At 42.5% G+C, this 72,089-nt stretch overlaps 1 protein-coding gene and 1 pseudogene across 1 annotated transcript; both read left to right on the plus strand.

Annotated features, from left to right (window-relative positions):
* The first annotated feature begins 27,420 nt into the window (after positions 1–27,420).
* Positions 27,421–29,336, plus strand: LOC147465660 (uncharacterized). The gene is made up of 2 exons (XM_086521222.1): positions 27,421–28,660; positions 29,087–29,336. The coding sequence occupies exons 1-2, from the start codon at positions 27,722–27,724 to the stop codon at positions 29,090–29,092; spliced, it is 945 nt and encodes a 314-aa protein (XP_086377348.1). The 5' UTR covers positions 27,421–27,721; the 3' UTR covers positions 29,093–29,336.
* A 148-nt stretch (positions 29,337–29,484) lies between these two features.
* On the plus strand, positions 29,485–45,129 carry LOC147465661 (uncharacterized; annotated as a pseudogene).
* Positions 45,130–72,089: the final 26,960 nt, after the last annotated feature.

Raw genomic sequence — 72,089 nt, forward strand, 5'->3', positions numbered from 1 at the left:
GGATTCAGTCTATAAACAAAACAGGATGCCACCTGCGAGAGCAAACAACTTTGATAAAACCCCTATATACGACTCATATTAGAGAATATGACACCCCTTTCTACGCCTATACGAAAGTCAATGCAAAAAATTATCATATCCCTATCTTACATATAAAATTAGGTCTCACATGATCTAACTAAGTAAAATTAGTCAAAGAGCATGTAGCATAGTGACTGTCAATGTACTAAGGATCCACTTCTGTTGATAACTAGATGTACCCTCATTGTGTCTTAGTTTGACTTTCAAACTATGTGCCCGTCCAACGTGCACTCTAGGTACTCGTCCAATTTTGACCAATCTAAATTACTCAAAAAACATGGTTATAAAGTTGTGTTAGGTTCTTTGTGTAAATTTGCATCTATATAAACTCTTTATAGCTTTCATCCCTCAACAAATGAACTAAAATAACAAAACAAGCAATTGATACAAATTAGTGTTGGTTCTTGCATGTATCTTGGTACCTATTGACTCACAAGTGTGAGGGAAGACTCTTTTGGGAAGCCATGATTTTGAAACACAAAAACTTCCTCTCATTTTTTCCTTTTCTCAACCCCCCCCCCCCCCCGCCAATATGATACCCCCTCCCTTATTCTTAAGCTTAGGAGATAAATTAATAAAGGCCTACCCCTAGCTTATACGCTTGTGTAACTTGTAGAAAAACCCCCCTCCCTTGCACTTACGTGGTGCAATAAGTTTTCGATGGTGAATCCCCCGGGTACCTACTCCACCTGTAGTCTCTGGAGCACTTCCACCCACGATTCCTACTCACTTAGGTGACTTCGCAACATTTTCCCAAGCTATCGATCGATCTATTGTTGAGAATATGTGTAACACGCCTGATAGAGAACCTAGAAGTAAGGCAGTACAAATAGCCAAGCTCACACAAACATTTAGTGGAGACGAGGATGTGAGAAAGCAAATCGAAGTGTTTGAACAAATATGCGATTCTCTAGGAGAACACAATGACCTGCATAAGAGTAATGCTTTAAGCCTAACCTTAAGTGGAAAGGCTAGGGATTGGTATAGAACCCTAAGGGTGGAAGAGAAAACAAATTACCCTACTCTTCGGAGACTGTTCTTAGAAGAATACATACGAGAGGGAGTGCTTTGGGGTGTAGCCTCTCAGCTCCAAAAAGCCCAACGAGAGGAAGGAGAGTCGGTGAGGGACTTTATTAGTCACTTGAAGCATTTGAATTCTCGTTGTAATCCAAATGAGCGCTTCAATAATAATCAATTGCTCGATAGATTCATTAGGGGATTACGACATGAGGATATCTACAACGGCCTAGTCATTAGAGGTATCACCACTTGGGAAGCAGTCACCACCAATGCGATCCAATTGGAGGATAATTTAATGATTCAAGGAGAAAGAGTGTCTGTTGAGCCTAAATCTATTAGCTCGCAAGCATCGGGGCATCAGCCAATGACCCTAAAGCCTATTGCTAAGGAGCCAAAGATATCTGAGATGACTTTAGCAGATCTCACCAAGCCATTCAAGAGAGTCTTAGAAACAATCGTGCTCCGCAAAACAATCATATGTATCCAAGAAGGGAGCAACAATGGTGCTCAGTATGCTATGGACCGCATAGTACCAGTGAATGCCCTACTTTTAGAGTAAAATTCAATGGGAACTGCAATGCCTGTGGGGGAGGTATGATCATCAAGCTAAGGATTGCATAGTATTTAAGTACGCGATGGCCAATAGACCAACCTTAGCATGGACAGACACACCCTCGAGCGCCTACATTGATGTCGGCCCCACCTCTTAAACAAACTTCACAACACATGGTCCCTAGGGCCCAAAATGTTGTTCAAACAACACCCTTACCACCTCTAGTGCTAGCACCGTAACCACCACATCCAAGAATCACTTCTGTGAATCAAGTGGGTTGTGAGTCATCCATTGCTTGTTTGGAAGACTGTAAGGAAGATATAGACCCTAATATTGCCTATGGGATGGATGTGCTTGAAGAAAGTCCACAATACTACATGGAGTACTATTGGGGACAAGTCAAACTTGTCTATCAAGTAGCTGCTCTTGCTGCAAGAGGCCAAAATATCAATTACACTGCTAAGAGACCACCTCTTCAATGCGATGAGTGTGGAGGTCCACATCGTGTGGCCGAGTGTCCTATTAGGCTACAAAAGAACACCACACTAATGCAAACCAATCAAGTGAGCACTTTTACAATGCCGATACTCATGTGTAATTGATGTGGCATAGATCATTTGATTGCCCAATGTCCAAATAATCCAAATGCACCGAAGATTGTGCCATTAAACTTGATCGAGGTTACCGAGGAGCCATCACAAAGTACACATGTGGTACCGGAAAATGTACTCATACGATCGATGCTTCAAAAATAAAATTATATTCTTGAGGATAGAGACACGGCATCAATTCCCCAATCTCAGAAAAAGAAGAAAACACAAAGGAAGAGATCACAAAAAGCAGCGAAGTCAGACCCCAGTTCAAAGACCAACATAGGGACTGGTGACGACCCCGTATATATGAACGACGCTGAAGAGAATTCTGATTTAGGTGAAACCATGGAGACCAAAATGACCTCTAAGATAGAAACCAACAAGGAAGATCTTCATGAGCCACAATGGCCAGGATCAAAGAAAAAGATAGGAACTTATCCAAACCCTACAGAGGAGATCAAGCGAGTCAAGCAATTAAGGAGTTTGGTAGAAGATACCCAAAGGGATCTAGAACCAACACCTGGGCAGATCCAGATTACAGATACAGTGTTCCCTACGCAACAACAACCTCACCAAGTCCATAGACCCTTAGCCATACCTAGTGTCATCCAAGAAGAAAGTGACTTAAAGTCATGGAAAAGTGGGCGTACTCACTTCTTGATGGAAAGAATGTTTACAGAGGGACTACCTGATCCTATCAAAGAAATGGAGATCCCATCTTCCCCACGTCAAGGGGCTGAAGCCCAAAACATTGCCAAATTGATGGATTTCATGTCTTCAAAAGTTAGAACCACCATCATGTCCAAACTATATAAAGACCCTGAGCTAGTCTCAGCTCTTCGAGCTTTCCTCAATGGAGAACTGAAGTTTGGGCTACCACAATTTGCACAGATGGAGGGAGCTTGGGAGATGCCAATAGAGAAGGAACACTTAGATCCACAACCCAACATAGATCAAAACCCTGTTATAGAAATACTTGTTAACAAGTTGGGACAATACTTTGAGGATGATGAATCCAATGCGACCATACCAATCACTACTAAGGGATTAACTATGAAGGGAATCCTTGATGGTGGCGCTAGGGTTAGCATTGTGACTAAAAATTGATGGGAAACTATGGGAAGACCTCACCTTGCGACCACAACCATAGTAGTGAAGATGGCCAATGGGTCTATTGTTAAACCTATTGGGATGCTAGAAGATCTCAAATTCAAGGTCTTTGGACATAAAATAAGAATTACCTTCATTGTTATGGATTTCTCCAAGCAGACTATGGCATTAGAGATGATGATCTTAGGACGTCCTTTCATGAGAGAAGAAAAAATGGTGCATGACTGGTCTAAAAACCATGTCTACCTGCAGTTCAAAGATTCTGTCATTCAAGTGGATCTTGTAACTGGTCAAGCACATCCCCTAGGAAACAGGTTTATAATTGATCATAGAACTAACACCATAATTGATCATAGAACTAACACCATAGTTCACTCGGCCCCATTGCAGTATTGTTACATGTGTAAAGCGGACACTGATGTTGGGGAAGATTCTCCTTATATGGACGTACTACCTGGGATGACTGAGTCGGACAATGTGGATTGGGTCCACCTAGCAGCAACCATAGACACTTGGGGAAACAGGGGGACGACCTGGGTAACACCCGAGGGGGATGAAATGTCCATACCCTTAAATATGCTACAAGCAATTCATATAGGTTCTGACAAGAGTCAACCTAATATAACGAAGAAAGCATACAAGTGGGTCCCTAAAGCTTCTTTAGCGACCATAGCTAATGCTAAAAAATAGAAGCCTTGTAAGAAACGTCCCACTCGCCCCAAATTATGTAAGGAAACATGGTGGTGGATTCCTAAACGACTATTGGAAGCCCAAGGCTACTATCAAGGAAATGATAAAATCTGGGTGCCAAAACGTAGATTGTGTTCTTACCTGTCACCTGACCCATGTTCGCCCAATACTATAGCTCCAAAACGAATTGACGATCGTGGAAAGGAAAAAATCATGGAATGCTACACACCCACTCCAGAGCTAGTTTGTGTACCGAAGAAAGAACGATTTGTTCCACCTAGCTCAGGAAGGGGGGAGTCCCATGAAGCTTCTAGCTCCTCATGTAATGCATCCATAGAGGTAAAAGCTTCTCCACAACCTCCACCTACAATAGTGGACCTCCATGAAGCTACAAAGGAATCCACACCTCCCAGTGTTCAAGAATCACTTGATGAACCACTTCAAGTTCAATCCTGGGAGAGTACCTTACCACCCTTGCAACTCGACGAAGCACCTAAGGTAATAGAAAACTACTGGCAAAAATCCTCACCTATTACCAACTGGAAAATTTGGTTTCAAAGGGTGACAAGCACATTTCAAACAGTATGACCTACCCAAGGAAGGGGGGAAGTCTTCATTACATCAGCCTATTGAATTATTTCCCTCTTACCCTTATTTTCCTGACCTCTCAATCACCAATCTTAGGGAATGTATATAGAAAGCCTTATACTCACAAAAAAGAAAAATAGTAAAGAGCAAGAGTAATTAGCAAACGAGTATGCACAATAAAAGTCAAAACATTGACCAGATCTACACATTCACATCCGGTACATTGAAACAGAAACCTATGTCATCAAACACATTTGATCTTCATCACTCGAGTGATGGAGGGTAGGTAAGATTAGTACGATAGGAGTGTTTCTGTTTTAGAGTTTAGTGATTAGCAAAGTTCTTTCTTCCCACTGGTGTGCCTCCTAGAGGTATTCTTTGTGTTTCCTCGTGTGTACAAGAATGTGTTGGTGTGGTTAGGATTTGGACCTTCATGGAATCTTTCTCTCGTCCACTTTTCAAATCAAGCGTGATCATCAACACAAAAAGGTGTTTCTTGTCCATTAGCATGGACAAGAATGTGTTGGTGTGGTTAGGATTTGGACCTTCATGGAATCTTTCTCTCGTCCACTTTTCAAATCAAGCGTGATCATCAACACAAAAAGGTGTTTCTTGTCCATTAGCATGGCCCCTTATCTTTTTTGCATCCATTTTTGTCTGCTTTAATTGTGATTGGTAGCAAATATTCAGCGCATTTGTTAGTATCAAACATTAAATTCAATGTAATTTTTTGTCATAATCACTAGTCTAGGTTTAAAAAAACAAGCAGTCCGACTAAGCTAGTTTGACCAAGCTAAGCATTAGAGATCTTCTCATAATACCATGGGGAATACCTTCCTAATAATCAATGGTTACTTAGGTTCTTTATCTGATTTAGGCAGCATTGTGTGCAATGTACTAGGGCTTTCTAGTGGTCTTAGTCCCTATTGACCTTTAGCTTAAGTATTATAAAGGGATTTTACTAATGTGATGCGCCTGGGGAGGGTAACAATGTTATATGACCCCCCAAAGTTACAAAATTAAAATGTTGAAAACGAACAAACAAAAAACAAAGTGCCACAATGTAAAATCTTAAGCTAGAAGAGAAATCTCAGCTTGATTTTGTACTTCATTCACATGTATCGCCTATGGTACTAGAGCCCTAGAGATTCCCAGTGTGGGTGCTTTTCCTTGAGAATCAAAAAACCCAAGGCATACAAAATAAGCATGCACATCAAAATTGAATCACTGTGAAAAGACTTTGGGGGGTCAAAGAAAAGGAAATAAGTTAGGCAATGATTTCATGAGCAATTCCTTTTATCGTAGCTTAACTACGAGGTCTTCTAGGTATAGCCTCTAGTCAGCCCTCTGACATGAAATACTTGGCTCTCGCGATTAAACAACTTAATTGACCAGAGAAAATTGAGAAGCTTGCCCATGGTATTAATAGTCGATTTAGTGCCTTTCAACCGTTAAATTAGCGACCCCATACTTGTTTAGTTTTTGACCTTTACAATTGTTTATGCGTTTGATTATATTACAATTTTATGTTTACTGCTGACAAATGGTTTAAAATTATGCTACCAATCAATTTGTCTACCTACAACTGCATATGTTTTTTAATTGTCTATGAGAATGCAATTACTGTGCCGATGTTGTTTGATTTTGCAGTGACTGAACAAGGCTAAGGACATTCATCTCAAATGCTCTTCCACCTCGACGAATGAGCTTCAACGCAATATTTCGGAGGATGGAATCTACATCAGGAAGGGGGGCATGTTAACCCTCACGCACATTCACCTACGACAGATGCCATATTATTTATTTGGTAGAGTCATGTACCGGGCTTGTCGGTCCAATAGGAAAAGGGTAAGAGTGATCGCCGATGAGAGACGTACTCTAACTGGAACATTCAAGGGTTAGTTGGCTTTGCATGGGCGCCCAAGTGTGAATGGGGAAAGCTCATATAAAAGTCACCTAAACCTAAAAATCACTCATTCTTTCATGTGTGCTATTGAAGAGTTCTCTTGCTCCATCTCCATCTTCTTCTTCTTTATCTCCTTGTGAGTGTGAGTGTGTGTGTGTGTGCGTGAGAGAGAGAGAGAGAGAGGGCTGAAAGCATGCAATGGTGGTACAAAAAAAGGACCTTTTTTGTTTGTACCTAGTTGGTACTTCTACAAAAGCAAGAGATTGTTTTGGAGGGTGTTTTGGAGGGGACCGTTTTCGGCCTCTAAAGTTAGATGTTGTAGGAGGGAAGCTAGTAAAAATCAAAAATCCAATGACCACTTTGTTTGAAGAGACATCGTAGGTGGGGCAAATGATGGATTGGAGTTTTTGCACGTTTGAACTCGTGTGACGTAGCGTGTGTGTCCTGTGTAGTACCAGTGGCTTTTCATAGTGGTTCTTGACTGCGCAACACTGTCACAAAGGTCTCAGGCATCACCTTCAAGATTCTCTTGTGCAGTTCCCACGCCACAATGAGGACGCCCGCGAGGAAGTCTGCTGCTGCCAAGGGTTCACCCGACAAAGGCAAGAAGCCCAGGACAATGGATGCAACCTCCCCCCTCAAAGACACAAAGTCTCCCCGAAGCATCAACACACCGAACACAAGGGCTAGCAAGGGGAGCATTTCTGTGGAGAAATCAGGAAAGTCTGCAGCACCTTTTGCCGAGGACGAGAATCGGTCTTCAACTAAAATAAGAGGTTGGTGTTTCTACGCTGTCGTGTCCTATTACAGGATTTGATTTTGTTTCATGAGAGGTAGCTATGTCAAAGGTTGTAAGGTCATTGCATGCAATTTTATGTACTATTTTTTGTAAAGAATGAGGATGCAAGAGAGCTACACAAGACAAGCACAAAGCACACAGAGATGGAAAGCTTCTTCTTCTTCTTCACAGAAAAGAGAGTACAAAATGACTAAGTGCTAAAGCTGAAAAGTAGCACATATGTACATGCGGTCACTAAGTGTGAACTCGCTAGAAGCGTACTAGGCTGGCACTATAAGTGTAGTCCAGCTGTAGAATCACTGGCAGAGATCCTCCGTGTCGGTCACCTAACGCGCCAGTGAGTAAATGCCGTAAGCGGCCAAGACCCGTAGTGGATGCCAGCTCAAGGTGTAGAGCTCGACATCTCAACACTCCCCCTCGAGCTCTGCATGTCGCAGAGTCCAAGCATAGTCCGGAAACGTCGAAGCTTCTCAGCTCTGAGGGCCTTGGTAAAGATATCCGCTATCTGCTCCTCTGTGCTGGCGTAGACCAAGTCGATGTCGCCTGCCAACACTCGCTCTCGAAGGTAGTGGTAATGGACCTCTATGTGTTTGGTCCTGGCATGGAACACTGGGTTCCTAGCCAATTGCATGCTGTTGAGGTTGTCACAATGGATGAAAATCTGCTGGTCCACCTGCACTCCCAAGTCCTCAAGTAATGTGCGTAGCCAAGCTACCTCGCACGCCGCAACTGCTGCACCTCTGTACTCGGCCTCTGTGCTCGATAAAGCAACCGTAGGCTGCTTTTTGCTGCTCCAAGTAACAGCAGCACTCCCAAAAGAGAACATGAAGCCACTCGTAGATCTCCTATCAACAATGCTACCTGCCCAATCTGCATCTATATACCCATACAATGCTAATGGTGCATCTGCTGCATAGAACAATGCGTAGTCAAGAGTACCTTGCACATACCTAAGTGTGCGTCGTACTCCATCCAAATGTGGCTTCCTCGGAAGCTGCATGAACAAACTCTCCAAGCCTACTGTGTAGCTCAAGTCTGGCCTCGTGATAGTCAAGTAGATTAGACTACCCACAATCTTCCTGTACATGTTGACATCCTCAACAACATCACCCTTCTCTGCACTCAGCTTTGCATTCACATCCAAGGGAATAGAAATTGGCTTACAATCAGCCATACCATACGTTGACAACATGTCCAAAGCATAATGTCTTTGTGATAGCCATACACCCTCTGGAGTCTTGATCACCTCAATGCCAAGAAAGTAGCACAACTCGCCTAAATCTTTCATTTCAAACTCCTGTTTGAGAAGACCCTTCACATGGTCAATCTCCATAGCATTGTCACCAACAATAATAAGGTCATCTACATATATGGTAATGACCACAATCCCCACATCACTCTCACGTACATAGAATGAATGATCAGCATGAGCTCTCCTAAAACCAATACTGACAAGATACTTGGCAATCCTATCATACCATGCTCTAGAGCCCTGCTTCAAACCATACAAAGCTTTGAGAAGTCTACATACATAATCTAGGTAACCTGGATCGACATAACCAGGTGGCTGATCCATATACACTTCCTCTTGCAACTCACCATTCAAGAAGGCATTCTTTACATCCATTTGATGCATAATCCATCCTCTAGATGCAGCCACTGCTATGACAGCTCTCACAGTCGTCATCTTTGCCACTGGAGCAAAGGTCTCCTCATAGTCTATGCCATACGTCTGTGCATAACCCTTTGCGACCAGCCTTGCCTTATGACGCTCAATGTTACCATCAGCCTTATGCTTGGTTTTATACACCCATTTACAGCCAATAGCTTTCTTGCCACTTGGCAATGGCACCAACTCCCATGTGTCATTTGCTTCCAATGCAGCCATCTCTTCATTCATTGCATCATCCCAATGCACATTTCCAACTGCATCCTCAAAACATGTGGGCTCCACATCCTGTATCACCTTAGCCATGTAGGCTTGGTGATGCGCTAGATACCCATCATAAGTCAATTTCTGAACTGGATTTCTGACTCTATTAGATCTGCGTGGTCCTGGGTCACTTCTTTGCCCCCTAGCATCTTCTTGTACTTTCCTTACACCAGGTGTCCTGACAGCCGGAATTCCAAATTCCTCATCAAGACTTTGTTCAGAACCATCTGAATCCATGTCTACATGTGAAAAACCTGATGATGCATCAGCCATAAAGGGAGGTTCATCAACCTTTTCCTTTCCTTTTCGTGATACATTCCCTGTACCTGTTGGTGGAGTAACCTGCGTACGTAGTCTACCATTCCATGGTTTCTCAACAGAGCCACGAGAAGAGGACTCTTGTGGTCCACTCAAAACCTGTGACTGTGGCCTCACATTTTGTACAACCACATCATCTTTTACATCAGCCCCAATAGTGCCATGTGCATTACTGTACCAGCTGCTCATCTCATCAAAGACTACATCTCTGCTCACTCGTAATTCTCGTGTAGTAGGATTGTAGCACCTGTACCCCTTTTGTTCAAGGGAATATCCCACAAGAATACATTTCTCTGCTTTAGGATCCAATTTCCTACGCAACTCATCTGGTACATGCACGTAAGCTATGCAGCCAAACACTTTCAAGTGTGCCAAATCAGGCTTTGTACCTGTAAACTTTTCCTCAGGTGTTACATCATGCACCGCAGCTGTAGGTGTCCTGTTCATAATGTACACAGCTGTATTTACAGCTTCAGCCCAGAAATGATGAGGCATGTTCTTCTCATTCATCAATGCACGTGCAACCTCTGCAATGTGCCTGTTTTTCCTTTCTGCGACCCCATTCTGCTGTGGAGTATATCTGCATGTAAACTGCCTGTGTATACCATGCATTCGCAGAAAATCTAAAAAATCATTGGAGAAGTACTCTCCCCCTCCATCTGACCTCAATGTCTTGATTTGCATATCTGTCTCCTTCTCAATCATGACTTTGAAGTCTTGAAAGTGACCAAACACTTCACTTTTGTTACGCATGAAGTAGACCCATACTTTCCTTGTATGGTCATCAATGAAAGAGACATAATACCTGCAACCATGTATACTTGCAGTATCAATTGGACCCCAAACATCTGTGTGCACCACCTCAAGTGGCCTTTTACATACATTGCGCTCATGTGGAAATGAGCCCTTTGACTGTTTTCCAAACTGGCATGCTGCACACACTTTATGCATACCATCCACCTTGAATTTGGGCAAACCTTTTACAATCTGTTTTGATTGCATGCTGCGCAATCTCTGTTCATTGACATGGCCAATGCGTTTGTGCCAAATGTCAACATCAGCCACAACACCTGTGCCCTGTGCAAATAATGCAGCTTTTACCTCAGGCATGTCTACATTCTGCCCACACATTTGCCCTCTGTGATCAGCTTACAGCCATTCTGGAAATCTTCTACATAACAGCCATTTGGATTGAAGCGAACCTGCAAACCCTGCTCAACCATTTGTCCAACAGAAACAAGATTCTTTGTAATGTTTGGGACATGAAGTACATCTGCTAAGTACTTTGATTTCCCACTCTTCGTATTTAGAGGTATGTCCCCTACATGAGCAATGGGGTGAGCTGTGTCATCTCCTGTCTGCACATAGCCTGACACATCTGGTTTGCGCATATCTCTAAACCACTCTCCACGAGATGTCATGTGATTAGAGGCACGTGAATCCACATACCAAACATCATCTTGGGTGGAATTCTCTGCAGTCATTGTATTCATTACATGCTGCATAACAAACATGCGCTCGTTTTTGCTGTCATCTGCATCTCTGCTAGTAGATGCATAGTTGCCCTGTTCTCTCTTTCTACTTTCCCTTTGGACAGTCACGTGACATGTGACCTCTTTCACCACAAGTCCAACATTCTCTACTATCTGGAGTATGTTGCTGCCTGCTTGATCCTGCACCACGACCTCTTTGACTCCCCCTGCCTTGAGACTGGTTTCCCCTGCCACCTGTATTGTTTTGATTTGATTGACCTTCCAGAAATTGGCCCCTGCAACCCCTTGGGCCTCGACCATGACCTCTACCTCTACCTCTGTTGGAGTTAGAATAGAAGGCCTGTTCAGAATTATTTCTGCCATGAGAAGAAGATGTGTCAAGGTTCTTCTCCTCAAGAATAAGCATGCACTTTTCCAATGTTACACTGCTACAGTGCAATATAGTACCCAATTTGGTACTGTTTAGTACCAGATTTGGTACTGTATAGTACAATGCAGTTTTTCAATGTTACACTACAGTTTGGTACAATGTAGTTTTCCAATGTTACACTTCTACTGTGCAATATTGTACCACAATATGATACTGTATAGTACCCAATTTGGTACTTTGGTACTGTATAGTATCAACTTTGGTACAATACAGTATCAAGTTATGTACAGTACAGTTTCAAATTTTGTACTTCTTGTGTCATAGTGGTGCTCTGGTTTTTGTATAATGTTTGCATTGTATATTTGCCACCATTCATTTGGACTATTGGTATTGTAGTAAGATCTTGGTGGCAAGATGAGATACAACCAAACACAACACTTGCGGCTGATCTGGCTGTTAAACTTGGCCGACTCATTGTGCTTGACCTTAATGGGGTCTTATTGACAAGCTACATAGAGCTGCCAAAAGGCCTTTGGGTTTTGGCGGATGAGCACCAACCACGGATCGTCCATCCCAATAGCTCGCTGGTTTGTTGTGTAAGGCCAAATGCTGACCAGTTCATACGAACTCTTAAGAAGAAGGCAAAAAATAATGAATATGTTCTGTTGTAGAAGGCAAAAAATGATGAATATGTTGAACGCTTGCTTCCCCCAGCATGTGAGGCAGAAGTATTTTGCAGGTAACAATGCCTTGAGTGCTTTAGATGTTAAGCTACTCAGACTTCTAACCACCTTTATGGCATGGCAGATATATTATCACAAGAAGACTGTGAGACCTGGAGGCAGAGTATGGTGGAATATGGCGGAGGTGCCGCACGTGCCCAACGTTGTGGCCAACAAGCCTGTTTTTCTGAAGAACCTACGGACAGTGTGGGCAAGACACCCCGAATTTGATGCTAGCAACACAATACTGGTGGATGACTGCAGATACAAGTCGCTAAAAAACAACTATGAGAATTGTCTTGCCAATAGATCATATGAACCTCTGGTGGTTGAAAAAGATTACCCTTTTTACCTGATGACCGTATTTTGCCTTGGTTGCAAGGATGGATACACGATCGGTACCCAACAACATACACTCGCAAAAACCCAATTTTTGACACACAAGATGATGTCTCTCCATACGTTGCTGATTACTTCATACAGATGGAGGGGTACTCTTACAGATTAGATCCCCCTGACCTTGGTGAACTTGGTGAACTTGTGTATCATGTCACATAAAGTGTATGGAGATTCCTGAACTTCAGTACTTGAACCAAATTTGTATCGTGTCGTGCACATATATAATGGAAACCCACATTTTTTGTACATTGTCTTGGAGCTTGAACTATACTGTCTCTTTTTTGCTGTTGTCTAGTAGTTTCTAGTCTAAAAGCATCTTTTTTAAGATCCCTAACATTGGTGTTAATACAATGGTATCAATAAGTACCATTACTGTGTGTATCTAGGTGTTACACAGTACCTGATTTGGTACTCACAGTACCAACTTTTGGTACTTCCAAAGTATCAAATTTTTTGTGTGGTACTTGAACTGTACTATTTTTTTTTTAGTGTTGTGTAGTAGTTTCTAGTCTAAAAGCAACTTTTTTAAGATCCGTGACATTGGTGTTAATACAATGGTATCAGTACGTACCATTACTGTGATGTGGGTGTTACACAGTACCTGCTTTGGTACTGGTACTCACAGTACCATCTATTTGCTCTCTGTTATTGGTACTGTTAAGATTGTGTTACAGTACCCAGTTTGGTAGTCTACAATACCCAGTTTTGTAGTCGGTAGTACCAACATTGTATGCCAAGGTTTCTTCATCATTAATAAAGATATTCCTTTCAGTATATCATTTTCTCTCTCATAGATTTCAGTTATATACTTGTCATTCTCACATATGGCACAAAAGATCCCTTCACTCCCCTATTTTTCACATGGTATCAAAGCGAAGGGAAAGTTTTTAGAGAGTAAAATTGGAGACCCTGTTGTGCATACTTGTATTTGGTAGCCTAGGGTTGCAGCTTGGATCCATGGTCTTGTGATTATGCAAAGTTGGCTAGAGTGCCAAATTTTGGTACTTCTTGTCATTATTTTGGTGTTGGTTAGCACCCTTTTGGTGCTGGTTAGTATTATTTTAGTTCAGGTTAGGAGAAAGTCTTAAGAGACAATCAGCAATTGGAGACCCTGCTGTGCATACTTGTATTTTGGAAGTGAAGGATAGAAAGAACAACAATAGGAAAAATATATATATTCTGACCAAGAGGAAAAGCATGGACTTGCCCACTTAGGGGTTTTGGCATTGTGTAACTTCAAGTATCTTGGATGCACAATCATCACTATCATCATCATCATCATATGGCATGCTATTGTATATGTTCTTATATACTTCAGCATATAACTTGAACTGATTAGAGGCTCCATCGAGAAACGTATGGCCCTTACAAGATGTGAGTAGATCATGACTACAAGTGTCTGATCCAGTAAGCTATATGTATCAACTTTTCCTTCGACTTGGCCATAGTAGAAACCTTCAACAACCTTCCTGCCTCTAAAAATCTTGTTATGCCACATATCCTTTTTTGATCTCACCGTCTGGTACAACTCCTTCGTGCATTTGATAAGGTAGAAGTCCTCTTTAGTCTCGGCTGCTTTGACTACAAAGTTATCCCCAATGGACAACATTTCACGTAACATTTCAGGGCTTCCTTCATACAATGGAAGGTTAGAAACTTGGCTCATCGGCACAAAATCTGAATATCTATCATCCTCCTCATCATCCTCTTCATCGTACCTTGCTGTATTTGCAGACTCCGGCAGTGGTTTGATGGAAACATATTTCCATTCTTCTATGTGTAGTCTATTTTTGCATCTTCTCCATAGCCCACTCATACATGGATCACATACGCATCAAAGGGTTCGAAAGCGCACAGCGTACGGGTTGTCCTTTGAATATCCATCAGCACAATGAAATGAGCGGGAGCCCACAATGCGCTCATAGTCCCATTGGAGATCGCGTTGCACATCATCCACACCAATAAGCCAGAAGACTCTCTGTGTAGTACACCTGTGAGACTGATCTCTTGGCTAAAATGTTGCGTTCAAAAAGTTCACCACATTAGCCGCACACTTCATAGGCCAGCCATCTGGTTTCAATTCCTCATGTGTCAAGGTTCTCTTGATGATTGTCCCTGCCCCATCATGCTCTCCTTTTCCATGCCCGGATGCTGAGAAGTTATGCATCATGTGCAAGCCTGTCTTCTAATAATACCTGGCCCAAAAATAGTAAGGTCTACTAGCTTTGAATTGTGAAGCCACACCATCTGACCACACCGAATGTTGCTGCAAACAATGTCCTTGCTGTTTCAGCCACCTGTCATGAAGCAAGAGACAATGTTGAACAAACAATGTATCATGTTGCTTGTCATTGGATATGTAAAAGTGCAACGTCTTTTGAACACCACCAGTTGCATTTCTTACATAAGTGATGTGCACAAGTAGTGTGCCTTGGGTAGACCACCAATGCATTGACTGAATCTCATTCTGAATTTTAAAAGAATAATTCTCTGCAAAGTCAATAATTGATACAATGACATTGCTAGAAAACTTGAGCAAACAATCCTTGAATTGTTGGGCTTGCCAACGAAAGACAAAGTTGTGTTTGATGAAGCCTTTGAGATGGACTGAAAACAGGCTAAGAAAAGCAGCACTTTTCATCCGTCGCACAATCCAATCCTTTCTCTTCTTCTCACTCCCACCTGTATCAAGTTGTCCTGTTCCAACATCCATGAAGACCTTCACAGACACCTCCCTGCTATCCTCTGCTATCTCATCTAGACAAAATGTCAACTTTCGTACACCACATTGGGAGCAGTCCCCCATCAAGCATTTCTTGGCATGGTATTCACTATCTCTTGGCCTTGGGCACATGATGGATTCCCACATACTAGTGATGTGATGACATACTACCTGGTTTGCAAAACACTCTCCTATATCATCACTTATACAGCACACGGAGCAATTGCAAAGGTGACCTTTCCCATGATGCCCAAACTTGTTTTGCCGCATCTGATTAAAAGCCTCTTTGAAATAGAGTATGTGCACATGGGATACACAGCAGCAGGTATACCGCTCTTTCAACTTCTGAACAAAGTACGTCTTTAATGCCTCAAAGCATCTAAGAGACACGACCACTGTAGGGTGAGTCCTCTTGAATCTTTGGTATAGCTCTACCTGTGGAACCGATACAATAAGAGTTAGAAAATTCCAACTTCATGCAAATGATAAAATGCCACTAATGTGCAGTAGTACCAAAATTGGTTGTATACAGTACCAAAGAATGTATTGTAGAACCAATATTGGTTTTAAACATTACCAAAGATAGTAATGTACCAAAATTGGATGTACACACTACCAAAGCTTGTACTGTAGTACCAAAATAGGTTGTAAACAGTACCAAAGATAGTACTGTAGAATCAAAATTGGATGTAAAGAGTACGAAAGATTGTACTATAGAACCAAAATTGGTTGTAAACAGTACCAAAGATAGTAATGTAGCAAAATTGGATGTATACACTACCAAAGATTGTAGTGTAGAACCAAAATTGGATGTAAAAAGTACCAAAGATTGTACTGCAGAACCAAAATTGAATATAAATAGTACCAAAGATAGTATTGTAGAACCAAAATTGGATGTAAACAGTACCAATTTTAGTAATGTAGAACCAAAATTGGATGTAAACAGTACCAAATATTGTACTGTAGAACAAAAATTGGATGTAAACAGTACCAAATATTGTACTGTAGAACAAAAATTGGTTGTAAACAGTACCAAAGATAGTACTGTAGAATCCAAATTGGTTGTAAACAGTACCAAAAATTGTACTATCTGTCTTCTTTTGACTCATTTTAGAATTGTTTGTAGAAGAGTACCCAAATGGAAACTTTGCAAATGCTTTGGTGATAAACAAGAATGTTTTGGTACTATACACGGAATAGTTTTGGTATTGCACAAAGACTTTGGTACTACACAAGTAGGCTTTGGTAAAATAGAGTGAGGCTTTGGTACTAAATATTGAGGCTTTGGTGCCTGTAGGGACAGAAAAGGTACTATACAGAGGCTTTGGTACTATACAAATAAGCTTTGGCATCACTAGTATGCAGCAGACTACCAAATTTGGTACTGCACAGGGGCTTTGATTCTTTATAGGATAGCTTTGGAACTACAAAGGAGTGCATTGGTACTGTATATAACCTTTGCAAGGTACTGTATACCATCAATACCATATAGCAGACTACCAAATTTGGTACTGCACAAGGGCTTTGGTTCTATAAAGGATAGCTCTGGAACCACCCAGGAATGCACTGGTTCTGTATACAACCTTTGTAAGGTACTGTATACCACCACTGCCATATAGCAGACCACCAAATTTGTACCTGTCTTGACCAAATCAGCCTTAAGAATCACCAAATAAATTACAATTGCTAAGATTTGTTGGTACTTGAGAGTCATCTAGTAGATGCACAGGATGTTTGACAACACTTTTCCTTCCAATTCTCTTCTTACATATGTCCTTCTTGTTTGGTGAAACTCTGGTTTCTGATGTCCAAAAGGCATACACCAAATCTCTTGTTTCATTAGTGACAATGGTTCCTTGTGGCAATTGTCTCTCACAAGCACTCAATGGCAACACTTCATCCTCATCTTTATTCTCCAGCCTTGAAGTTGCAACAGTTATATTCCTTCGATGGACACCCAGAACACTAGCAATTTTGGATTGGTTTACTGAGGCTACACTTGTAATATTGTTCAAGATCATCGTCAGAGAGGTTCTCTTAACAAAAAGCTCACTTGCTGAGTGCGGGACCTTAATTTGAGCCAAAGTGTTGCGCACACCCGATAGAACGGTGTCTTTGACATTGTTGAAATTTGATTTTTGCAGCTCGGAAAATGTTTGGTGGTCCAATAGTTACTGAAATATTTCCTTTTGCTCATTCCTTGACAGCCCGAGTGTTTGCTTGCGCCAACATCGTGCCACCGCTGCATAAATGTTCTTCCTTGACCTGGCTTTCAGTAATCCAGGAGCAAAAGAAAGATGTCGTTCTTTCCTTCTCTGTTCACATTTCTTTGAAGTCCAATAATCACAAAGAAAAGATCGATTAGTGACACATGTCTCAATGGAACTGACAATGGGATGGTTTTGTATCTGTTCATCCATGCGTGATTCCTCCTCATCCAGCTCGTCGAAAGAGAGTAGCTGTGAGTCACCCGAGCGGTAAACTCTTGTAGTATTGTCCATTGGCAAGGAGCCCTCACGAGCGTGCGCGCGCGCACACACACACACACACACACACACACACACACAGAGAGAGAGAGAGAGAGAGAGAGAGAGAGAGAGAGAGAGAGAGAGAGAGAGAGAGAGAGAGAGAGAGATGCATGAGTGGTCACTAAACATCAGGGTTTCGTGTGCATCTTGCTAGTGCACAGAGAGAGAGAGAGAGAGAGAGAGAGAGAGAGAGAGAGAGAGAGAGAGAGAGAGAGAGAGAGAGAGAGAGAGAGAGAGAGATGCAGGGCTGGCAACCAGGGCTCAGCTTTGCTGGTGGAGAGAGAGAGAGAGAGAGAGAGAGAGAGAGAGAGAGAGAGAGAGAGAGAGAGAGATAACGAGAGAGTAGCCCAAGCTCGTTGGCTATGGAGCACGGAAGGTGCACAGGAGCAACACAACCGTGTGTAGAGAGAGAGAGAGAGAGAGAGAGAGAGAGAGAGAGAGAGAGAGAGAGAGAGAGAGAGAGGTGCTGTCGTGAAAGCCAATAACCATAATGTGGGTCCAGCCCTCTCCCCTCACTTTCTCTCTTGGAGTGGCCCCTCCAAATAGTGAAAGTTCTAAAAACAAAGAAATATATGGCCCCTCTCCATTTCCAATTAAAAGGTCCAATTTATACACCACCAAGCCCATGTTGTGTCAAGGACAGTCCTTTTTGTACCACCATTGCATGATTTCAGCCACAGAGAGAGAGAGAGAGAGAGAGAGAGAGAGAGAGAGAGAGAGAGAGAGAGAGAGAGCGAGCGATCGAGCATTGCAACGACGGCACGACGGCGAGACGAGGCGGTTGAGCGCGGCACGGCGGTAGCTCCTTCTTCTTCGCGGTGAGGAATCCTCCACGAAGGGAGCGTAGAGCGGTGAGTGACACACCCTTGCTCTCTTGAGCTTGCTAGATTAGTCTAGTTGTGTGCTTGGAGCCATTTGTGGCTTGCACACAGTGTATCGGCAAGTCCCTTGCATTGACACGTGCAACAAACACGCACAGCTTTACATGCTATCCACCGTTAGATCATTACTCTTTTAGTGCAGTAAATGAGGGTTACATGACCTTGCTTTAAGTCATTGTGGAGAATTGATATTAGATAAATTACTAAAAAAAAACAATTGCAGATGGAGCATGAAGGTCTTACTGACAATCACACCTGCTGCATCATGCCAATTGAGGTGTGCTTTTCTCTCTTGAATTGTTAAGTACATCTCGAGCTCCTATTGCTTGTTTTGTGGAATCAGGAGTTATATAATGCTCTTGTGTGTGAAACTTATACACTTGTCTTTGTATGTATTGTATCTTGTGTGCAAGCACGTTGTTAGAAGTGCACATGAGACCTCGAACCACCTCCATGCCACTCTATAGTGGTGTCCCTTGATGTGGCGACAATTTTGGGGGACATACTACAACATTCATCAACATTTGGCAGAGGGAGCTTTTTGCATCAAATTAGGAAATCCAATACAAATTTAATAAAGAGAGCTTTCTCAATAAATTTTCCCAATGGTCCATTTTCCGTAAACAGCACCCTCAAAAGCTCCCTCCGTTCCTCTACTCTAAAGGCCTTCACATATAATCTGGGCTGTTTTCAGTTGATGCTGAAGCGAGGGTGTCTCTCTAGATGCATGTTGTCTCATGGAGTGCATTGATGTGGGAAATGCCCGACAGGGTCAGGGTTCAGGGTCAAGAAGGTCTAGGCTGTTTTTGGTGGATGCGAAGCGAGGGTGTCTCTCCAAATGCAATCACATACGCTTGCATCTTGAAGCTCATGGTTATTTTGGGCGGATGCAAAGAGAGGGTGTCTCTCTAGATGCAACCACATTGCTTGCATCTTGAAGCTTTGGACTGTGTTCGGCGGATGCAAAGTGAGGGTGTCTCTCTATACGCTTGGCCAAGAAGCTTTGTGTTGTTTTTGGTAAATGCAAAGCGAGGGTGTCTCTCCAAATGCAATCACATATGCTTTGGGCTGTTTATGGTGGATGTGAAGCGAGGGTGTCTCCTCAGATGCAATGTTGTCTCAAGGAGTGCATTGGTTGCAGGATATATCCAACAAGGTCAGGTCAGGAAGAGAGAGAACTGTTTTTAGCAGATGCAGAGAGAAGACATCTCTCCAAATCCGATGATGTATACTTGCACCTTGAAGGCATGTGGCATTACACAAGATGGGCAAACGAATTCATAATTCACAAAAAGTGCTTGAAGAGCTTCGTGTCTGGGATGTTGTCTCTTGGAATGCATTGATTGCAGGATATGCCCAACTTGGTTAGGGCCAAGGAGCTTTGGGTGTTTTTCACTGTATGCGAAGTGAGGGTGTCTCTCCAAATGCAATCACATACAATTTGGCATGTTTCAACTGATGCGAAGTGAGGGTGTCTCTCCAGATGCATGTTGTCTCATGGAGTGCACTGACTGCGGGATATGCCCAATAGGGTCAAGGCCAAGAAGCTCTGGGCTGTTGCGATGGATGCGAAGCAAAGGTGTCTCTCCAGATGCAATCACATACACTTGCATCTTGAAGCTATGGGTTGTTTTTCGGCGAATGCAAAGCGAGGGTGTCTCTCCAGATGCAATCACATATGCTCGTGGGCCGGCTGTTTTCAGTTGCTACGAAGCGAAGTTGTCTTTTCAAAAGCAATTTTGTCTCAAGGAGTGCATTTCCAAGTGCATGCAAGTGCGCTTTCCTCCCGCTTCAACGGAGGCATTGCAGGAGGCTTTTAACTTTCTCTTTCTCTTGGTTGACATAACCCTGTTTCAACTCTCTCTCTCTCTCTCTCTCTCTCTCACACACACACACACACACACACACACACATAAATTTCTTGAACAACCATGTCATCTATGAGGTGTCGGCTCCCATAGACATTTTTTTTTGTTGTAGTGCCTCTCTTGGCGAATCTGTTGTGAGGTAAGACCCCTCTGCTTCTTCCACTTCATCTTCAATGTGGAGGTCTAATTTCATGACATCATGGTTCAACACTCCTACATTAGATTCTGCACCATGTCTTCTTCATAGTGCCAGAATATGCCCTTGGCATTAGAGAGAGAGAGAGAGAGAGAGAGAGAGAGGTAGGCAACTATATTAGATTCAACACTCCTACATTAGATTCTGCACCATGCCTTCTTCATAGTGCCAGAATATGCCCTTGACATTGGGGAGAGAGAGAGAGAGAGAGAGAGAGAGAGAGAGAGGTGGGCAACTATATTAGATTCAACTCTCTGTTAAGTATGGAGCCTGATTTACCCTTGTAATTTTCTGTGGTAAAAGCGCACATTTGTAAGGCCCCCATTATGAGGAGAAGCCATCGTGCGTGAAGGAAAATCACTCACCGGAAACCAAAATTTTCACAGACAAGAATCAGGGGCAACTTTAAAGGCCTCGGGGGCGGAGGCCCCCGAGACTTTTTTTCGCCGGAATATTATGGCCGGACGGCGGTCAGAAAGTGGTCAGAAAACAACCGGTCGGTTGGCCGGTGGCCGGTGGTCGGAAGTCAATGACCGGTGGCCGGTGGTCGGAAGTCAATGACCGGTGGCCGGTGGTCGAAAGTCAATGGCCGGTGGCCAGTGGCCGAATTCAATGGCCGGTGGCCAAATTCAAAAGCGGACTTGCCTTCTCAAGGGCGGCCACACATGGGCGGATTGGAGGGTCCGATTTGGACTTATTCGCACAAGGGCGGCTACACATGGCTGTCTCTCATAAGAGAGGGCAGCCCTTTTGGCCTATAAAAGGAGGCCATTTCTACACACATTTCATAGTGTGAAGTTGATGCAACAAGGTGAGTGTGAGGTGGTGAGAGTGAAGCAAGGCGGGAGCTCCATTAAGGGTATAATCCCTTTGTAAATTACTTCTTGTTTTGAAGTACTAAAGCCATTGAGTGGCTGCTTTCCCGTGGACGTAGCCCACATTGGGTGAACCACGTATATCGTGTGTACTCTCTCTCTCTCTCTCTACTCTATAATCTCGTGTATGTAAATCTGTCTCTCTCCATTAATTAATCTACTCAATTATCTATTTAGCTACGCCTTATTTTCTAACAACTGGTATCAGAGCAAGGTTTGCTCGTAGCTAAATTATCTCAAGGAAAGGATTCCATGAATTGAGTGGGAGTTATGGCGGAGGAAGGGAAGCTCAAGATTGAGAAGTTCAACGGCAAAAACTACCAACATTGGAAGATGCAGATTGAAGACTATCTCTACCAGAAGGACCTCTATTTGCCACTAGGCGGTCTTGCGAAGAAGCCCGCAACAATGGCAGATGAAGCATGGATTGTCCTTGATCGAAAGGCACTGGGAACAATCCGGTTAAGCTTGGCGTCAACAGTGGCCTTCAATGTTTCGGAGATGAAGACCACCGAGGACTTGATGAAGTCACTTGACGACTTCTACGAGAAACCATCGGCATCCAATAAGGTATTTCTTATGAAGCACTTGTTCAATCTAAAGATGGCAGAGAATGGTTCAGTTGCAGAACACCTAAATGACTTTAACACAAACATAAGTCAACTTCGATCAGTGAAAATCAATTTCGATGACGAAGTGCGAACTCTCCTTATACTATCATCTCTACCGGATAGTTGGGACAGCCTTGTGATGGCTGTAAGTAATTCTATCTCTAGAACAAATACTCTTAAGTTTGATGATGTTGTGGGTGTTCTCCTAAGCGAGGAAATGCGAAGGAGAAGCACAGGAGAATCATCAAGTGCTGCACTATCAGTGGAAACAAGAGGAAGGCCTAAGGAGAGGTTCAAAAACCAAAAGGGTCGTGATCGCTCAAGGCGGAGCAAGTCACGCACAAAGTCAGTTCTTGAATGTTGGAACTGCGGCAAGAAGGGCCACGTCAAGAAGGATTGCTGGTCCAAGAAGAAGAAGGAGACAGAGTCTCAGGACAACAAGCCAACATCGGAGGCCAATGTGGCAGGTAAAGTAGAGCAAGATGCTCTAATTCTCTCATTAGACAATGTGTCTAATTCCTGGATAGTAGATTCCGGGGCTTCATTCCATGCGACACCACACAAGCAACATTTCCAAGACTACACCAAAGGTAATTTTGGGTATGTATACTTGGGAGATGATGAAGCTTGTGAGATTGTCGGCAAAGGTACAGTTTCTATCAAAACTGCTAACGGAAATGAATGGAAGCTTAAAGATGTTAGGCATGTTCCTTCTCTTCGCAAAAATTTGATCTCTACAGGACAATTGGACGATGAAGGTCACAACATTGCATTCGGAAACAAACAGTGGAAGATCTCAAAGGGATCTTTGGTGGTTGCCAAGGGTGAAAAAGTCGGTACACTTTACTTGTGTGCTGTTAGCACGCAACCTTCAGCTTGTGCAGCAACTACAGAAGTTGACAGTGCGGTGTGGCACTACCGACTTGGGCATATGAGTGCCAAAGGAATGCAAATCCTTCAAACAAAGAAGCTTCTACCAGGTTTGAAAGAAGTGGACTTAGAGTTCTGTGAAGATTGTGTTTATGGTAAACAAAAGAGGGTAAAATTTCAAAAATTAGGAAATGAAAGAAAAAATAAAAAACTTGAGTTGGTTCATTCTGATGTTTGGGGTCCTGCAAGTACACCATCACTTGGTGGCTCATTGTACTATGTAACATTCATAGACGATGCGACTAGAAAAACATGGGTTTATGTCATGAAGAATAAATCCGATGTATTTTCCATATTTCAAAGGTGGAAAGCCTTTGTGGAGAATGAAACAGGTACCAAGGTTAAATGCCTCATATCCGACAATGGAGGCGAATATTGCAGCCAAGCTTTTGAAAGCTTTTGTGCTAGCAATGGCATTCGGAGGCAAAGGACAACCCCAAGGACACCTCAACAAAATGGGATTTCGGAAAGGATGAACAGGACAATCATGGAACGAGCACGAAGCATGCGGCTACATGCAGGCCTACCGCTTGAGCTTTGGGCGGAAGCTGTAAGTACGTCTGTGTACTTAATCAATCGTTCACCCTCAACGGCATTGGATGGGGGAGTTCCAGAAGAGGCATGGACAGGTAAACCGGTGAATTATGCATTTCTCAAAGTGTTTGGGTGTGAGGCTTTCATGCACATAGATAGAAGCCTAAGATCAAAGTTAGATGCAAAGTCCAAAAAGTGTTTCTTCATTGGCTATGGAGAAGGAGACTTTGGGTATCGCCTATGGAATCCTGAAGATGGTAAAATCTTAAGGAGTAGGGATGTAATTTTTAACGAACAAAATATGTACAAAGATTACTTGGAAAGAAAACAAACAAAAGAAACAGGTGATGAGTACATGGAGCTTGAGGACGGTGAAGACTCAAGGACTGCAAACGGTGACAATGTGCAACAACGTCAACCAAATGAGGAGCCTCAACCTATTCCCCGAAGATCTACAAGAGCAAGTAGACCTCCAGAAAGGTTTGTTCCTTCCTTCAACCATCTCTTGATCTCAGATTCTGGAGAGCCGGAATCATATGAAGAAGCTATGCAACATGAATCCAAAGAAGAATGGACGAAGAGCATGCAAGTGGAGATGGACTCACTACATTACAACCAAACATGGGAGTTGGTTGAGTTGCCTAAAGGTAAGTGGGCACTTCAAAACAAATGGGTGTACAAGATAAAGGAAGAAGAAGGTGGGAAGAAAAGGTACAAGTCTAGGCTTGTGGTAAAAGGTTTTTCTCAAAAGAAAGGTATTGACTTCAATGAAATATTTTCTCCTGTTGTAAAAATGAACTCAATTAGGCTTGTCTTAAGCCTTGTGGCTGCTCATGATCTAAATCTCGAGCAAATGGATGTAAATACGGCATTCCCTCACGGTGACTTAGAGGAGGAAATCTACATGCTTCAACCAAAGGGGTATGAAGTAAAAGGTAAGGAGAAAATGGTTTGCAGATTAAAGAAGAGCTTGTATGGTTTAAAGCAAGCATCAAGACAATGGTACTTGAAGTTTGATCGATGGATGTTGGATCATGGATTCACAAGATGTAACTCGGATCACTGCGTCTACACGAAGAATTTGGGAGATGGGAAATTCATCATCCTAATGTTGTATGTTGATGACATGTTGATTGCAAGTGCTAACATGCAGGACATCAAAGACCTAAAAGAGGAGATAGCCTATATGTCTAAAGTTCCATATGCTGCAGCGGTAGGTTCTCTAATGTATGCTATGGTCTGGACAAGGCCAGACATTGCACATGCAGTGGGAGTTGTGAGTAGGTTCATGGACAACCCAGGTAAAGAGCATTGGCAAGCTGTGAAGTGGATACTTAGGTATCTAAAAGGGACAACAACAAATGCTTTGTATTTTGGAGGAACTGATATTTTTCTAGAAGGGTATGCTGATGCAGATATGGCAGGTGATAAAGATACTCGAAGGAGCACTACTGGCTATGTGTTCACGGTTGGAGGCACAGCAGTAAGCTGGGCTTCAAAGCTGCAGAAAGTGGTTTCACTTTCTACCACGGAAGCAGAGTATGTAGCAATGACGGAGGCAAGCAAAGAAATTATGTGGCTTCACAGATTCTTAGAAGAGCTTGGATTCAAACAAAACAATTGTGTCTTGTACAGTGATAGCCAAAGCGCTATCCATCTTGCGAAGAATTCAGCCTTTCATTCAAGGACAAAGCACATTGAGGTGAGATATCACTTCATACGCACTCTTTTGGAAGAGGGACAACTAAAGCTAGGAAAGGTGCATACAAGTGAAAATCCTGCAGACATGTTTACAAAGGTGGTCAACAAAGAGAAGTTGAGCTTTTGCTCATCTTCAATCGGCATTCAAGGATAAGAAGCCAGAATGGAAAGCAGTCACAGGTTTGGTTTGGAGATCAGTCTCCAAGTGGGAGATTATTAAGTATGGAGCCTGATTTACCCTTGTAATTTTTTGTGGTAAAAGCGCACATTTGTAAGGCCCCCATTATGAGGAGAAGCCATCGTGCGTGAAGGAAAATCACTCACCGGAAACCAAAATTTTCACGGACAAGAATCAGGGGCAACTTTAAAGGCCTCGGGGGCGGAGGCCCCCGAGACTTTTTTTCGCCGGAATATTATGGCCGGACGGCGGTCAGAAAGTGGTCAGAAAACAACCGGTCGGTTGGCCGGTGGCCGGTGGTCGGAAGTCAATGACCGGTGGCCGGTGGTCGGAAGTCAATGGCCGGTGGCCGGTGGCCGAATTCAATGGCCGGTGGCCGAATTCAAAAGCGGACTTGCCTTCTCAAGGGCGGCCACACATGGGCGGATTGGAGGGTCCGATTTGGACTTATTCGCACAAGGGCGGCTACACATGGCTGTCTCTCATAAGAGAGGGCAGCCCTTTTGGCCTATAAAAGGAGGCCATTTCTACACACATTTCATAGTGTGAAGTTGATGCAACAAGGTGAGTGTGAGGTGGTGAGAGTGAAGCAAGGCGGGAGCTCCATTAAGGGTATAATCCCTTTGTAAATTACTTCTTGTTTTGAAGTACTAAAGCCATTGAGTGGCTGCTTTCCCGTGGACGTAGCCCACATTGGGTGAACCACGTATATCGTGTGTACTCTCTCTCTCTCTCTCTACTCTATAATCTCGTGTATGTAAATCTGTCTCTCTCCATTAATTAATCTACTCAATTATCTATTTAGCTACGCCTTATTTTCTAACACTCTCCTACATTAGATTCTGCACCATGCCTTCTTCATAGTGCCAGAATATGCCCTTGACATTGGGGAGAGAGAGAGAGAGAGAGAGAGAGAGAGAGAGAGAGAGAGGTGGGCAACTATATTAGATTCAACTCTCCTACATTAGATTCTGCACCATGCCTTCTTCATAGTGCCAGAATATGCCCTTGACATTTGAGAGAGAGAGAGAGAGAGAGAGAGAGAGAGAGAGAGGGAGGTGGGCAACTATTGCAAGAAGCCCTCCAACATTTGTGCTAACTATGTGAAACCAACTAATTAAGGTCATTCAAGCACAACTTAATTTAGAAAGGTTTTTTCACACTTCATGAATACCATGTGTCAGGGTAAGAGCGAGCTAGGCAACCCTCTAAGTGACACTCCCACCACCTCAATCTCCTCAAACTGCACTCCCATGCACAATCAACTCAAAAATTTTGAATGCCACTTCTCACATTACACTTTTATCAAGCCATGAGATATCATAGTGGCTTAATAGCTCTGGCTAACACACACACACACACACACACACATGTATCGGTGTGCTTAGTGCTAGTTATATATAAACTTTAAAATAAACTGACACAGGCAGTAAATTCGAACACGAAAAAGTAAACTCGGGTTCATTAACGGCTATTGAGCGTTGTGGGATGGGGGCCTCGTCACTATATGGCACGGCTCCGGGTCAGAGGGGATCTAGGGCCCAAATTTGGGGGCACGAGGCGGTTTTAATCTTCGCGTCGGATCACAGAGTGAACTAGGGGTGGGTGAACTGGGGGTGAAGTGAGGGAAATGTGTTCTGTTTTTTTGCCGTGGCCTTCAGTAAAGATCCTTTAGTGCTGAGGAAGACTGGTTGGAACTTGGAAGTGCCGTACAACGTGTGAGCAACGGGTCGTAACTTGTCGGCGGACTTGTTGAGATTGATTTTGCGCGCGCGCGCGCGCGCGTGTGTGTGTGTGAGAGAGAGAGAGACGCGGGCTCTATTGCCGAGGCTTTGGATCAACTCCCGAGTCCCAACTCTCGTCAACATTTTATAGAGAGCTCTGCTTCAGATCTAGCTGTGCCCGTGACTTGCGTTTGCCATAGCAGACCCTCTTTCCGCTTGTCTTTATCAGTTTCGTCTAAAGCCTCTGTGGGCTCTGCTTCTCGCCATTCCACGCCTACATTATCTGCACGGCTTCCTCATCTGTGTGTACATCATTTTGCCCTTTTGCTTTCGACAGCGGTGGTCGATCTTCCCCGGCCTGCTTCAATTTCTCTTGTTTCTGCTTAGCTCTCTCTTCAATGGCAGAAGACGAACAGCAGGATCGCGGCCTCTTTGGATCGAGCAAACCCTCTGAACAAGAAGATGACAAGGAAAAGGGTGAAGAAGGCTTCTTTAGTAAAGTGAAAGACTTCATCAAGGACACCATTGGTTTTGGTAAGCCCACTGCTGAGGTTTCTGGCTTGCATCTTCCTAGCATCTCTCTCGAGAAAATCGACATTGTTGTCGACGTCTTGGTCTCAAATCCTAACCCTATTCCCATCCCCCTAGTCGACATAGTGTATCTCATAGAGAGCGATGGCCGCAAATTAGTGTCAGGGACTATTCCTGATGCAGGTACCATACATTCTCATGGTTCTGAGACCATCAAGATCCCAGTCTCTCTCATCTACAAAGACATCAAAGATACATACGACGACATTCAACCTGGTGAAGTCATCCCTTACAAGGTGCGTGTAGAGCTTATTATTGATGTGCCGGTGATTGGACGTCTCACTCTACCAATAGAAAAGACAGGTGAGATACCCATCCCCTATAAGCCAGATGTGGATGTTGACAGAATCGAATTTGAGCATCTCTCTTTAGAGGAGACGGCAGCATCACTCCACTTTAAAATAGAGAACAAAAACAAGTTCAATTTGGGCATCAATGCAATGGACTACACTTTCTCACTAGCTGATACGACTATTGCGAATGCAACGCTGAGCAAATCTGCCAATATTGCACAATGTGGAGAAGGCATTCTGGAGGTACCCATAACATTTCGCCCAAAAGATCTAGGCTCTGCAGTGTGGGACATCATCCGCGGACGCGGAGCTGGCTATAGCATGGTTGGAAAGTTGGAGGTGGATACTCCGTTTGGACCAATGCACCTCCCCTTTTCTAAAGAGGGCGGTACAACCACCTTCAAAAAGAAGGATGGCAGTAGAGATCTTGATGAGTCTGATTTCCAAAATGAGGTTGGTGTCCTTTACTTCAGTTGGGTGTGCTGCATTTGGCCTAGATTGGTTTGAACTCTTGTAGTGATAGGGTTGTTAAGTTTGGACTCTTGTCCAGTGTTTCAAATGTTTTCTCTTTGGCACATAGTTTTGGTCATCCTTAGCACGCACCGGTGATAATATATACATACATATGTGTGTATGCATGTATTTAGTATATGTATATGTATATGTATGTGTATGTATATGAGTGCGTGCGTGTATGTGTGTACATACACCCACAATTTTGGCTAGGCAGAAGTAAGTGTAAGGCTCGCTTGCGCAAGTAGAGCCCTATTTTGGTCAAGCATCTACTCAATCGTTCTGTCCTCTTTTAACCCATGCTTGTCTAGTATGTTTGACATTGTTCTCCTTCTAATTCCCCCCATTTCTACCTTGTTTTTGCAGGAATGATCATAGTGGATACCCTCTTTCGTAAAACAAAGTTCTGAATTATTGTAATGAGAAAGGTGGTTATGAAAATCAGTCTGGCTTTAGAAATCAAATAGCACATGAACAATTGGCTGTGTTATGCAACTGCAGAGTGCAGACAATCCTCTACTTTTTGTACAAGTTATTCTTGCAACTTAGACTTGAATCTGTAACAATGTGGGTGAACATTTACATGATTTAATTCAAAATATGCAGTGATTAAGTATATGACATGTCGATAATTCAGGAATGCAACAAATTCATTACATTTGCAGCAAGTGATGATTTGTTTCTGGAAACACTTTTAGGCAGTGGCCGTCCGATGACCTGATCATGTGATTGTTAACCTGTCTGATGGAAGATCCCCATTTTCATGTGTACATGCTTTCATTGCCGGTTTCAATAGTCTTTATCGTATGTCAAGAAAACTATGGCTTGCTTCAGAAACTTAATTGGTGATTTTGCCTGAAGTAGAGAACAGATGTAAGAGGGATGGTGGCACACTGCACACTTTCCATTGATTGGACGAGATGCCTCCATTATCTAAACATGTATATAGATGTATGTATACGGATAGATAGATTTTATTGTTGTCTTCAGAGGTCAAATGTGATATATGGAACCAAAGATACATGTGGTCAAGCATCGTGGTGATGAGAATAGCAATGCAAAGCCCACGTTGTGGCTAGGAGAGGAAAGTATATATGTCTAGGTTATGGCTGAAAATGTGAGGAAAGCAAGTTAGGATGCGAATAAAAGGTGAGCACTCTGTGATAGTGTGCAGTACTCGGGTTCTTGAACTTGCAATGAGCCTAATGTGCAGTTGATGGGGCTCTTCTCCTTTGCTGCAATGCCCCACACCTCATCTTGCTTTAAAGGGAGTGGGAGCTAAGCCGAATGGCTGTAATAGTGTGTATTGTGGACAAGAGGATAGGCTCAGGCATATATGGGTGAGTACAGTGTCCTCTTTTGGTGAAGAACATGTTTTGTGGTTCGGGGCCATGGGGGTTGTGTAATTTATGGAGCTCTTCTCCATTGATGCAATGCCCCACACCTTATCTCGCATCAAAGGCAGTGGGAGCTAAGCCGAATGGTTGTATAAGTGCGGATTGCTGACAAGAGGATAGGCTCAAGCATATATGGGTGAGTACGCAGTCCTCTTTTGGCAAAGAAACATGGTTTTGGAGTTGGGGGCCATGTGGGTGGTGTAATGTATGGAGCATGACCCAATAGATTCCTCCCAAGCTGCAATACATTGGTGCTGTAGAAAGCTACATTCACTTGAGAGTCTATTGAGGCATTATGTAGCAAGTGTAATGCATCCCATCTCCCAAACCACTTCTATATGTCTTGCATCCATGGTGTCTCGCATCCAATTCATGCCTCAATCACAATGGGTCGAGTGTTAAATTAATCTTGTACTATGTCATGTGGTACTATGTTTTTTTGTGAGTCATCCTTGATAGCATGAAGCCTCTCTCACTATTTCCAAATCCTCGGGACTTGCATACATAAGAGAAGAAGTGACCAAAGTATCAAACCCTCTTAGAAATGGGATACAAATAGCATTCCCTCTCTAAATGTGGCTAATGTTGCATACCATAGAGTCATTCTGACCTGGGCTGCTTGCCTCATGGAAAATCTGTCACTTTGTTTAGTGAAAGTCACCCCAAATGCACCTATGAAGTCACTACCTCTATCTCTTGCTCCTATGTGATGTGTGAGGCTTGTCTCCTGGATGCTGATATATAGGAAACTTATGGCCTTCGGGCCAGTGATACCCTACCCCCAATCGTACCTAGCTAGGTATGCAATGCCTCCCTCACAGAAGCTCATGATGTTGAGGTAAGTCACAATGTGGGAATTATTGTGAGAACTTGTCCAAAACTTCTTGTGAGTGCTCCATTAGAAAGATATTGAGGGGTTTCTTAGTGCCTTTTAGTATAGAGAAAAAAGAGGTCCTAGAAAAATAGCAATAGAAATCCAGAACTTGGGAAAATAGCCACCAATGATGAGACCCGTTTTGGCCTTCCATAGCAGGCCTTAATGTTTGCCATGACAAAATGTCCATTTCGTTGGCAACCTTCTACAGGCTAGTTTCCTTGGTTTCTATACAGGCTAGTTTCCTTGGTTTCTATAATGATGCAGATTCTTTCTAATTTGACTGTGCATGGGAGATGCCATCATGCCTCACTCTTGTGCAGGCCGAATGTCTCTCTCTCTCAAGATGATGATGATGATGATGATGACACTGGCCTCTTGGCACTAGGTCTCTGATTCAGAGCGTGGTTAAATTCGAATCTGCCATTTGCGAGCAGCAAAGACGAGCGCTATTTGAGGTCACAAGACTCCAGAGGCAGGCTGTTGCTTGCAAACTCCTTAAAGCAGTGACCTTGATTTACACAACAGAGAGCTACATTTACAGCTTTGGGGTTGTAATGCTTGAGCTTTGACAGGACGGACAGCATTGGGCAGGTAGATTATCTAGTTTGACAAGCTTGCTTCCTATTCTGGCTCCTTTTTCTGAGATCGATGCATTCTATTGAGGAAGATGCCCATAGCAGCAGGATCATCAGCAATGCTCCGGCCAGCTGAGGAGAAACCCACCATCTCTTATGCGTTGAAGAGGGTATGGCAAAGCAAGTTGATGGTGTCTTTGTGGATTCACGCCTGTGCAGGTGTTGGTTATGCTTTGGCAGCTTCTCTCCTTTGAAGAGTGAGCTCGAGCAGATCACCATACTTGGCACTGCCATGGACCTTGGGGCGTCTAACGGTCCCGATCGCAGGCCGCCTTAGCGAAGTAATCCCCACTCGGGTCGTCGTGGTCATTGGGGCTTCATTGGCTGTGGCTGGCTTTGGCTCACTGGCTTTGGCTCAAAAAGACCTCAAGGACCTCTCTTCTACCAGTTTGGGCGGTAACAACCTCAGCTATATCTAACACGGGCATGGGAGCTGGGATCAAAGGCTCCCATCAATTCTCGGCCCGGACATTAGGCGCCTGTCGTAGATCTTTTCGCGAAAGCAAACTCGGGTATTCGAGTTTACAAAAATACCCGAGTTTACTTTTTCGTGTCCCAATACATTTGCACGTCAAAACTCCATGAAAACGTCTACATTCCACAAGTGACGTGCCCAGGCGATGTGGTTAGGCCAAATGGCTCCCCATACCCCAGGTTGTGGGTTCAAGCCTCCGGGTTTTGGGCGGGGGGGGGGGGGGGAGTAAACGAGTTTACATTGTCCTCGAAAGCCCGAGATCTACGGTGCTCAATCATCCCACCGTAGATCCCATCTCCTCCCATGCCCGTGTGAGATATAGGCGAGCCCCCCTCCTCCCATGCCCGTGTTGATATAGTTGGGGGGGAGGGGGGGTAAACTCGGGTACCCGAGTTTACATTGCCCTCGAAAGTCGAGATCTACGATGCTCAATCATCCCACCATAGATTCCATCTCCTCCCATGCCCGTGTGAGATATAAGCGAGGCGGTAAGACCTCATTCTTTGTTGCCTTGCCATATCTCATTGGCATTTTACATATGTGTATAGACTTAGGCATACACACAGACATCACGTACACCTTCACACACATCACTAGAAACTATTAGCTTCATTCTGTGCATGCATTCTCTTTTTGCCAGACAACTTGAGTGCAAATGTTCAGCTCCATGTGTTGGCATGAAACATTTGGGTGCAAATGGTTCCCATTATTCTTGATACTCGCTTTTGGGAGTTAACATCTCCATGTGTTGGCACGAAACATTTCCAAACGGGAAATGTCAACCTGCCTGCAAGAACATGAAACGGCATTCTATAGGATAAGGAAACAGTGGGGGTACACTCAATTGAGAGTAGCCAACCACAGAGAAGTTCAAAGATATTTCGACAACTACAATAACCATTGCAAACATTTTAACAAGATTTCCAAGTCTTGCACTTCAAAGCCCTTGTTCATCCAAACCAAAGGGAAATTTGAGTTGCAGAGGACAATTACACACTAAAAAGTGATTGCTCCAGGATGCAATTGAAACAAAAACAAGAGCTCGTGATTGTAGAGTCTTCCTCTTTCGTTAACACATACACATGAGAGAGTCCTCGCTTGTGATCGTGCCGAGAAGAGAATTCTGTGAAGTTTTGGAGCTCTCTGCATCCTCTACAGAGAAACAATTCCTCTCTCTGTAAAATGCTTTTGTTTCTCAAGTTTTAGCGTTCATTTTGGATAAGAGGGCTTGGTTTTCAAAGATGGGTGCACGGTTCAAACATGGCTAAAAGAGGGAGGCTTATTTTAGATGTATCTTTTCTTTTAATAAACTAACACCAGCTTGCCTTTTTTTGGGAGAAAAAGGGCACCATTTCGACATGTTTCAAGGCTGTTGGAAACTCGCACCGCCGCCACAAATGCAAAATATCTTGAGGCTAGGGGGCGTTTCTTGCAACACAACCCCATACTGTGTGCTACATGTTTGTGGTAAGCCCTTATGCTAAGCCCATTTCCCAACTAGAAATTTATCATGATTTAGTATGTCTTTGCCTCCTTGACATGTGTGTATCATGGTCTTTATTGGCACCAGTGATGAGACCTATTTTGACACAGCAACGCTGGTGAGACGAATGTTCGCAATTTCTAGCAGGGGTTATGTTGTGGGGCTCCTCAAGGGTTTTTCAAGACTATGCTCAACAATTGTCACTCAGATCTATGCAACCTTGTTTGCTCCAGATGAACGTGTATACCTTGCAATTGTTGCAGTGAGGTCGAATATTATGGGTTTCTTATTGATGTTTGTACTCTGGCCAATCAAAATAAAGAGTGAAGTGGAAGAAGCCCAATCAGAATCATGGGGGTTTGCATTTATTTATGGGGTTTGTGGCATCTTGGCAGTGTTTGATGGGGGTATTAATCGTGCAGGATCTTGTAACTGTGAGCTACAATGTGAGATTGATGATAACTTTGGTTTTGTTGGCTTTGTTGGCACTACCATTGATGACGCCGCTAGTGGTGTGTGGGGCAAGGAGGAAGAATTAGGAAGAAGCCAAGAGGAGGCATGAGGAGGTTCCAGATAGCCCTAGCATATCTATGGCTCAGGTCGGCAAGCAAGCACTTGATTGAAAGCTCTGCTGACCTACTAAAATTGAGCAACTCACGCACAACAGGTACGTTGGCCTGAAGATCAATGGTTATAATTGTGCCACCTAGAAAAAGGTTCGGTGGGAAGGGTGCTTGTGCAATCTACCAAGAGATAGTTGTTGCTGGCTGGAGGAGGTGAGGGTTGGGCTACAATGGCTAGCTAGCCAACGCTCGGCCATGAAAAGTGTAGGGTACATCAGCCTTGGCCCTTGCGCAAAGTTTTTGGTTGGTTGGTTGTGATACCAATTGTTGGAAATAGGGTTGTAGGGAACCGCACACAACTTGGAGAAGATGAAGAAGCTCAAGGCACACAATAGAAATTATGTATTGCTTAGTGCACAATGAAAGATAAGTTAGCCCTAGAATGATGGGCGTATATAGAATGCACAGGGGAAAAAACCTACTAGTGAGGGAAAAAATGTCTTGACGGTCCGAAGTGTGTTCACACACATCACTACCACATATGTATGGTAACAAATTTTTGCAAAGCTTTGGGTTTACTCCCCTTTGTAGACTGATCATATCCTCAGGGCATGGCACTTCCCTATACTCTATGTGCTAGCTCTCGTTCATCGCATCACTCCCATGGGGATTTGTTGCCATATCCTCAGGGATGGCACTTCCCTATATTCTATGTGCCAGCTCTCATTCACCACATCACTCCTAGGTGGCATTTGTTACCATACATATGTGGTAGTGATGTGTGTGAACACACTTAGGACCACCGTGGCATTTTTTCCGTCACTAGGAGTTTTTTTCCCCTGTGCATTGTATATATGCCCATCATGTTAGGGCTAACTTATCGTTCATTGTGCACTAAGAAATACATACTCTTTGTCGTGTACCTTGAGCTTCTTCATCTTCTCTAAGTTGAGTGTGTTTCCCTGCAACCCTATTTCCAATAGGGTGGACCCGTTGTGCTCACTACAAGAGACCACAAGTGTGCCAATTGCAATGGATGTTGAAGGTGAAAAGGGTGCAGGAGTCCCCTTTATTGAGTAGCTCTGAGAAGCAAGATAGGGAAGGCTCTTCCTTGCTTGAGGAGGGGGACCATTTATGTATTTCTTGTGTTGGTTTTACAAGTAGTGACTTGGGGCACCCATAGTTTGAACAAGGGACCAAGGAGCAGAGCTGGGAGCTTTCAACTATGAGAGTCTCCTCATAGCAGAAAGGACTTTACATTGGCTGTGGTGAAGGCTGATTTTTGGTTGCATTTTGGGCAAGGAGTGGCATGGGTGCTATGGAAAACATGGGATGAATCAGCCAATATCAGGGCTACTCCAATTCCACAATGTTTTTGTCTCCATGACCAACACTTTCAACTTGGTTGGATGACTTCTCGAAGGTTATTTTTTTGAAGTCCTTGCTAGGCAATGACAACTTTCATGACACACATAGTTTTTTTTCTTCCTTTGTATCGTCCGGTGCTTTTGCGTCAAATGTAGCACCCTAAATCCTCATTGACTTGCCATATGTTAAGCAAATCCTGTTTGTCTGCCTTTGTATTGTTCGGTGCCTTTATGTAAAATATTGCACCCTAAATTTTCATTGAGTCCCTATATGTTAAGCAATTCCTGTTTGTCTACCTTTGTATTGTCCGAAGTTTTGTGTCAAGTCTTTGGTAGCTTTGAGAGAGCAATGCCGATTGAGTCCATTGATTCATTTTAGTATTGTACCTCATAGACTCTAGAGTTGTCAGTACAAAACATACAACAGTATGCAAGCTATAATCAGCAAAGCATTTATGATGTCAAAGAATCTAATACTTACTTTAATTTCAGCGGAATGTTAGCATATGAAAGAAGAGAGTTTTCATTAAGAGAATTCTTTTAAACAAACTAGAGATTGTGTCGGGATAAGTTCATTGCACTTTACACATTAGAACATTGAAAACCATGCACATAATTCAAAGAGAATACCACAATAAAGATTGACAACTTGATGATGACCGAATTTGCTTGGAGCCAATCCCCCCTCCAAAAGGTCTTTGTATTATAATTCTCTTTTGAAGAGAGCTTTGATTACAACACAACGGGTGCTCTTGAAGATCTTTCTTTGAACCAAGAAGATGGTGTTCTTCAAAATCCCATGGTATAACCCTCCTTCCCAAGTCCTGAACACCCTAACAGGGAGAGACAGTTGTGGGGTACAAGGTAGATGAGGATGAAAGAAGTGTTTTTTAAGCAAGAAACTTTTTACTTCGTATACGCTTACTCCATGGGTAATCTCTTAGCATAGCTTAACATAATAGAATAGTAGAGATGATGAAGAAGAAAGAGATCTTTGACTTGCTTCGATTTGCATTCATAGCCTTGGCTCTCGAGCATAGAGTTCGTCTCCAGAGCTCCCATATGAGAGAGAGAGAGAGAGAGAGAGAGAGAGAGAGAGAGAGAGAGCATTTGAGAGTGTGTAAATGAGGGTGAAGAGAAGAGCAAAATTCCCAACGATCCCTTACTTTCAATTCATGCAAAACTTGCTAGTTGAACTTTAAAAGGAATGTTTACCCTTTGTCTAATGAGAAGTGAACACCAAACAATGCAACTTATGCATACTCCAAACACTTTTCCCCAATTTAAGCTTAACCAAAGAGATTCCTCTTTTGGATGTCTCACTAGGAGGCCTTATAGGAACTCTCGAGATTCCTCTTTTGGATGTCTCACTAGGAGGCCTTGTAGGAACTCTCTCTTCTTGGGCACTTGGGGGAACTTGAAGGGCTTGAATTTGGCTTTGAACCTCTGCTTGTAAACTAGGATTTCCCACTACTTCTTGTAATTTGTCAACAAGATAGTTGACAACTCTACAACCATCATCAATTGTTATACCATGATCCATAAATAAGTTATCAAAATTCAACAAAATTTTATTTTATGAAAGGAGAGAGTTTTCCTTAAGAGAACTCAACAGAGGAGACTAGAGGTTGTGCATGGCTAATTTCATTACACATTTACACATTGGAACACTAAAAACCATGCACATGATCCAAATAAATTACCACAATTGAGATTGACAACTTGATGAGGATTGGATTTGCTTGGAGCCGGTCCCCCTCCAAAAGGTCTTTGTATTAGAATTCTCTTTCTAAGAGATCTTTAATTACAACACAACTTGCACTCTTGTGCAACTTTCCTCTATCCAAGAAGATGGTGTTCTTCAAGATTCCATGGTATAACCCTCCTTCCCAAGCCCTAAACACCTCGACGGGGAGAAAGAACTAAGGGGTACGAGGTAGATGAGTGTGAAAGATATTTTTCAAGTAAGAGAATTTTTACTTCATATACGCTTACTCCATGGGAAAGCTCTTAGCATAGCATAGCATAATAGAATAGTAGAGATGATGAGAATAAGAATATCTTTCACTTGCTTGGATTTGCATCCATAGCCAAGCTCTTGAGCATAGAGTCTATCTCTAGAGCTCCCATGAGAGAGAGAGAGAGAGAGAGAGAGAGAGAGAGAGAGAGAGAGAGAGTTCACTTCACCACACGAGAGAGAGAGAGAGAGAGTTCACTTCACCACACTCAGCACTTGAGAGTGTGTGAATGAGGGTGAAGAGGAGAGGAAAATTCCCAACAACCCCTTGCCTTTAATTCATAAAAAACTTACTAATAAACTTTAAAAGGAATGCTTACTACTTGTCTTAAACACCCAAAAATGCAAATGCATACTCAAACACTTGTCCCCACTTTCTAAGCTTAAACAAATAAACCCCCCCCCCTTCCCCCCCCCCCCCTTTCTCTTGGACTTTTCTCGGGCAAGTGTACACACAACACACACCCACACACACTTATTGAGTTCACACAAAGCAAGTATGTGCTACTTTGGACATGTGGCCTAGCCAAGCTTAGAAAAGAAGGAATAGAGTCAAGTTTCTAAATAAGGAATGACTGATATGACAGACTTTATCTTTTCCCTTTCACTTATTAAAAACCATAGAATTATCCTTTAATTAAACTAGCTTGGGTGTCAGACCTTTGCACAAACCTTTTAAGGTTTCATGAAGTTGATTCGGGCTAGAGCCAGCCTACCTCCTAATTTAGGTCCCGCTAAATTAGAACAGACTATGGTAAAAGTAAAATTGGGCTCTAAAGCTTTACCTCCTATTCAAAATCATAGCACAATAATTTCGAGGTGCCGTGAAGCCGGTCCCAAAACTTGCTATACTTAGACCTGCTAAATTTAGATTGTTTGTAGCAAGTTAAATTTTTTGCTTAAGGCTTTAGAAACCTCATACTTGGATTCTAAAGAGTTATTTTAACCATTCAAACTTAGCATAACTACTTTCTACTTTTAGACTCCTATAATTGCTCTAGGTAACCTCCTTTGTTTTTTACCTTTGATCAAGGGTGCTGGTGATATATTCATCCTTCCTTGACATGTACTTACGACCGAGATAACTAGACAATTACTCTTGCTCTTTTATGGAATTCTCCCTTTTTGGTCCCAAGCCTTTGACCAAGCCGGTCCTTAAGCACTTAAATCAACTTCAATTATACTCTTTTATTTTTCCTAGAATTAAGTGGCCAAATTAAGATGAAAAATAGTTTTAGAAGGTTCATGTGATGTAGATCAAATATGTATTCTTGATTGGTTGTAGGATCTACAGGCTTCCAAGAACATGGGCGTTAGGCATGGCACATGATGGCCGTCGGACACTTTGTGATCGCAATGACATGGCCGTGCACGCTATATTTAGGCACTTTGTTTGTGGGAAGGTCCATGTTTCTTGTGATGATGGGAGTTTGCATCTGTGGCACCTCTTGACTATCATTTTGTCCATTCGGACATGTAGAGTGTACATGAATTTAAATAAATCAACCATCTATCGAGCCTAAGGACCTTCTCAATAAAATCTAAGCTATTTTTTGAAAGAGATAGATTTTTTTTGTGATGATTCTTGAGCATATCCATGGTGCAAATTCACTTTCGGTAGGATCACCAATTTTAATAGTCTTCCTCTCTAGATATTTCTTGTAGTTGAATATAGGGATCTACTCTTTCTCTTTGGGAATCCATAGTCAATGATGTCTTGTAAACACCAGCTTCCCTATTCTCATATTCTTTCTTTTGCTTCTTAATGAGACCATGATCTTGGGAACCTCTTTCTCCACCCAACCATCTCGTTCTCTACTTATAGAAGAATCCCCGTGCCGGTTCCCATTGGGCCATATATGGGCCCTTGGCCTCATATTACTCCCCCCTTGGAGAAGCGTTTTCATCCTTGAAAACAAAAATGGAATATTTCTTCAACACTACTAGTTTGGTCTTCTTCAAATGTGAAATGTTGCGGAATGTTGGATAAAGCTTGTCGATTGGTGCCACATGGCAAGTTAATGATGGCCTCCTTTTTTCTTCCTTTTTCTTGTGAGAGGGGCCTTACCTATGCATTTTGTCATGTGTATGTAGGCCACAATGAGAGAAAGTTGACATTCGTCATCATATTTTTGGCAAGCCATGGGCAAGGCGTTACATTTTGAACCAAAATTGGTTCATCTAATGGCAACGTGTGATTAAGCTCAAAGTTTAGAGTAGAGTCTCACGCACAAATCAGTGAAATTAGTGGTTTTATTTATTTTGTTAGCCAATAGTCATAGACATTCAACTCAGTCTTAACAACTTTTAGAGAAAGTTTTTTCTTTTGTATTGCGAATAGAAAGGTAAGTGAGTAACCAATGAGTAAAAGGAGGATATCATGCCCATGAATAGAGGGGTTTCTTTTTAGGAAGAGAAAGGGGCTTCCAAATTTGCTCAACATTTAATTAGTATCTATCGAGCTATACTTTGTACCTCAAATTAGTTTGGAACCATTCATCAGCGATAATATTACTAATATTTTTAATCCCATGGGGGACTCCGCTCTTAGAAAAAATCTTGTTAATTATCATCTTGAAGATATGGACTATTGGGATTTCTATTCTCAAATTTTGGTTAATGAGTCCCCCCCCCCCCCTCTCTCTCTCTCTCTCACACACACACACACACACACAAACATAGACACACACACACACGCACATGGTAAGACCCAGTGAGAATAGCATAGCATTCTCACCTTATAACAATGGACAATTCTCCATTTGATGCAGGTTCTTTTTTGTAGGTGAACTTTAAAATGGCCTTTTAATTAATGGTATTCAATTAATTTGAAGCATTTATAGCTATGATTCTTTGATTCTTTGAAAGTCGTGCATTCAAAAGTGACCATTTGCTACCATTGGTTGTTAGAATTAGGTCGTGTTCAGAGACTGCGTGCAAAAGAAGGGGAACAAGAGCATGCTGCCTGTTCGCTCAACAGAATGGGAGACGAGGAACAAATGTTGGTCTAGGCACTTTTGCAGCAAGAAAAGTCGGCTCATTCTTGATCTCTAGTGTGACTCAAGAAGGTGAAGCCACAACCACTGATTTGTGTGCCAATTCTTGTACTCCGCAAGCTGTGTGAATTTAAGAGGAAGGAAGTTTCTCGAGTTGCTCAAGAGTGCCTTGTGCGGTTTGAACATGTAGAGACATATGCATGTGGTGTTAGATGCATGTCCCAAAGCTTCCAGCTACTTGTTTTTGAAGAATTCAATGAATGAGGATATGTTTTAGAGGCGAATCGTCCCAGCACTAGTAGGGATAACGACATACTATTAGAAATTTGGTCGCACCCACACATTGCTTGTAGAGCATACAAAAATCTTGCTGAAAAGTGAAACTGGAAATCAATGCCTCATTGGCTTGCGATGGCACGAGTCAAACTAGATCACTGTTGCCCATAAAAGTAATCTATTCTCCCCTTTTTCAAATTGTTAGTAATGCTTGCATTCACCTTCGACTTTCGTGCCTTACTATAGGAGTTACTAAATGTAGAGAATCCATGTCCCCCACTCCCTCTAAGTGTGACTTGGCTCTTACATTATTTTCTAGAGAGAGAAACTGGATTTCTTGCAAGGACCTCCAAGACCTCCAAATGTTCTAATGCCAATGTCTATGTTGCCACTCCTCCAAGTCTGGCACCAAAACAATTTCATCAGTATAAAACAAGATATGAGACCAATATCCCTACAAGAGATATACCTTTGCCACGTACTTTGTCCATGAAAGACTCAGTCCCATCAAGGTATGGCCCAAGTAATGTGGAAGAGTGTGGGCAACCCTTGTTTAGTGCTATCCACCCCTCTTTACCAACCTCTTGGATAATGTACATGTCCAACCATACTCTTGTACAAATAAATGATGCTCCATATCATGTTGGATGGTACTCCAAGCGCTTATCATCTCCAAAGCAGTCAATCTTACGAAGGAGTATCAAATGCTTTGTGGAAAGCAACAATATTATTGATAGCCCTAAGCCTCCAGTTGCTCATTCGGTGTCTGCAAGGTAAAGATATGGTCCATAGTACACAGCTATCCCAGGACTACACTACCCACAATAGACATGATCCATGAACATTACATCAATTGTTGTAAAAACTCCCTAAGTTTGTCTTAAGGGGGCGATTGTTGGGGCTAAGTCCAACTTGTGTCGAGTATGAACATATGAGAAAAGTCTCTAGCCTACTAGAATTGGATAGAAGATGAGTTGGACAAATAGCAAGAGAGTGCATTGGCACTAGCCAATGGATGTAAAGCTAAAAGCCTATTGAAGAGGCCTATTTGAACAAAGAACTTGCACTTTGCGTCTACTATCATTGTGTCTACGCTCTACCTAATACTCTTGCTCTAAGAACTAGCTTAACCCTATTCCTAATTGCTCTAACCCTAACCCCAACACCATGGTGAGCTTGAGTCTTAACACTCCATAGCCAAGCTCACAGTATGGCATCTAGGGAAGAGCACCCATTCTAACATGGTATTCTGTTACATTGCACAATGGAGTCTCCAAAATGGATTGAGAGCAAGTACTTGAGAATTTTGTGACCATGGTATCCCTTCTTCATCGAACACTTCATCCTCATAGAAAAATGGAGAATTCAAATCCCAATCCATTGCAGAGATGAGAATACTGAGTTGTGAGTAATATTGACATAGAGATAAAAAGCTAGCCAAAAAAAGGGAGCTTGCTACCCTAGAGAAAAATTATATGTGTTTGTGCATGAGAAAAAGGACGCCAATTTTATATTCTATGGCATATAGTTTTGTTTGTGTGTGTATGCGCGCACGAGAGAGAGAGAGAGAGAGAGAGAGAGAGAGAGAGAGAGAGAGAGAGAGAGAGGCAGGGGGGGGGGGGGGGGGGGGGTGGGTTGACTTGTTGGTGTGTAGAGTTTCTCACACAAATAAGGAGAGAGAAGAAATGGAATTCTCAAAAAATTGCAAGCAAAGTCTCTTTGTCAAGGTTCACAATTTGGAAGGAAACTATGATTTCTCGCCGCCTCCGAGAGTAAATTTTTCCAAAAGAAAATGCTACCCTCATTTTTTACCGTGTGCAAGTCTCTCTCATATTTGTCTCTCTCTCTCTCTCTCTCTCTCTCTCTCTCTACATACAAGAGACAAATCAGATCTCTTCACAGTGTTACACTCTCCCATAAGCTAATTACTGTGGAGAGCTCATCAATGTTAGGGGGCTCAAATGCAGGCTATGTAGGTGCCCATTAACCCGCTCAACAACGAGTTTCTTATGTGTCGACCCCTTTTTGTTAGCACGTAGCAGAGGATTTGTGGAATGGGAACCGGGTGTTGTAGGTTGTAAAGGCAAATGGTTGATGTAGGGGGTTCACGGTCAACAAACAGGAGCTTAAAGGTTCTTAAACTGGTATTTTTACCCTAGTGTGGTAACATTTTCATCTTGAAGGGCCCTTGCACTTGCATTTTCTAATCTTGATAAAAGGGAGAGTAAAGTTGTCTCTCTTCTTTGGCAACTTGTTATATTATGGCTTGTGCCCATGCCTATAGCTAAAGTGTATAATTAAAGGACAATTGTAACTCATTCCATGAGATTTAGCTCTACAACCAAGAGGGAAGGATGCCCAAATGCAGCCAAGTTGCACATGTAGAGGACTCTTAACCTTGGTGTGAGTCCGTGAAAGTTTTTGCGTAAATTGACAATGGGAGCCACACATTATTCCTAAAGCATTGACCAAAACAACATGCAATAGATCATTTCCTTGCATAGTTGAACTGCAGGTAGCAAAAAGGACAACCTATACAAAGGTACATTACTAAATGAGGAGTCGAGGTGAGCTCGATCGAGTGGGGTCTCGGGAGGAGGATGTGGATGGCACCTTCTACATGTCCAAAGGCGAAAACTCTCTCTTGTGTTAGGCCTAATGGAGTTGGCATGGCAAGAGGAGAGGTGCATAAATTAGCACTTGAGATAGTGCATTTTGTAGAGGAGCTGAGTGGGAGTGCAGTGTGCATGGAGGTAGTCACAACAGAGCTTCCAGAAGGTGTGGTTGCTTGGGGAGGGCAACCTACGGCGACGTCGCTTGAAGTGAAATAGCAACGTCAATAGCTCTTTCACATGCTTCTCTTCCCACTTGCTACCCTTATAGCCCCTGTTGCTTTCGCTCAGCCTTCCTACCCTCGACTCGTGAAACAGGGAGAGCAATGCACTTGGAATGGAAGAAGCTTGTTGCTTTTATGTTTTCAATTTTACATCCATGCGGACAAATGCTACATGGTTGCTCCACTTTTGTTCCAAGTACTTAGTGAACTTGCAATCAACTACAAAATGTGTTATTGCTAAAATGTTACGACACAATTGTAGGAGTTTTGACTTCCAAGCATCATGTAGATTGGTAAGCCGAATGATGTCAAGTGGTAAAATTAGATCCTTAACTAAATGTAATTAGACCTAGTTCGCCTTTTCTTGTATATGCTCATGGTCGAGGATGAATATGATTTCAAGGGTGACGTTATGTCACCAATTGTAAACTTTGATCTGCTTAAACTGACTTCGTCTCATTAGAATTGACCACCACAGAGAGAGAAAGTAAGTATGTCCCTACAATCTTTGTTTCATTTCTTTTTATAGGAATCAAAGGAGATGCGCAGGTTTATCTAATTGAAAAAGGAAAAGTCTCTCTATTTATCTCTCTTTTTGCTTTGCATTTGGCCTCTTCATTATAGACAATCACCAAAATATCCCTCTAATCTGTGGAAATCTCCAAATACCCCTCAAATTTCAAAAATTCCCAAAATCTATTTTCTATTCTTTGTTCCTTTTTGACAATCGAGATCCATTTTTGAGTGCTTGGCCCACTGTTTGGGAAAAATGTGTATCGGCTTAATATTGTGCCATTTTAAATTTCAAAAATGGTGGTTGAATGCGAAGGGAAAAAGGAGAAATTCCGTCCCAAAATAGAGAGAGGGTGTGAAAATCCACAAAATTAGCTTCATTTCTTGAAATTTGCTCTTGGGAAATTTAAGGAAAGGGTGGTTGGATTCCTTTTTGACAATTGAGAAACGTTTTTGAGTGGTTGATTGGCAATCCATCTCCAAAGGCTCCATAACCAGCTCGAATTTATGACAAAATAGTGAAAAACGCCGGGGAGGGGGGGGGGGGGGGGGGGGGGGGAATTTTTGAAATTTGAGGGTATTTTGCGAATAGAGGTAAAAGATGGAATGTTGTTTTGCAAGACAGATGGTGCCGCTGCAGTAGCAGTGGCAGATTTTTACTTTTGTGCAGGTGTCGACCAAGGCCAGGCCGTGACGGGGCTGCAGGTAAGTCGCCCAAGCGGTGTAGCCTGATGCAGACGACAAACGTGATCGCCTTTCAGGGGAGTGCATTATGGGCAGCATGCAATGCATGGGAGGCAGTTGACAAACCGAGGGTGCAGTTTCTGCGATTGAAGGCGCAGCTAGGAGGACACAGGGGCTGCCTTGAAATGGCCAAATATGCCCTCGATCGCAAGAGAGGCGAGCAGGCAAGCAAGGTAGGGCATGGTTTTGCCGCCCAAGCGAGAGGCGCGAGGAGGAGGGCATGGGAGTAGATGCAAGGTTTCCTGGCACGGAAGGAAAGCGGACTGAGTTAAGCAAACCGAGGGAGGGAGGGAGCCAGTTGGTCTGTGCGTGAATTGCATCAAAGGGGGAGGGCTTACTTACTGCAAAGTAAGAGGCAGAATCTGCCCATCTAATTAATTAATAAAACTCGAACAGACCCAGTATGACCCAGTATGGTCAAACGAGCAAGAGTTCAAATGTGGAAAAAATTGCACTTATGCCTACTAATACCAAAAGAATAATGATGCCTTGAAAAGTGGAAAGGGAATTTGTTCTGGATTTGATCGCTATTTTACGGGACCTATATGACATTAAAATGGGTCCTAGATACCTCTAGGAGTGTGCTAAAAGATTATCCAAAAGGGAAGATGTGGGCATAAGGTGCTTAACTTGGTGGGGAAGGCACTAATTGGTGGCCATGAAGTGGGAGAGGGGCCAAAGCACGTACCTCGTGCTTGAGTACAGGGCAAGTAACCTCTAGCCCCGCTCAACCACACCTTCATAACCAAAAAAGTGAGCCTTTCTACCGAAGAATAGCTTGCACATGAGGTTTGATTTGCCTCATTAAGGGCACATCTATGGTCAATTCATCAAGTACGTAGGCTCCTTTCATAGCTCTATTCACCTTCTCTCTCCACGCATAAGACCCCATAGCTCTCAAGCTCCTCTATCCTAAACTATTAACTTTATGTTGCACACTTCTTGTTCTTCTCCATCTTTTCTCAGTCTTTGAAGGTATCTTAGCTTCGATGAGTGTTTGAGGTTGAAATATCATTCTTCTTAAACATGACTTCCAGCATATGTTGTTCATTTGGAACAGCCACTATCACATGGTGCATCAATAAGCAATCCATAGCTAAGCACAAGTGATCAATAGTGGTAGCATGTGAGGTAGCATGGCTAGAGATGCTACTTGGAGAGTTGGGCATACAAGTTCAAAGTCAGGTTTTCATTTACTTTGAAAACCTTATCAACATAGAGTTGGTGCAAAACTATGTGTTCCATGCAAGGATGAAGCATATTGAGGTGCACTACCACTTCATCAAAGATAGGGTCTTGGCTAGTGACATCGACCTTAGGTACATGAGTATTGATGAGTAGGTTGCAAACACCTTTAAAAAAGCTAAGGGAGAAAGGAAGCTAAGGTAGTTTCAAGCTAAGCTTGGAGTACAAAGAGATGGCATTCAGCTTGAGGGGGAGTGTTGAGATATCAAGCTCAACACATGGTACACATGGATGACTTCTCGCCTACAATTAGCACCGACATGAGGTAGTTGGCACGAGGATCATCGACATTGGTACTACAACTAAACTTCATCAACATGGTCTACCTATTGCGATTAATGGCCACTTATTGTGTCTGCTCACTCACTAAACTTCATCAACATGGTCTACCTATTGCGATTAATGGCCACTTATAGTGGTTATTATGCCGTTTTTCCTTCTTATGTTTTATAAACCTACCAACATTTTAAGTAGTGTAGGAGAAGCATCAACTTTCACCTCCCTCGTCTACTTTTGAGATAGAAGGATGTCAAGGCATCCTCTAGACATCAAAATCTTGGGCAACTTATTGATTGGTATTACTTATTTTGAATTATTCATGTTTCATCAATACTTATTTTCCAAAGTTGTTATTGAAGTATACAAGCTATACATCAATTCCTTTTTTCAAATCACCTTTTTCAAATCAAGGTTCTACTCACTCTAAAAGTATCCAATTAATTCCTACAAAACCATTGCTATATATGTGTGATGCCAAAGGGAACTTATGTGCTCTTCTCCACCCAAACACCTCGTTTTATAGGGCCTTCCAGCCTCTATCTTTAGGATAACCCTATGCCTAGCACATCCTTATCCTTGGCCTAGGACCGTGTCCCACACTACCTTATTCTTTACATTCATTCCCCCTTGAAAAAGAGTTTCATCCTCAAGAACATGAATGAAAATTATTTTTTGAAAAGCTCCAATGTCTTTCTAATACACCAACATGTGGTTTGACTATTTGCTTATAGCAAAGGTTGAATTATCTGATTGCAATCAGACTACCAACAAGAAACACAAAAGAGAGTGGCTGAAAGGGATGTTTAACTGCATCTCAGACCTTGGGGCTTCACTTAATAATTATGTGACTATCACATGAGTGTAGCAAGAGGGTTATTAATTTACATTTTCACACATAGAAGGGTACAATAAAATGGTGTTGGAATTTTTTTAGCAGATTGACTAGGAAAAGGGTGTATTTTATTTGTCAAAAATTCACAGATAAGGAGTTTTAAAAATAATCCTTGAGCGCACGTGATATACACAATTTATACATAGTGACCCACCCCTTCCCAAGTCTCAGACTAATAGAAGAACCAACCTCAAATGAGACACTCCGAGTGATCAAAACTTATTGCTCCTACTTCTGAAGCAATTCTTTTATAAAAAATTGAATACTTACAAATTGGTGCAAATCAATCAAATGAATGATTTATAATTGGACTTCCATGTGACACTTAAAAAAAAATTGGCACCTTGTGTCTAAATCCACATGTACATTTAATCTCCATACGCAGAGTAAATCCCAAAATCGGTGCTATTCTTCTGAAAAGAAGAAGAGTTTGATGTGGAGTGCCTCTATTAAACTGAACAAGATCCCCAAAAACTTATAACTCCACAATAATGATCGACATCTTCTCTTAAGAATCAATTCCCATACTTCTATATGTGCTCGTCTGTCGCACGTGTCAATGCAAGGGACTTGCCGATACACTGTGTGCAAGCCACAAATGGCTCCAAGCACACAGCAAGCTCAAGAGAGCAATGGTGTGTCACTCACCGCCCTACGCTCGCCTTTGTGGAGGATTCCTCGCCGCAAAGAAGAAGGAGCCGCCGCTGCGCCGCGCTTAACCGTTTTGCCGCCGCCGTGCCATCGTCGCAATGCTCAATCACTCTCTCTCTCTCTCTCTCTCTCTCTCTCTCTCTCTCTCTCTCTCTCTCTCTCTCTCGCATACATACACACACAAGGAGATGAAGAAGAAGAAGATGGAGATGGAGCAAGAGCACTCTTCAATTGCACAAATGAAAGAATGAGTGAATTTTAGGTTTAGTTGACTTTTATATGAGCTCGCCCCATTCACACTTGGGTGCTCATGCTTAGCCAACTAATCCCTTGAATATTCTAGTTAGAGTGCACCTCTCATCGGTGATCACTCTTACCCTTTTCCTATTGGACTGACAAGCCCGGTCCTGACTCTACCAAATAAATAATACGACGTCCGTCTTAGGTGATAGAAATGTGCGTGAGGGTTAACATGCCCCCCTTCGTGATGTAGATTCCATCCTCGGAAGCTATTAAGTTGAAGCTCGTTCATTGAGGTGGAAGAGCATTTGAGATGAATGTCCTTAGCCTTCTTCAGTCACCTGCAAAATCAAACAACATTGGCACAGTAATTGCATTCTCATATGCAATTGTAGGCAGACAATTTGATTGGTAACAGAATTTTAAACTTGTCAGCAATAAACATTAAATTGCAATATAATCAAACGTGTAAACAGTTGTAAAGGTAAAAAATTTAACAAGTCTGGGGTTGCTAATTTAAAGGTCGAAAGGCACTAAAGATCGACTATTAATACCAATGGGCAAGCTTCTCAATTTTCTCTAGTCAATTAAGTTGTTTAATCGCGAGAGCCAAGTATTTCATGTCCGAGGGTTGACTAGAGGTTATACCTAGAAGACCTTGTAGTTAAGCTACGATAAAAGGAATTACTCATGAAATCATCGCCTGACTTATTTCCTTTTCTTTGACCCCCCAAAGTCTTTTCACAGTGATTCCATTTTTTTGTGTGTGCTTATTTTGTATGCCTTGGGTTTTTTGCTTTTCAAGGAAAAGCGCCCACACTGGGAACCTCTAGGGCTCTAGTACCATAGGTGATACTTGGAGTGGAGTACCAAATCAAGCTGAGATTTCTCTTCCAGCTTAAGATTTTACATTGTGGCACTTTGATTTTTTTTTTTGTTCATTTTCAGCATTTTAATTTTGTAACTTTGGGGAGTCATATAGCACTATTACCCTCCCCAGGCTCATCACACTAGTAAACTCCCTTTATAATACTTAGGCTAAAGGTCAATAGGGACTAAGCCCACTAGAAAGCCCTAATACATTGCACACAATGCTGCCTAAATCGGATTAAGAATCTAAGTAACTATTGATTATTAGGAAGGCATTCCCCATGGTATTAAGAGAAGATCTCTAACACCTAGCTTGGTCAAACTAGCTTAGTCGGACTGCTTGATTTTTAAACCTAGACAAGTGATTATGACAAAAAATTAAATTGAATTTAATGTTTGGTACTAAGCAAATGCACTGAATATTATGCTACCAATCACAATTAAAACAAACAAACATGGATGCAAAAAAGATAAGGGGCCATGCTAATGGACAAGAAACACCTGTTTGTGTTGATGATCGTGGTTGGTATAAAGAGTGAACGAGAGAAAGATTCCATGAAGGTTCAAATCCTAACCACAGCAACACGTTCCTGTACACACTATGAAACACAAGGATACCTCTAGGAGACACATCAGTGGGAAAAAAGAACTTTGCTAATCACTAAACTCTAAAACAAAAACACTCCTATTGTAGTAATCCTACCTACCCCCCATCACTTGAGTGATGAGGATCAAAGGTGTTTTATGACATAGGTTTTTGTTTCAGTGTATCGGATGTGAATGTGTAGGTCTGGGTCAATGTTTTGAATTTTATTGTGCATACTCGTTTGCTAATTTCTCTTGCTCTTTATTATTTTTGTTTTTTGTGAGTATAAGGCTCTATATATACATTCCCTAAGATTGGGAGATTGAGAGGTCAGGGAAAGAAGGGCAAGAGGGAAATAATTCAATAGGCTGACATGAATGAAGACTTCCCCCCTTCCTTGGGTAGGTCATACTGTTTGAAATGTGCTCGTCACCCTTTGAAACCAATTGTTCCAATTGGTAATAGGTGAGGTTTTTTGCCAATAGTTTTCTATTACCTTAGGTTCCTCATCGAGTTGCAAGGGTGGTAAGGTACTCTCCCAGGATTGAACTTGAAGTTGTTCATCAGGTGATTCTTGAGCACTGGGAGGTGTGGATTCCTTTGTAGCTTTATGGAGGTCCACTATTGTAGGTGGAGGTTGTGGAGAAGCTTTTACTTCTATGGATGCATTACATGAGGAGCTAGAAGCTTCATGGGACTCCCCCCTTCTTGAGCTAGGTGGAACAAATTGTTCTTTCTTCGGTACCCAAACTAGCTCTGGAGCGGGTGTGTAGCATTCTGTGTTTTTTTTCTTTCCACCATTCTCAATTCGTTTTGGAGCTATAGGATTGGGCGCACATGGGTCAAGTGACATGTAAGAACAGAATCTATGTTTTGGCTCCTAGATTTGATCATTTCCTTGATAGTAGCCTTAGGCTTCCAATAGTCGTTTAGGAATCCACCGCCATGTTTTCTTACTTTTCTTTGAGCGAGTGGGACGTTTCTTACAAGGCTTCTGGTTTTTAGCATCAACTATGGTCACTAAAGAAGCTTTAGGGACCCACTTGTATGTTTTCTTCGTTTTATTAGGATGAATCTTTTCAAAAGCTATATGCATTGCTTCTAGCATATTTAAGGGTATGAGTGGTGGCATTTCATCCCCCTCAGGTGTTACCCAGGTCGTCCCCCTATTTTCCCAAGTGTCTATGGTTGTTGCTAGGTGGACCCAATCCACATTGTCCGACTCAATTATCCCATGTAGTACATCCATATAAGGAGAATCTTCCCCAACATCAGTGTCCACTTTACACATGTAACAATACTACAATGGGACCGAGTGAACTGTGGTGTCAATCTATGATCAATTATAAACCTGTTTCCTAGAGGATGTGGTCGATCAGTTACAAGATCCACTTGAATGACAGAATCTTGGAACTGCAAGTAGACATGGTTTTTAGACCAGTCATGCACCATAATTTGCTTCCCTCATGAAAGGACGTCCTAAGATCATCTCTGATGCCACAGTGTGTTTAGAGAAATCCATAACAATGAAGGTAATCCTTATTTTATGTCCAAAGACCTTGATCTTGAGATCTTCTAGCATCCCAATAGGTTTAACAATAGACACATTGGCCATCCCAATAGGTTTAACAATAGACACATTGGCCATCTTAACTACTATGGTTGTGGTTGCAAGGTGAGGTCTTCACATAGTTTCCCAGCAATTTTTAGTCACAATGCTAACCCCAGCGCCACCATCAAGGATTCCCTTCATAGTTAATCCCTTAGTAGTGATTGGTATGGTCGCATTGGATTCATCACCCTCAAAGTATTGTCCCAACTTGTTAACAGGTATTTCTATTACAAGGTTCTCATCTAGGTTGGGTTGGATCTAAGTGTTCCTCCTCTATTGGCATCTCCCCAGCTCCATCCATCTGTGCAAATTGTGGTAGCCCAAACTTCAGTTCTCCATTGAGGAAGGCTCAAAGAGCTGAGACTAGCTCAGGGTCTTTATATAGTTTGGACATGATGGTGGTTCTAACTTCTGAAGACATGAAATCCATCAATTTGGCAATGTTTAACGGCACCTTTTGGGCTTCAACTCCTTGACGTGGGGAAGATGGGATCTCCATTTCTTTGATAGGATCAGGTAGTCCCTCTGTAAATATTCTTTCCATCAAGAAGTGAGTACGTCCACTTTCCCATGACTTTAAGTCACTTTCTTCTTGGATGACACTAGGTACGGCTAAGGGTCTATGGACTTGGTGAGGTTGTTGTTGCGTAGGGAACACGGTGTCTGTAATCTAGATCTGCCTAGGTGCTGTTTCTAGATCCCTTTGGGTATCTTCTACCAAACTCCTTAATTTCTTGACTCGCTCGATCTCCTCTGTAGGGTTTGGATAAGTTCCTATCTTCTTCTTGGATCCTGGCCATTGTGGCTCATGAAGATCTTTCTTGTTGGTTTCTATCTTAGTGGTCGTTTTGGTCTCCATGGTTTCACCTGAATCAGAATCCTCTTCAGCGTCGTTCATATATACGGGGTCGTCACCAATCCCTATGTTGGTCTTTGAACTGGGGTTTGACTTTGCTGCTTTTTGCAATCTCTTCCTTCATGTTTTCTTCTTTTTCTGAGATTGGGCAATTGATGCCGTGTCTCTTTTCTCAAAAATATAATTTTGTTTTTGGAGCATCAATCGTGTGAGTACGATTACTGTACCACAAGTGTACTTTGTGATGGCTCCTCGGTAACCTCAATCAAGTTTAATGGCGTGATCTTCGGTGCATTTGGATTATTTGGACATTGGGCAATCAAATGATCTATGCCACATCGATTACACATGAGTATCAGCATTGTAGACGTGCTCGCTTGATTGGTTTGCATTAGTGTGGCGTTCTTTTGTAGCCTAATAGGACACTCGGCTACACGATGTGGACCTCCACACTCATAGCATTGAAGAGGTGGTCTCTTAGCAATGTAATTGCCATTTTGGCCGCTTGCCGCTTGCTGCAAGAGCAGCTACTTGATAGACACGTTTGACTTGTCCCTAATAGTCCTCCATGTAGTATTGTGGACTTTCTTCAAGCACATCCATCCCATAGGCAATATTAGGATCTATGTCTTCCTCACAGCCTTCCAAACAAGCAATAGATGACTCACAACCCACTTGATTCACAGGAGTGATTCTCGGATGTGGTGGTTGCGGTCCTAGCACTGGAGGTGGTAAGGGTGTTGTTTGAACAACATTTTGAGCCCTAGGGACCATGTGTTGTGCTGTTTGTTCAAGAGGTGGGGCCGGCATCAATGCAGTCACTCGAGGTGTGTCTGTCCATGCTAAGGTTGGTCTATTGGCCATTGCACGCTTAAATACTATGCAATCCTTAGCTTGATGACCATACCTCCCACAGGCATTGCAATTTCCATTGAATTGTCCTCTAAAAGTAGGGCATTCACTCGTTCTATGAGATCCATAGCATACTGAGCACAATTGTTGCTCCCTTCTTGGATACATATGATTTTTTTGCAAAGCACAATTGTCTCTAAGACTCTCTTGAATGGCCTTGGTGAGATCTGCTAAAGTCATCTCAGATATCTTTGGCTCCTTAGCCATAGGCTTTAGGGTCATTGGTTGATGCTCCGATGCTTGCGAGCTAATAGATTTAGGCTAAACAGACACTCTTTCTCCTTGAATCATTAATTTATCCTCCAATTGGATCGCATTGGTGGTGACTGCTTCCCAAGTGGTGATACCTCTAATGACTAGGCCATTGTAGATATCCTCATGTCGTAATCCCCTAATGAATCTATCAATCAATTGATTATCATTGAAGCGCTCATTTGGATTACAACGAAAATTCAAATGCTTTAAGTGACTAATAAAGTCTCTCACCAACTCTCCCTCCTCTCGTTGGGCTTTCTGGAGCTGAGAGGCTACACCCCAAAGCACTCCCTCTCGTATGTATTCTTTCAAGAACAATCTCCTAAGAGTAGGGTAATTTGGTTTTTCTTCCACACTTAGGATTCTATACCAATCCCCAGCCTTTCCAGTTAAGAATAGGCTTAAAGCATTACTCTTATGCATATCATTGTGTTCTCCTAGAGAATCGCATATTTGTTTAAACACTTCGATATGCTTTCTCACCTCCCCGTCTCCACTAAATTTTTGTGTGAGCTTGGCTATTTGTACTGCCTTACTTCTAGGCTCTCTATCAAGCATGTTACGCATATTTTCAGCGATAAATCGACCGATAGCTTCAACAAATGTTGCCAAGTCACCTAAGTGAGCAGGCATTGTGGGTGAAGACATTCCTGAGACTACATGTGGAGTAGGTATTGGCATTGGGCTTGGCGCATAGGAAGCCCTTGGGTTCCACTTCTGGTACGGTGTTGTGCCATGTGGCGGCCCAAAGTTCATATGGGTGGCCCTGGGCATAGCAAACGTCGGATGTGACATGCTAATGCTAGCCGGTATGGTCCCATGGAAATAAGAGCTTGGGTGTTGTGGTTGTGGAGCATAGGTTGTTGAAACAATGGGAGGGGTAGGGGCTACATGAGTGCGATGACCCATAGGTGCATACGATTGGTACACACTTGTAGGTACTGTTGCAGGCATTGAGCTACCATGTAGTGGTGCTTTACTAACAAATGAGGTCCATGGCGTGTTTCTCGGCATGCCCATCATTGGGGTAGGCATGGTAGCCATGGTGTCATCAAGGGAAAGATGAGCTAGACTTGGAAAGGTAAAGCTATCACTTGTGGGCTCAGATTTCACTGAGACCCCTAGCAAAACAACATATGGAGGATCAATCGGACTTACCGAGGGAGTCTCCATTTGCGATAAGGTTGGTTGTTGAGCCCTCCCTGTATCCAAGAATCTCATGAGACTCGTTGAAGGCATGTGGATCCCCTTGTTCTGTCTCTCTAGCTCAATAACCCTATGGATGACCTCACACACTCTTTGTTGTTGATCCTCCACACTAGTAGCACCCGTTGTGGATTATAGGACATCTAACCAACCCACACGATAGGTGTGACCTGTGTATAGGTCGGTTAGAGTTTTCGTTTGTAGATCGTACTCCCAATTCTCATTTAGGAACGCTCCATCTAGAATTGAGGTGCTAGGGGTGTCCTTTGAGCTAGATGCAATGTTGCTCTCTATGGGTTGACCCTTAGTGGTCGCTGATTCAGGAGCACTCAATTGCTCTCCTAGCAAAGATATTTACATAGGGCCTTTCGCTTTTAACTCTCTTCGTTGCTCCGCCTTGCGTTGTTACCATATACATGTGGTAGTGATGTGTGTGAACACAGTAGGACCGCCGGGGCATTTTTTCCCTCTTTAGGAGGTTTTTTCCCCCGTGCATTGTATATACGCCCATCACTCTAGGGCTATCTATCTTTCCATTGCACACTAAGGAATACACTCTCTATTGTGTGCCTTGAGCTTCCTTCGTCTTCTCCAAGCTGTGTGTGTTTCTCTGCAACCCTAATTCCAACAATTGGTATCAGAGCAGGTCACGTCCTCCCGGGCTTAGTCGCCAGCTGCTCCAGCACACGCCTACTCACTTTCTCCGATTTCAGTGAGCTTTGGCGAGCGTTCGCAGGTCGACAAATATTTTGGGTGAGCTCGAAGAGCTCGGTCTGCTCAGAATTTTGATTTGGGCTCATTTCGGCCTCCGTTTCCACTACGGGCAGTACTGCACAGGCTATTTCGTCATTTTGTGCAGATTTTCTGTCAGTGCCGTTTTCTGCATAACAGGTGCCTTATAGTCTTCTACGGTTTGTGCTATATAGCACAAGTTGTTCCCGCTCCATTTCTCCTATTTTCGGGCAGTTTTCACATCAGGTGCAGCATTTACCATGGCTGGCAACAACAACACAGATGTGTTCAAGATGTTTGCTGCTGAGGACAGGTTGGATGGGGACAACTACCCTATGTGGGCTTATATGATGCAACATGTTCTTGTGTCAAAAGGTGTCTGGAACATTGTGCAGGGCATTGATGTACGTCCTGGTTCTGAAGATGTAGGCGATGTTGAGGATGTTGCAGTCTTGCTGCAAGGATTGCAGCTGTTAGAGTTGTTTTGCCTACAGCAGAACAAGCTCGTTGGGATGTTAAGGATGCGCAGGCTCATGCATTGATTGCGTTGTCTGTGAAGCGCACCATTATTCCTCACATCCGTTCAGCAAAATCTGCAAAACAGGCTTGGGATATTCTAGCAAGTCTTTATGCAAGCCGCAATGAGGCTAAAATTGCTTTGCTGCGTAAAGAGCTAGAGTCGAAGATTATGCATGAGGAAGATGATATGGACACTTTCCTTGCTAGTGTCAAGGATATCAATGAGCAACTCATTTCTGCAGGTGAAGTCATTTCTGACAGTTCCCTTGTGCAGACTGTTCTTGATGCCTTACCAGATTCCTACCAGACTTTTGCTAGTACTTGGAGATTGATGACCCAAGGAAATCCTGAAGTTGTCAAGTTTGATGCATTATGCACATTGCTGTTGCAAGAGTCACTTTCTAGAAAAAACAGGACTAGGCAGCGTGCAGTTGAACAGGCTTTTATTGCTTCTCAAAGAAAGGGTGGTAACAGTAATGCAGCCACTTCTTATGGTTCTGCTGCGAGTGGCAAAAATTCTGTTCCTAATGCTTCTGCTGGCAGCACTTCGTCTGGCAATTCTGGTGATAAGGGCAAAAAGAAGATGCGTTGCCATTATTGTAAAGCCAATGATCACTTGATCAAGTCGTGTCCTAAGTTGAAGGCCAAAGAGGCTAAGAAGAAAGAGGGTGGTTCCACTGCAAATGCTGGTTCCACTACAAATGCAGCCATTGTTGAGTCTTCTGTGAAAGGAGATTGTGATGCTGATGTTGATGCAGAATGGGCTTTTAGCGCAGAGTGCACTTACAATCCTGCTGTCCATGATGCATGCTTATCAGTTGCTGCAGATTCACATGTGTGGTATTTCGACAGTGGTGCTACAAAGCACATTACCTCACATCGTGAATTGTTTACCTCTCTCGAGTCTGTCCCTCATGGGAATTCAGTCACTTGTGCCAACAACGCCTCTTATCCAGTTCAGGGAGTTGGAAAGATTGTGCTCACTGCTGCTAATGGCAGTTCCTTCACACTTGTTGATGCACTTTATGTACCTGGGATCAAGAAGAATCTCTTGTCTGTATCCGCACTTGCTAGACTTGGACTTGTAGTCAAATTTGTGGATGACAGATGTACAGTTCATGATCTCAGTTTTGGTGATGAAATTGTTGCATCTGGGCTTTTGTGCCGTGGGCTGTATAAGCTCACTTTGTATGACAAGTGTGGACAAAATTTTGCAAATGTTGTTGCAGATTCAAGGGCTATTTCAGATGCAAAACTTTGGCATGCACGTTTTGGTCATCTGAATTTTGCCAGTTTGCTGCGTTTGCAGAAATCTGATATGGTTGCTTCTTTGCCGCCTCTTGAAGCACCTATCAAACATGTTTGTGAAGGCTGTATTCTGGGTAAAATGCAGCGTTCTAAGTTTCCAAAGGATGGTTCAGTTAGGGCCACATGCAGGTTGCAGCTTGTGCATAGTGACGTTTGTGGGCCCATGCAAACTCCGTCCTTGGGCAATTACCTGTACTTCGTGACTTTCATTGATGATTACTCCAGGCATGCGTGGGTATTTCCGCTTAAAGCGAAGTCTGAAGTTTTTATGTGCTTCAAACAATTTTTGGCTATGGCTGAAAATGTCTCAAAATGTACTATGGGCACCCTCCGTTCCGATCGAGGGGGGGAGTATATGTCTCATGAATTTAATGCATTTCTGGCTAGTCGTGGGATAAAACACCAATGTACAGTGCCTTATACACCTCAGCAAAATGGTGTTGCTGAGAGGAAAAACAGGTCACTAACGGAAATGGCACGATGTATGGTCAAAAGTCAAGCTTTGCCGCATTCTTTTTGGCTTGAGGCCATCATGTGTGCCACTTATGTACTTAACAGGTGTCCTACGAAAGCTTTGCAGTCTATTACTCCATATGAAGCATGGCATGATAGAAAACCTTCTATTGAGCACATGCGCGTTTTTGGCTGTTTGGCATATGCTTTGGTGCCACAAGTGCAGCGCAGAAAATTGGATGATAAGGCTGTCAAATGTATTTTTGTTGGTTATAGTGCTGAAAGCAAAGGTTACAGGTTGTATCATCCGCAAACAAAACGTATTTTGGTTTCACGGGATGTAGTGTTTGTGGAAGATTCTGTTCAACCCTTGCTGTCATGTACTAGAGACAGTAATGTAAGCTCACAGGACATTTATGACACTTTGTTGCCTCTTTTCAGTGGTGGAAATACGAATGTAAGTTCCAATGAGGCAAATGTACAGCCTATGGGGGTTTCTGAAAATGTTTTAGAACAGCCTATTACTGATGCACATGTACATGATGTACTTGATGAGGAAAGGGCTGAAAATGAGCAGGCTAGAGGTATGCCAAAATGGCTGGTGCACACTTTGCGTGACAGTAAATTGGATGCACCTTTATCTAGTCGTACTCGTTCAGGCTCTCGCCATGCATCTTATGCATCAGATTGTTATGCTTTGGCTGTGTCTAGTTTACATGATGTTGAGGAGCCTCTGTCTTTTGATGAAGCACAGAATTCAGAAAATTGGATTGCTGCCATGAAATCAGAATATGATGCACTTATAGAGAATGACACATGGACTTTATGTGATTTGCCTCCTGGCAAAAAGGCCATTGGTACCAAGTGGGTTTACAAGTTGAAACGCAAGCCGGATGGTGAGATCGATCGCCATAAGGCTCGACTTGTTGCAAAGGGTTATGCACAACAAAAAGGCATAGATTATGAAGAGACTTTTGCTCCCACTTGTCGTATGACTACTGTGCGTTTTCTATGTGCATTGGCAGCTCATTTTGGTTGGGATGTACATCAATCAGACATTGTTACTGCTTTCTTGAATGGTGACATATTTGAGGAAGTTTATGTAACGCAGCCTCGCGGTTTTGTCATAAAAGGACAAGAGGACAAAGTGTGCAAATGTAAGAAGGCTTTGTATGGGTTGAAGCAATCTCCTCGTGCTTGGTATGAGAAAGCTGACACTCATTTGGTTAAACGAGGCTTTCGTAACAGTCCAACAGAAAGCACATTGTATGTAAAGCGTGAGGATGATGTATTTCTCATTGTGGTTCTTTATGTTGATGATTTGCTGATCACTGGACCAAATGAGAGACATATTGCTGAATTTAAGGCTGATTTGAATGCTACTTTCAAGATGAAAGATTTGGGGCTGTTGCATCATTACTTGGGTATATAGTTTAAGCAGTGTGATGGTGGTATTGCCTTGTGTCAGAAAAGTTACATAGAGACATTGCTATGTAAGTTTGGACTTGAGGATTGCAAACCTATTGCCACTCCCATGGAAACAGGTTTGAAGTTGAGTCTACATGATGCTGGCGATCCTGCTGATGTCACTCTTTACCAAACTGCTGTTGGCTGCCTCATTTATGTATGCAACACGAGGCCAGATATTCAGTTTGCAGTCTCGCAGGTCAGCAGATTTATGCATAGCCCAGGGTCTAAGCATTGGCAGGCTGTCAAGAGGATTTTCCGCTACCTTAGTGGCACTTTACATCTTGGCTTGTTTTATCCCAAGGGGGGATCATTGCCGCCAGACTTACATGCTTTTTCGGACTCAGATTGGGCTGGTTGTTTTGACACGCGAGTGTCCACAAGTGGTTTTTGTTTCATGCTTGGCAGTTCATGTATATCATGGTTGAGCAAGAAGCAACCTACTGTGGCCACTTCGAGTTGTGAGGCTGAGTACAGGGCAGTCTTCACAGCTACGGTTGAGTGTGTATGGCTCAGACGCCTTATGGCTGACTTGGGTGTTGGACAGGACACTGCCAACACTATCTACACTGACAGTCAGAGCGCATTGGCAGTTGCGAGGAACCCAGTTTTTCATGCTCGCACAAAGCACATTGAGGTGCATTACCACTATGTCAGGGAGAGGCTCTCAGCAGGAGAGATCAGCTTGGCTTATGTGCCAACACAGGACAACCTTGCAGATCTTTTCACAAAGGCATTGTCTCGTGAGAAGCTTGAAGCTTTCCGCAAAGCTTTGGGCTTACTCCCCTTTGTGGACTGATCCTGTCCTCAGGGCATGGCACTTCCCTTTACTCATGTGCCAGCTCTCGTTCACCGCATCACTCCAGGGGGGATTTGTTACCATATACATGTGGTAGTGATGTGTGTGAACACACTAGGACCGCCGGGGCATTTTTTCCCTCTTTAGGAGGTTTTTTCCCCCGTGCATTGTATATACGCCCATCACTCTAGGGCTATCTATCTTTCCATTGCACACTAAGGAATACACTCTCTATTGTGTGCCTTGAGCTTCCTTCGTCTTCTCCAAGCTGTGTGTGTTTCTCTGCAACCCTAATTCCAACATGCGTAAGCTCCCGATTTCCTTTTCCCTAGCCGCGATGATATATCGCTCAACCTCTTGCACTTCGGCAAGGCTTCTACCATCAGGTAATATAACCTCGGAGACGAATAGCTCTAAAGAGTCAGGGGGTGCGGTGAATGGAGTATTCACGTGCACATTCTCTAAGGGCATAGGGTCTACGTTGGTCATGAATGGCGAATTTACTTTCCCACCCCCCTCATTTCCATCGTTAGCTCCATGTTCGGAGCAAGTGGCTCTACTAAAGGTTTCCTTCAAGCGGCTAAGCACGCTTGGCCCGGACCGTGGACCCATGGCATGCATGTCTTGGCTTGGGCTATCCGGATTAGGCATTGGAAAACCCTCCATGACGTCGTAGTCAAAGGAAGAGTCACTAGCCTCTATGTTTGGGTCTTGGTTTGTACTACCTTGGGTCCCCGCTGAGGGCCCGAAACCTAAGGTAGGTGGATATTGAGAACTCGCGTAAGTCGAAATGCTCTCTAGTTGCTCAGCCTCTAGCACACGACCAGAGCGCAGATGCATGTGTCTTTGGCACCCTACAAGTATCGGCGGATAACCTCAAAGGTTAATCGCTTACTTCTTTAGGCGTCCGTTTTCACTCGTTTTTTGATGTTTTTTAATATTTTTTAATAATCGGTTTTTTGATTAAAGTGTGTGATAGTTTGAAATGAGCGTATCACTCAGAGGGTCGTGGTGTGCTTTACAGCATAATGTTCGGTTACTTGACGCTCCGTTGGTCCTCAAAAAGGTCGATTTTTAGCTACGTGTGAGGCTAAAATACGTAATTTTAAAGGCCGACTAAGGCCTGAGGTTGAGCATGAGCTTGGGCTTGGGTCTGGGGGATATTCCCGATACCGGTCCTACCTTTAAAAAATTTTATGTTTTATTTTTTGATAAGGTCATCGCGACAGCGCTGTGCGCGCGAGCACACACACACCTAACCTACCTACTTACAACTAATACAACTACTGTTACACACTAATACACTACTATAGTAACTCATTAGCTCTAACAGATCTACTTACTACTTATTGTACTTTACACAGAACTAGTATTATGAATCTACTACCTTAATCCTAACACCTTATCAGAGTACCTTTCAATTCCTTATTAACAAAACAATACACAGCAGCAAAACAAACTCCTTTTCAACACACACCTTCATTCTCTACCTTTCCTACAATTGAAATTACACCACGAAGAAGCACAAAGTGCCATTCAAGCTTAGTGTATGGCGTTTCCTCGGCAACGGTGCCAAAAAATATGCGCGTCTGTCACACGTGTCAATGCAAGGGACTTGCCGATACACTGTGTGCGAGCCACAAATGGCTCCAAACACACAACTAGACTAATCTAGCAAGCTCAAGAGAGCAATGGTGTGTCACTCACCGCCCTACACTCACCTTTGTGGAGGATTCCTTGCCGCAAAGAAGAAGGAGCCGCCGCTGTGCCGCGCTCAACAGCTTCGTCGCCGTCGTGCCGTCGTCGCAATGCTCGATCGCACTCTCTCTCTCTCTCTTTCACTCTCTCACGTATACACACACACACAAGGAGATGAAGAAGAAGAAGATGGAGATGGAGCAAGAGCACTCTTCAATTGCACAAATGAGGGAATGAGTGAATTTTAGGTTTAGTTGACTTTTATATGAGCTCGCCCCATTCACACTTGGGTGCCCATGCTTAGCCAACTAATCCCTTGAATGTTCCAGTTAGAGTGCACCTCTCATCGGCGATCACTCTTACCCTTTTCCTATTGGACCGACAAGCCCGATACCTGACTCTACCAAATAAATAATACGGCGTCCGTCTTAGGTGATGGGAATGTGCATGAGGGTTAACACTATACAACACTTTGAAGCTAAGAAAGCAAAATGTGACCCTTCATATGATGAAGCTAACCCAAATTGCACCTTGCATATAGATAAACAACATTTAAAAGAAAAAGCACAAATAATTAGTGTCTATATAATTTGGGAATGGTAACATACGATGAAGGACTCCAAGAAGGTGCTAGATCACTAAATGTAGTTCTGCATATCATGGAGACCAACCCCAAAAATAATCAAAATATGTTCAAAACATGGAAAGCATCACATAAATATGGCAGCTTTGGTTGATGAACTGGGAATCTATTTTGATACTACTCCATGGCCTTGAGCAAATGCAATCTCTCTTTTGTTTGCGAATCTAATAAGCAACAAAAGCATAGATTTTTCCTTGTAGCTAATTCAAAATTGATAGAAGATAGAGAATATCTAGACCTCGTGGACCTTGTGTTAGGAATCTTTATGCGGTAAAGATTCCTTCTAGAACACAATTTTAAATGGTTTCCATGTACTAGGTATTTGTGTTAGTGGAAGAGACATCCACCACTTGAAGACCTTGTCTTCTAGGGCTAGACTGGTCTCTAAATACCAAAAAGCATATGGTGTAGCTCATAGATGGTGAACATCCATCAAATTATGCAAAAGAGTATTGATTGCATCTTTGTTGCGTTCTTGGTCTTTGTCTCTGTGGACAAGCATCTCAAGACGTTTCATTCATGATGAAGTCTTTTGCTTGTCATTCCCCCCAACACCTTGAACACAAAGAGACTCTAGAGATGGAGGAACTCCATCGGGCCTTTTACATGCCATGGATGAAACCTTCAATCGATCCGTCCCAAACTACACTATGAAATTATTGACCAAGTATGGTAATACGATTAAATTCCTGTTGAGCATTGCCAAATTGATTTCCATCTGTTTAGTGCAATGTAGAAGTGTATTGAAATCTTGGATGCCAAATAAACCCTGCTCACTATTTAAAGCATATGCCTCATCCACTCGCACATCTGGCATAGCCACATCTAGCCTCGAAGATTGAGGATTTTTAAAATCAAGCCTGTGATCATGCGGAAGAGGGTGTTTGGATGACATGGCTGAGAAGTAAAGGAGAAAAACACTTCAAAAGAGAAAATCTTGATGCCATCTTTCGTCAAGGGATTAGACATTTGTGTAATTGTGAAAAAAATCACACATTCTTTAACCGTTACTTGGTCTATACAAAAAAAATAAAAAGCAACAAAAAGTAGTATTTTTTGAGATGCTCCAACCTTCTTTCCCAAAATCCACTGGCTTTGCAAAAAAAGCTTGCCACAAGTTGTGTGAACTCCCCTTGCCAAGAAATATGGAGCTCTTCCTAGCAACATGCGAGTAGAAAAAGGAAGACTTGCCACTCACTATAGTGGCAAAAAAGATGGCCCCGGTGCTATATTTATCATTGATGGCTTTCCCACACCCAAAATAGACCACAATACAATGATACCACGAACAAACATGCTCTTATCTGTGCAACCATCTCCTCTTATAGGGCCCTCTGACCTCCATCTTTAGAAGATCCTTAATCTAAGCACATCCTTATTGTTGGCCTAGGTACTTGTCCCACAACATTAGGATGCATGCTTCTTGTGTAAGCTTAAGCTTCCAGGGGTGGTTTTTGGGTAAGCCTTTCACTTACACTCTGATATGACCCATACCTAAAGCAAAGCATACATGCATGCACCTCTATGTGCATGGATACACTCTCCTACATAGAACGAGCATAGAACTCCCTAGCGTCACACATTCTACTCATGCTACTTGCCCTCTACCGTATGTGGTACATATTCTCTCACCTTTATTTCCACCTTTTATCTTAAGCCTATAAAGCCACTATGCAAAGTGTGTATCACTCTCTCTCTCAATTCTCTAATCAATGAAGAAGTTTCCATTCCATTGTATTGAGTACACTCTATCTAATCTACCTATTCTCTATTGCTATGGGGATTACACAATGATGAGTGCCACAATGGTTTATCTACCATAGATTTTACATGTGGTATCAAAGTTAACACGTAATTAATATTTCCTAACTACATTGGTTAGGTCACTATGCTAGACTTAGTGCTCTCTCTCTCCAAGCACTAAGTTGATTAATAACTCTTAAGGGTTTTAGGCTAATTGCTACTCAACTCCATATATCTCTAGCATTGTTCTTTGGGCACGTATATATGGCCACTACCCTAAACAATGATTAATGATAAAATTAGATTATTAGGTTGTGTGTGTTTTTCTTCTCATTCGACTTGCTTGATTACATTTGATGCTTGCACAAGATTCTCCTTGCAAAATTGCATATCTATGCATACATGCATGAGAAGCCTTTGTCAAGGGCTTTCAAATGAATGCGCCCATGCCTTATTTAGCCCAAGCATCAAGCAACAGTGTTTTGCTTAAATCTTCATGTTTTATGCTTGAAATCTCCGTGTTTGTCTATTTGATCATACCCAACTCCCGCTTCAAATCTGCACTATAGCCTGATTTCGGATTCATAAAGCCTCACTTTTGCTTGCCACTTATCCTCCCCCCAAGCATCAGACGTTAAAGGACTTCCCCATTCCATTTGAGTTACATTTTTTTGGGTCCACCTCATTCAAGCCCATACTCCCACGACTCCTTAGCATTACACCCCTTCCATCGTTGGCCAAGCCCAAGCGCCCATGGCTCCTTGACTTTATAGCCTCCTTTGTATTTGGTGCTACTTTTTATTTTGGCACTAAGGCCTTGTTTCTATAGCAGAGAGCATCAACACTCTAGAGGAAATCAAGCATAAACTCAGCCAATTTTTAGAAAATTTGAACTGCAACTTAGAAGCTGAAAGTGTTTCTTCTAAAATGGTTCCAATTACCCTTGTTTATGGTGACAATGTAGCTATTCTTTTGTTGTAAAAATCATTGTGTATGTCATACTTGAGCTAGTGGCTCTACAATTTGCACTCTAAAGTTGTATCGGTCCAAAAACTACCAAATCCATTTGGTAAGACCACCCTACAAGCATAATGTCCACCAAGAATATAGACAAATTCAATGTTTTTGGGTTTCATACCTGGCAGACCAAAGTGAAGGGTGATCATGAAGAAAAACCTTCAGAACATTGTGACACCTATAAAGCCTATAAAGCCACTATGCAAGCTTGTATCATTCTCTCTCAATTCTCTATTCAATCAATCAAGTTTCCATTCCATTGTATTGAGTACACTCTATCTAATCAACCTATTCTCTATTGCTATCAGCTGACACAATGATGAATGCCACATTGATTTATGCAACGTAGCTTTTACACACACTACCTTAGTCATGAATGTATGGTTCACTTAATCAAAGTAGAGTTCAATTCTCTTTCTCTACCCATGTAAAGAGAGTGGATATTGCCCCAATATAGCACTGGTGGCTAGGCCCTTCTATTTAAAGGCATTGTCACTATGTATGCACACATTAACTATAAGAAAACTTAAAGCCATTATGGAGCTAATTTCAAAGACCAAGGTCTACGAGATCCTTTGAGACACTAGTTATGGAGGAATAAGGTTAAATTGAATTTAGTGGCAATGGATTCTTACTTGATAGAGTGAGGTTGAAGACTACTTGATGTATAAAAATTGATGGGTAATTGTGAGAGCACCAAAGTAGCAAAAAGACGGTGATAACACAATGAGGTTGAAGGCTACTTCATGGAAAAAAATGTATGGGCATTTGTGTCCAACATAGCAAAAGGTCGGTGAGAGCACAACAACATGAGGAGAATGCGAGCATCCAACATGCACAACAAGTAGCAAAGGATGAAAAAGCACTCGACATGTTCATCACAACACTTTTTGATAGGTATCTTCACTTTTATATATGGCATGCGCTTGAAAAAACATTTGGTGCAAAATTAAAATAGAGTAAAACAACTTTTTAAATTAACCTCGAAAGAAGATCAAGATTTAGAAAGCTTGATTATAAAGCATCACAACTTAGCTTGTTTATATCCAATTAGAAGGTGAAGAAGACAAAGTTACAATCTACTCAAAACTTTGCCAGACAATATCACAACATTGCCATTGTGCTTAAGGAAAAAGACCAAAAACCATCACTTGAAGATGTCATAAATTCTTTGTAGGAAGAAGATAAAAATATAAAGAAGGCAACAACCATCAACAAAGAAGAGGGAGTGTAACATTTAATGGTCTAGTAACTTGTGTGTAGCGGAAAATAGCATGAACATAGTGAGCATTTCATTAGAATAGCTTCCTGATGAGAATAACAAGAGTGCTTGGGTGGAGAGAGCAACAAAAAGCATAACACCTAGTTAGATAGCATGAACAATACTTCAAAAGAGAGAGAAATTAAGCAATTGACAACATTTGAGGACTGGATTTGCATGGAGCCCCCCCCCCCCCCCCCCCCCCAAGGCTTTGTATTATGGTTTCTCCCATCAAGAGAGACATTTTACAATACAATTCTTTGTGTTCCTTCAATACTTGACAACAATTGACAACATTTGAGGACTGGATTTGCATGGAGCCCCCCCCCCCCCCCCCCCCCCCCCAAGGCTTTGTATTATGGTTTCTCCCATCAAGAGAGACATTTTACAATACAATTCTTTGTGTTCCTTCAATACTTGCTAGTGCAATGAAGATGGAAGCTTCATGCACTAAGCAAAACACTTATTAAACACAACATCAATTCCCTCACGGTTTCAAACCCAAGACCTACACACCTTCGACGATGGTGAGAGCTAGCGGGGTATGAAAGTAGATTGAGAGGAAGAAGGAGTATTCTTACGAGAAAGATGTACATCTCCTCACATAATCACTCGTATTAGTATAGCTTAGCTTAGTAATTAGCTTGGTAGAGGAGGTGAGCATGCATTGAAGCTTGGCTCTTGGTTGGATTTGCATCACAAAGCCAAGAGTTGTTGGTGTAGGCCTCCCTTCTCACAAGCTTGGAGTAGGTGGTAAGCTTTCCATTAAAGCTTGAGAAGGAGAGAGAGTCTTCTTTGCTTCACACATCAGATTGTGAGTGTGTGTGTGTGATAATGCCTTGCAAAAATCAGCCTCCTCTCTCTCTTGGTCGACCCCCCTTGCTAATTACTCATGCTACAGCCCTATTGGACCTCCTCAGCCTCAACCAATGGAAATTAAGCAGCATAAGTGATAGATTTCTGACATGTGTCCCCCTTTCCCCTTTTGTGAGAGCTTTAGGTAATTATTTAATCCAACTAAACTCTCATTGGACCCCTTTGCCTCGTAGCCAATAGGAATCAGGCAAGCCATTGGGGCTGTTGAATGCTCATTGGTCCCCTTGGGAGAATGTTCAATAGTCTTGTAGAGAGCTTCATTCTTATTGGTTCTTTTATTAAGTGTTTTTATATTAATTAAACTAGATTTACTCTAGCCTAATTCTCATTGGTCCACCTCCATGGCCATCCAATAGGATTTGAGTACATCTTGTGGGCATCTGGCCTAGGGAGCTGACATGTGTCCTTCTTTTCCCTTGTGTACAAATGAAGCTTGTGAGTGCGTGTGGGTGTTTCTCTCTTATCCCCTAGTTCTTGGGCTCGCCCCCTCCTATGTAGGGCTTGACAAAGACTTTTTGGGACACACACAAAGCATCCAATTCCCCTAATGTTTGACCTTTGGACACAACCTTTGAATTTTGCAACCTTAGCATTTTGGAAGTCTTAATTGGCTGAACCTTAGGGTCTTTTAAGCCCATTGTTGCACATTTCTCTTTTGGAGAAGGACCCCCCTTTGGATCCCTATTTTCCCTCCTTTGGATCCCTACTATGGGTGGTCTGCTAGCTTAACCAATATTCTAGCTTTTTCTCCCCTATCACTTCCCCATATTAAATGATGAGTTTAACATGAGAAAATCATTTAGGAGAATCAGATATTGATTATTATGACATTACCTCTCTCTTGAAATCATAGTCGTCCTCGACTATGGGGTAGAGAAGATAAAGCATATTCATTAGTCCTTTTTCCTAGCGGGTAGAGGATCCCTATGTTACCCTACGACATCATTCCAGAATGGATGACTAGTCCATTTGGCGCTTGAGAGCCTAAGCTGCCGCAAACATGTATGCACATTAGTCATATCAGTCTTCCATAGTAGAGTGACAAGCTCTACTTGGTGTTTGGGAGACGTCGTCTCCGCAAACTTGATCTAAGCATGCATACTACCTCATTTTTGTGCACAATAAAGAAAAAGAGAATCTTATAAGACAAAAACTTTGTTCATTTTAAACATATGTACATTTACTTACTCTAGGGAAGCATTGTTAGCATTGACAAGGTTTAGGTTATCCTTTAATTGTATGCCTTGCATCCATCTAGCATCTTCAAAAGGGTAATTCTTAAACTTAATAAGATATCGTCGGATAGTCTTACCGCCTCTTAGTACCTTGTCTTCATGTCGGAGAATGGACTCGGGCTGCAGCACCTCTTCTTGGTCGTCCATCTCTGGTGGGTCTTCAATAGTTGGTTCTTGAGGTGGCTCTCCTTTGTAAGGCTTTAATAGGCTCACATGGAAAGCATTGTGTATGAGCCAATGATTGGGCAACTTGAGTTGATAGGCCATCTCATTGATTAGCCTAAGAATGTGGAAGGGACCATAGTACCTTTTTGCTAACTTAGCATAGTACTTTTGGTGTCCCGTAGCATTCTTGCCTGTCGTGTGCCTTAATCAAGCCTTGGGAAATTTGAGTAAGACCCAATCATTTTCTTTAAAGGCTTGGGCTCTTATGTGCTTGTCAGCAGCAGCCTTTTGCCTTTGCTGTGAGATAGAGATAGCATCCTTAATCTTTTGGAAAGATTCTTGTAGGTCTCGGCTATACTTATCTGCAGCGAAGATCTTCCCATGTACCTTAAGTAGCAAGGGACTTTTTGATCTTCCCTCAATTACCTCAAAATGTGTTTTTCCCGTGGAAGTATGTACAATGTTATTGTAGGCATACTCCACTAAGGGTGTACTTCTCCCATTGGGATCTTTGATCTACTTGCATTACATAGGATTTTAGTAGATCTAGAATTGTTAGGTTAGCTATTTCACTTTGGCCATTCGTTTGCAGGTGATAGGCCGAAGAGAAGTTTAGCCTTGTTCCTAAATTCTCAAAGAGACCCTTCCAGAAATTACTAGTCATTCTAGGATCTCTATCCGACACTATGGACATTGGCAAGCCATGGTACTTGAAGAATTATGAAATGAAGAGGGTTGCCATTTGATGGGCTTTGATAGTCTTTTTGACAAGTATAAAATGAGCTTGTTTATAGAACCTGTCTACTATCGTCCATATTCCCGTATTCCCATGGATAGACTTAGGCAATCCAAAGATAAAATCCATGGATATGCTCTCCCATGGTGAATTAGGGATTGGCAAAGGTTGAAGCAATCCAAGTTGCTTCCCTCTATCAAACTTCGTCTTTTGGAATACCACACATTTAGAAACATACTCTTGTATGTTTGCTTTCATGGTAGGCCAATAGAAATCCCCTTTCGGGTAGACTAAATCCCTCTATGCCCCGCATAAGGAGGAGCATGAGATTCATACATTACTTTCTCACATAGTGAGCTAGTAACGCATAGTCTATTGCCGTAGAGAAGATAACCATCTTGTAAAGTAAATGGTTCCTCTTTCTTCCCTAGTGCAAGGGCTGAAATCACATCTCTAAAATCGGGATCAATAGCATACTATCTATCATAGAAGATAGATCATTGTGAGTTGCTATGGAAACCGCATTCACTCTCGGCCATCTCGAGAGTGCATCGGCTACTTGATTATGCTTGCCAGCAACCTGCCAACAATGTGAGAAATATGAAAATGAAATTGCGAAAGGAAATTTGCCCACCTCATTTGTTTGTCCGAGAGCTTGGTCTGCGTCATGAAGTACTTAAGACTTTGGTGATCTGTTTGCAGAATGAAAGGAGTCCCCAATAAATAGTGCTTCCATGAGTCTAAGGCATGTAGAACTGCAAGGAGTTCCTTTTCATATATGGCCAGAGCTTGCGCAACAGGGTCGAGCCTTCGACTTTCATAGCCTATGGTGTGTCCTTCTTGAAGCAAAACAGCTCCAAGGCAATCACCAGAAGCATCACATTGGACCTCAAATGGCTTTGAGAGATCCGGTAATGTAAGCACAGGTTGAGAGATAAGCTTTTCTTTAAGATTTTCGAAAGCATTGTTCTCCTTGGCAGACCATGTGTACCTAACGTTTTTCTTTGTTAGGTCATGTAATGGTCCTGCTATTAGTGAGAACTTTTCTATGAAGCATCTATAGTATGCACACATACCTATAAAGCTTCTTAATTCATGAAGATTCCTTGGTTTAGGCCATCCTTTTATTACCTCTAAATTTGATGGTTCCATTTGGATGCCATCTTGAGAGATAATGTGACCTAAATATTGAACCTTCTGTTAAGAAAAATTCACTTTTCTTTTGATTAACATAAAGTTTATTCTCTCTTGGAACTTGAAATATTACCTGGAGGTGTTGCTTGTGTTCGTCTAAGGAATTAGAGTAGATGATGATATCATCAAAGAACACTCCAGTAAAGGTTCGGTGAGGCGTGAATAGCTTCTCCATCAAGCGGTTGAATGTGGCTGGTCCATTGGTCAAGCCAAAAGGCATGACAATATATTCGTAAAGACCAAACGTAGTGCGAAATGCGGTCTTTACGATGTCTTGATCAACTATCCTTATTTGATGATAGACACCTTTTAGGTCAATCCTACTGAAGTAGGTGGACCCTTGTAGCTTATCAAATAGGTCTTCTACCCACTGAACGGGAAACCTATTTTTTATAGTGATCCTATTTAGTGCTCTATAGTCGACACACATACGATATGTGCCGTCTTTCTTTTGCACTAGTAGCACAAGAGAACAAAATGGAGATGAGCTAGACCTAACCATGCCCTTCTCAACTAACTCATGCACTTGCTGCATAATCTCCTCTTGTTGAGCTTGAGAAACTCGATAAGGAGGTCTGTTAGGCGGTGAACTTCCTGGAAGAAGTTCAATTGCATGGTCATCATTACCTCGTTTAGGAGGTAGATCACAAGGGATTTCATCAATAAAGACATCTTGAAACCCCTTGAGAAAATTGGATAACTCTAATTCCTTTTGGTTGTGTATATTTTTTTTGCTAAAACATTAGGTTCATTTTGAGAATCTTTAACAAAAACCATGTACACGGAAATAGAGCTCTTTATTGACTTGTTGAAAGCTTGTGTATGTATAATGCGTATAGTGTTACCCATTTCCTTAGCATCTATATACACATCTTTTTCCCTGAACTTAAAGGAGATTCTCCTTTCAGAGAATTTAACATTGGCAGCCATGCCATCAAACCATGGTGCCCCTAGGATTACATCCTCATGCTTGAGAGGAGAGATAAAGAAGTCCTCTGTCTCCACATAGTTTTGGACATGGAGCCTCAATTTCCCGATTAAGGGAGTGACTGAAGCTTCTTGCCCCTTGAAAGCACCGTCTGCGGCGGCGGGTAGGACATCTTTCATCTCGTAGGCTTGTATGCCTAGCTTGGTGGCCAACTCTATAGATATAAAATTGTGAGTAGAACCAGGGTCAAGAACCAGGGTCAAAGAGAATAAAAGCATCATGTTCTCTTACCTTTCCCCAAGCATGGCATAGAGGAGATCCTTTGTGGTGAATTTCCTCCTCTTGGATTTCGACCAAGGTAGCTCTAGGAGGTTCATGGCAGGTGTTCTTTTGGGTACAAGCGCGGTACACACGCCCTTTCTCACCGCACTTGAAGCAGCGGTTATCCTTGCGATAACGCTCAAGCTCTTCAGGAGAGGGTTTATTTTTGCCTTTATAAACTCCCTTCTCTTTAGCTTTGTTGGAGTTGCCCTTAGGAGACCTTTTGACATTGTCCTTCCCCTTAGGCTCATTGGAACCCTTGTTTTCCATGGGCTTAGAATTTCTTTTAGCCCCCGTTTGTAAATTGATTCGAGAGGCCACCATAGTATGGTGTATAACTGCCGATATGGTGCGTGGCCTTTGGGAGTTGACATACTCCGCCATTTTTTCGGTTAAGCCCGCACAAAATTGTTGCTTTTGCTCTCCAAAATCCAACTTCTTGAAGATAGTGGCTTTCAGTTGTAAATCCTAAAACTTTTCTACATATTTGT

The sequence above is a fragment of the Adiantum capillus-veneris genome, chromosome 1 (assembly GCF_014529385.1).
Source record: "Adiantum capillus-veneris isolate H3 chromosome 1, ASM1452938v2, whole genome shotgun sequence".
Classification (NCBI taxonomy): domain Eukaryota; kingdom Viridiplantae; phylum Streptophyta; class Polypodiopsida; order Polypodiales; family Pteridaceae; genus Adiantum; species Adiantum capillus-veneris.

What these genes read in the sequence shown, in the direction of transcription:
- LOC147465660 (XM_086521222.1), top strand. Translation starts at nt 27,722, where the DNA reads ATGGCAGAAGACGAACAGCAGGATCGCGGCCTCTTTGGATCGAGCAAA.